Genomic DNA, 70,221 nt, shown 5'->3' with positions numbered 1-70,221 from the left:
TTTTGTGAGATTTATCTCCAAGAGCTCTCCAGTAAATAGCAGAGAAAAATCCCCTCCGGCTTCCGGCAGGAGGAGGGTAAAGGAACCATTCTAAAGGTTCTTCTTGCCCTCAGGGGAAACTGGTTAACCAGAGCCTAACTTGCTGGGGTTTAAATCAGAACCTAACTGATCTGGGGGAAGGGAAACACCCGTCTCCAGTCCACTGTAGCCGTCCTGCCCCACTTAAGAGAGGAGAAAAAGACTAAGAAACAGAGTCCAGAGGCCTAGGCTCTCTCAAAACACTGACACCTAGTCACAGGCTATAGAACACTTTCCCGTCCCCACACCTCACTGCCACATCACTAAACACCCATTTACAGCAATACTTTTTGCCCAGTACATCATGCCTGGCTAGCAAGAAAAATTATAAAACATACTAAAGGGCAAAAAAAACCCACAATCTGACGAGCCAGAGCCAGAGCGTCAGAACCAGACACAGATGGGATGTTGGAATTTTCAGAGCAGGCATTTAAAACAGCTATGATTAAGATGCTAAGGCTCTAATGGATAAAGTAGACAACATTCAAGAACAGATGGGCGATGTAAGCAGAGAAATGGAAATTCTAAGAAAGAACCAAAAGAAATATGCTAGAGATCAAAAGCACTAACAGAAATGAAGAATGCCTTTGATGGGCTTATGCAGAGACTGGACGCGGCTGAGGGAAGAATCTCCGAGCTTGAGTTTATCTCAGGAAACTTGTGGGGTTGCAGAACAGTGTCCAAAAATATAAGGCTGGACAAAACAGTTCTGGCCTCAGCCTGCTTCCAGTACAGCCGCCACACCCAGGGCAGTCAGCGCCAGGAGCAGGTTTCTGTCCCTACACCTGTCTGGCAGACTGGAGGCCTCTCCCAGCGCCCAGCCTTGGGGTCTGGGGAAGGCCTTGCTTGTGGTCGTGCCCTGAGGCTTGCTGTGCAAGTGCCGCTGTAGTGCTGTCAGCCGAGACCCCCTTCCCATATACACCTCATGGAGGAAAACCAGAAGTCCCTTCCTGCTTCTATGTGGGTGTGTTAGGGGAACCACTGACTGAAACTGCCCGCCCTGGCCAGGCATGATAGTCACCACCTGCATGAGTTATCTTACAGCAGGAGGTCCTGGTAGGAAACACAGAACTGACAAGCTACCACCAACCGGAAGAATTTGAGAAAGGTCAAAAGGAGAGAGGAGGGGCTTCCCTGGTGGTGCAGTGGTTACGAATCCGCCTGCCAATGCAGGGGGCATGAGTTCGAGCCCTGGTCCTGGAAAATCCTACATGCCGCGGAGCAACTAAGCCCGTGTGCCACAACTACTGAGCCTGCGCTCTAGAGGCCACGAGCCACAACTACTGAGCCCTTGAGCCACAACTACTGAAGCCCGCGCACCTAGAGCCCATGCTCCACAACAAGAGAGGCCACCGCAATGAGAAACCCGCGCACCGCAACGAAGAGTAGCCCCCGCTCGCCGCAACTAGAGAAAGCCTGCGTGCAGCAACAGAGACCCCACGCAGCCAAAAATAAATAAAACTATTAAAAAAAAAAAAAAAGGAGGGAGGAGATGCCAGTCCCTATGTCCTACCAACCTCCTAGAATCCTTCTTGCTAGAATCAATCTTGTCTGAGCAATGCACTTGCCTCCAGGAAGGACCCTGAGCCAGAATGATTAGCCAGAGACAACCCGGAAACTAACTGTATTACCATAAAACCCAAGACTGCGAGCCAGGTGGCAGAGCAGTTCTCCTGGGTTCCCTTACCCTGCTGCTCTCCACCCAGGTGCCCCCTCCCAATAAAGTCTCTTGCTTTGTCAGTGCGTGTGTCTCCTCAGGGCACGACCACAAGCAAGGCCTTCCCCAGACCCCAAGGCTGGGCACTGGGAGAGGCCTCCAGTCTGCCAGACAGGTGTAGGGACATTTCTCTGAGACTCTCGAGCCCCGAAGGAGTCCCCATTCCTGCAACAGGTGGACTCCAGCGGCCTGGAAGGAGGAAACCAGAACCCAGACTCCCCCCATGGCAGCCCCAGGGCAGCCACACAACAGAACAAGAGGCTTCCTAGGGGAGGTTTCAGGTTCTGCATCTGACATGATGAGGGGTAGCACAGTGGGTCCCCACCCTCCTTTCCTTCTGTTTACACCTGAGGGAGGAACAGGTGCCTCAGACTCTGCAGGAGGGAGGGGGGCTGAAAAGTCCTTTGGGTGATTGGCATAAATGACGCCCACCCATCCCTGAGGTAGAGAGAGCATGTGAGAGGAAGACATAGAGGCTTTATATGTGGAAAAGTGGGGTACACTCCCTGGCACTGACCGATGACCTTCAACAAGCCCCCCTCTGGCAATGTTCCCCTGATCTGTACTTAGAGTTGGGGTGACATGGGACCCACATGTGCAGCATGGGGAAGGGAAGGGCCCACCTAAGCAGACGTGCTGGTCAGATTGACAAGGAGCTTCCTGGGTACCCTTTTAGGCAAGTAGATTTACCCATGGGTTTTCCTTTACCCTTTCATTAATTTTGGGGAGGGGGTGGTGATGAAAAAGAAAGGAAGCTTCGGGTGCAAGAGACATTTGTCTAAAGAACGGGGGGAGCATATGTGACTGAGCAGGACCTATGGGGCCTTCTGGGGACAGACTCCTCCCCCATATCCTCTGCTGTAGCTCCTCTCTGAAGTACCCAGATAATAGTATCTCATGCATATTTCCTGAGTTTTTCAGATGCTAAAAACCACCACCAAATGGAAGAAATGAACTACCTGATGATCATGAGCGTATCCCCCAGACCTACTGGCGACTGAGGACTGATAACGTTAACCACCCTGTTACCTCACCATCAACCAATCAGAAAGAATTGTGCACGAGCTGATCACACACCATGGGACGCCCCGCTCTCACCTGGCCTTTAAAAATCCTTCGCTGAAACCCTTCGAGGAGTTCGGGGTTCTTTGAGTGTGAGCCACCCATTCTCCTCGCCTGGCCCGGCAATAAACCTTCCCCTGCTCCAAACGCTGACGTTTCAGTTTGTTTGGCTTCACTGTGTCGTGCACACAAACTTGTGTTCGAAAACGCATAGGACCATGGAGGGATGTGACCACATCTGGTCCCCTGCCCACCCCTTGGGCTAGTTTTTGAGGCTGTATGGAGAGAGGGGTTATAGACAAAAACTGAAAATAGTTTTGTTTCCTTTCATTTTCTTGAAATAAAGAGCTTTCTGAGAGCCTGGACATCAGCAGCTTACTACCTTAAGGCCCAGGTGACAAAATGTGACACAGTTTGGAAGGAGAGCAGACCTGGAGGTGTGGCCCATCCCAAGGGGGCCTGAAGGGACCGCTGCCCTGGGTTGGTGGCGCAAGCATTTGATGCTTTGGAACGAGAAGCAGCAAAAGTGGAAGGAGCTGGCGACAAAGGTTTCAGTGGGCAGGTAAATGCCCCCAGGCCTGGGGGGAGAGAAAGCTGCAGCGCCCAGCAGGTGTGGCTCGTTCTTGAACAGACCTGAGCGTAGTGGGGTGGGGTGACTCCGCACTGCCCTGCATCCCTACAGTGGAAGGGGGAGCCATGCTCACGTGGCCTCCTTTGTGCCCACAGGATGGTGGGAGCTGAGAAGTTTCATCTCACTGGGGTCTTTGACAGAAGTTTAATAGAGGGATATACAGGGAGCAAGTGAAGTTCGAGGTAGTAACACATCACATTCAGTTGGGAAGGTAACATTGAACTTGGCCTTGAAGGACCAGAAGGGCTGAGACACACAGAGATAGAGTCAGGTCATTCCAGGAGAAGGAAACACCTGATTTGGGGAAATGAAAACGCACCATTCTGAGCGTGGTCGTGGGGAAGTTCCTACAGGAAGGGTACAGCTCTCTGAAAGGAGGTTTTGTAGGGCTTCTCTGCGGTTGCTGTGGTGTCACTGTCAGGTTGTGGTGCTGGATTACTGTTGGCCTTCTTCTGAGCATAGGAAATGCACCTAAACATTTCCTGGCTGACATGGACATCCTCCAAAGTGTGACTTTATTCCTGGTGTCAGAAATGGGGAAGTTTGTCCTTGGATCCAACGTAGCCCAGAGAGGTTCAAGAGAGCAGAAAGCGAGTCAGCCTGAGCCTGGGCTGAGGGGCTATCAAAGGCCCATGGAAGAGAGGCCGGGGCTTGGGAGGGCATGCAACCCTCTGAGGGAGAGTGGGTCCATGTCAGACCAGGTATGGCCTGGGCTGACCCGGGAGCCTTGGGCACCGGTTCGAGCAGTGAGAGCTCACCTGTGCATACCTGTGCACCTGTCTTCAATGTACTGTGTCCCTGGGGTTCTCCCTTGGGGCTCGGAGAGGGCCTGGGAGCCCCAGCCTGACACTGCTACTAAGAAGAGCCCGAGGAAAACCTACCTCGACTTCCTCATGACACTAAAGAATTGGCGGAGCGCCGAGGCACTGCTGCCAGACAGTCCCACATCAGCACAACATTGCTGGAAGCACCAGAACCGTAGCTCTGCCTCCCCTCTGCTTTCCAGATCTTCTGTGAGTGCATCTATATGGGGCAACCAGTTCACCCCCAGGACCCTAGCTGCAAGGGAACGGATAAATGTAGTTTTATCTTTCTCACCTCTAGTGAGCGGGACGGCACATTAGGAAGGGAAAATGGATGCCAACAGTCCAGCAAGCTGTTGGCATATTTGACAGTTAAATTTCCATTTTACAGATGGTGACACTGGGGCTTAGAGAGGAGAAGCATTTGAATTAGTTACCCTGCTAGCAACCGGCAAAACCAGGACTTAAAGGACGTAAGCCAGTAGAGAGCTGGCAAAGTTTTGAAAACCAGTTCTCCACGTGTCACTCCAACAGGAATGCTGGTTGATATTTCTCTTTCTGGTAATGAATAAAACAGAAGTGAAACGACAAAGACATATATTGGAGCTTCACTCTTTCCTCACTGACACAAGTGCCTTCTTCGCTAAATTGGATATTTCCTTAGTTTCTTATGCTATTCACAATGCAATAACTACAGACACGACACACATTTTACCTGCATTATTAACATTTTCTCCAGGGCTTTCTTACATCTAGACAACCGACTAAACAATCAATCAAGCCATGGTTTATAGTTTTTGCCACTTTCCACGGTGTAAATATTCTCACTGGCTGATTTCAAGCTACCGAAGTGACGTTATGGGAGAAGAGTTGGTAGGAGATGTAAAGCGGGACGCTGGCTGTTATGTAGGATTTCCATCTGCAGACACAATAGTTGTAAATGACCTCAGAGTGTAGACAATAGTAAAATAATTGGGGAGTGGTGAGTTTGTTATCTTTGTTTTTCATATGATTTATTCAAGTTTAAGTTAATTATTAACAATGGCCACGTTTATTAACTGGCTTGCAAAATCTCCAAAAATTTCACAATCATTCTCGTGAAGTGTCCAGCACCGGGTACAGCACACACTGATTTAAACCCAGGACCTCTGACACAGAAGCCCACGCTCTGAATCCTACTTGACACAGCTAAACGTACCAGAGGTCCACAGGTAGTAAGTAGCGGAGTTGAGATTTGAAACCAGTCTGGCTCCAAAGGCACGTTCTTAACCACTACTACTGGGGTAATTGTCTCCAATATTTTCCTTTGGCTCTGGAAAGCCAGCCCATTAGCCACTGGTGTGCCTGATGGGGAAGAGGGAGAGAAACAAGGAAGGATGTCTAGCTGAACTGTACCTCTCTGGACCCCAGGCCACGGGAGAGCCGTGGAACTCAGGCACCATCAAGCCCTGTTCTGCCACGGTGGAGAGGCAGAGAAGCCCAGGGCACCACAAAGTCTGCAGTGAGTTGGGACCAGAACCCAGGTCTTCTCCATCATCCCCAGGCTGAGGCACGTCCACAGCCCCTGAGACCTGGGCCCAGTGGGCACTGGGCAACAGGAACCACCACTGCAGACAGGCGTGAACTGGGAAGAAGCTGCGTGAGACACACAGAGGAGAGTCAGCCTGAGGCCTGCGGTGTGCCCAGGCCTGTGCCAGGCCCTCTGTGTAGACAGCACGTGGGAGGAGAGCAGCCATGGGCTAAAGGAGGCCCTGCTCACGGTGGCACCATCCAGTTCCACTGCCACTAGCCACGTTTCACAAGTTATATTTAAATTAATTAAAATTAAGTAAAACTTAAAATTCAGTTCCTTAGGTCCAAGAGCCACATTTGGTTAGAGGTTATTGGATTGGATACTCAGATATAGGACATTTCCACTGTCACAGAAAATTCTGGGCTTCCCTGGTGGTGCAGTGGTTAAGAATCTGCCTGTCGATGCAGGGGACATGGATTCGATCCCCGGCCCAAGAAGATCCCACATGCCGCGGAGCAACTAAGCCCATGTGCCACAACTACTGAGCCTGTGCTCTAGAGCCTGCGAGCCACAACTACTGAGCCCACGTGCCACAACTACTGAAGCCCACGCACCTAGAGCCCGTGCTCCGCAACAAGAGAAGCCACTGCAATGAGAAGCCCGTGCACCACAATGAAGAGTAGCCCCTGCTCACCACAACTAGAGAAAGCCCACGCGCAGCAACGAAGACCCAACGCAGCCATAAATAAATAAATAAATAAATAAAAGAAATTTATTGAAAAAAAGAAAATTCTACTGACAGCACTGACCCTAGAAGGAAGCCAGGTGAAATGAAAAACGCTGGAATTAAGCCAGATGCGGAGGTGTGTTTCTTGGAGGGAGAAGACCTTGAAGGACCAGCTAGCTGGGGAAGGGCCCCACCCAGGGCCCAGGCCTGAGCCCCTCTCTTGGGCTGCCTAACCTGACCGGATGCCTGTCTGCTGCTGCCCACACCCACCCAGGGGCCAGGAATGCGGCTTGTGGGAACCTGCCGGCAGCTGACCAGGAGGCAGCAGTCATGGGAGCAGCTGAGCCTCCTGCGGCCCAGGGGGCTGGGACCTGCGAGGGCCGACGCCCACCTGCCTGCATCCCAGGCTCTGGCGTCCGGAAGCCCAGCACTGGGAAGACAGCTGATTCTGTGTGCCTTTTGGAAGCCACTCGCCTTGGTCCTAACGAGAGGCCCCTGGAGGGGGCGGGCACTGAGTGTTTGTTTTGCGGCATCTTTGATGCTCCTCGGAGCGTTTGATGTCGGAGGATGTCCCTAGCCAAGCCAGCCATGTGCTGTTTGCTCTGGGGTTTTCCTTTTATTCGTTTATAAACTCATCTTGATTGGTTCGGTAAAGGGCAAAAGAAGGAACCCAGCGGAAAAGGAACGCTATATAATTTATAGGGGAAGGGGAGGTGGGAGGCCATTTGCGGTGGGCCGGGTGCAGCCGAAGCAGGATGTTCAACCAGCTCACACTTCAGGGCTTCAACGCTCGACACAGCGAGATCTCGTAGAATCCTTACCGATCGCGTAGACTTCTTGTGGATGAACCTAAAACCCTTATGAGATCGTAATGGAGTCCACGTAGAAGATTCATAGAGTCCTTTTAGAAGCCACATAAAATTCACATAGAATTCACCAGACTGTTTCTAGTAGCCTAAATCCCCACTGCCCCCCACACACACACACACTCCTGTCCTCGCCAAGGGAAAGAGCAGGTCCCTACCTTGAGCTGCACTTTCTTTCCTCAGAGAGAGGCCACTTGACAGATCTATCTGTTATGTAAAGGTAGGGGCTGGAGTCCCCCAGTGTCCAGGGTAAGGGGGTAATGCGACCTTTTGTGGCCTGACCAGGGTAGGCCTCTCTTCAGGGCCTTTGACCTGCAAACCCGGTCCCTCGGGAAGAGGGGAATCATTTGCATAAGAATCCCAGGGCTTCCAAAAAAAGAAGGGACCCCAACCCCTGTATGAACACTCATCATGGTGACCTGGGTGCAAATGGCCCTGGAGTAAGAGCCCCACAATGCAGGTTTGGTTTGTATTTGCGTCAATGTGTTCAGCACCTAGTCCTGTGCCTGCCACCTGGTAGGTCCTCAGTATTTGTTTCATGAATAAATGAATGAAGCTGTGCTGGCAGGAGAGGACTCTAAGGGCCCAGAAGGGTGACCACCAGGAAGATGGGGCAAACATGAGGCCAACTCAAGGCCTGGGCCAGGCACTGGGTCCTAGAGTGGACTGGCTAGAGATCTGGACAAACGAGGCCTCCCTACTGGGCAGGCAGAGGGAGACCTGTCTAGGGTGGGGAAAGCCAAGGAGCGGGGTTCTGCAAGCACCAGGGCAAGGTCTGTCTTGATGGCATCCTGGCGGTAGGTGGCCAGGACCTGAACAGGCCAGTCTCCAGCCTGTCCTGGGCATGTGGGGTGAGACAGAGCCTTGTGGGATCTGGGACAATTTTCTGGTTATTTTAAAATTTCATCTCAGGCAGTATGGCTTGCTTTCATTCTTCAGAGTTGTGGCTCGGCGAGAAGCCCCCCAGATCAGGAGGTTTGTAGAGACGTGCAGAGATAGAAGCCCCCCCAGCAAGCCTGGCTGTGTGGAGCTGGGGTTGCCAGAGAGGAAAGAGATTCTGCCTTTTCCAGGCAGAGAGGGCAAGACTCCTTTACGGGAGCCCTGGGCTCTGAGGAGACCCTCCTGGGAAGCAGCAGTACTGACTCTGGACAAAAGGTTGAGGTCTGTGTATGTCTGTCTGTCCATCTGTGCGGGGGCGACGGCACCCCCACTGATGGCAGCTCTGGCTACACACCTCGGCCAAGCCCCAGCCCTGCACCCTTCCCCGGGCGTGGCTGAGGATGGATGAGAGCCTGCATTTGGGAGTAAGTGTTTTCAGTCCTGCAAAAGCAAAGTAGGTCCTGGATATGTGTTTGAAAAAAAAAGAAAGGAGGGAAGAAAATGAAATGTTTTAATAAATAAGATAAAATAAAAAATAAAAAAAAATGGGAATTCCCTGGCAGTCCAGTGGTTAGGACTTGGTGCTTTCAGTGCCTGGGCCCAGCTTCCATCCCTGGTTCGGGAGCTAAGATCCTGCAAGCTGAGCAGCGTGGCCAAAAAGTTAAAAAAAAAAAAAAAAGAAAAAGAAAGAAAGAAAGAAAGGAAGAAAGAAACAAGGGAGGGAGGAAAGGGACAAAAAAACCTTCAGACCAGGCTGAGGCCTCACTAGCCCAGAGCATGTCTTTTACAGCAAACACCAAACATCCTACTTCTGCCAGCAGTCAAATTCATGTGCCTGGAAGGGAGAGCTAGAGCTTAAGTGAATGAAGAAACCACGTCCAGGGCGCTCCCAGTGCCTCGCTGCACGTGCACATCCCCTGCCCCATGTGCCAGCATGGTCTTTGGGCAGCAGGAAGCAGGCGGATGGCCTCCTTGGGAGCTTTGGTCACCAGATGTAACCTCAGCAGCAGCAGGAGAGGGAACATCAGAGGATAAGGCAGAAGCAAGTGGAACCACATCGTAGGGGGCCTCGAGGGTCAGCTTGAGTTGGGATTTTGTGTTTTGGCACCGGGGAGCCTTTGGAGGTTTTTGAGTTGGGGAACAACCCTTAGGACATATGCATTAGGAGGGTTCTGTTTAGGGAAACCAAATGTTCCAGTGCGCCTGGCTCGGTCCTGGTTCTCCTGGACAGTCCTGATTTATGCCCGCCCCCCCCCACCCCGTCCACTCCCCGTGACACTCTCAGAAGTATCCTGGTTTTACTTACTGGATATTTTATGATATTAAGGAATTAGTTTTAATTTGTGTATGTGTGTGTGTGTGTGTGTGTGTGTGTGTGTTATGCGGGCCTCTCACTGTTGTGACCTCTCCCGTTGCGGAACACAGGCTCCGGACGTGCAGGCTCAGCGGCCATGGCTCATGGGCCCAGCCGCTCCGCGGCATGCAGGATCCTCCTGGACCGGGGCACGAACCCGTGTCCCCTGCATCGGCAGGCGGACTCTCAACCACTGCGCCACCAGGGAAGCCCCTAGTTTTAATTTTTAAAGATAGGATAAGAGCCTTGTGGTTATGTTTAAAAAAAGAGTTCTTGTCTTTTAGAGATATATACCTCAATATTTATAGATGAATGTTGTCTGAGATTTGCTTCCAAAAAATCTGAGGGGAGGGCTGGTGGGAGGGAATGGGTGGGAGCAGAAAGAAAACTGGCTGAGTTAATCATTGCTGGGGTTGGGTGTGGATACATGGGTGTTCGTTAGCTCGTCTCTATTTTTATATTTGTTTGAAGTTTTCTGATATAAAAAGTTTTTAAAAAGTGTCCCAGATTGAATAGAAATACGGTCACTCTAGTTCACTCATAAGAAGGAATTTTGCCCCCAGGGACAGTTGGCAGCGTCTCGTCACCTCGTGGTACAGGCCAGGGATGCTGCCAGGTGCTCAGGCAGCCCCACAGCAAAGCATTACTCGGCCCAAAGTATCAGTCACGCTGAGGCTGAGGAACCTAGGCGTGTGGAATTTACCTTAAAGCAATTTACCTTAAAGCATTGCTGTATGAACAGGAGGAATGTGTATCCATGTGTGCGTTCACAGTAATTTATGCTCTAGGGATGATTAGTTAACACTGAAAGGAATTCACACTCTAGAAGTGGCTAGCCAGGGCTTCCAATATAGTCATCTACATCTGCTCCCCAGAATTCATTAGTTAGCATAAAAGGTGTTCTAGGGAATTCCCTGGCAGTCCAGTGGTTGGGACTCTGCGCTTCCACTGCTGGGGGCCTGGTCGGGGAAATACGATACTGCAAGCCACACACAGCACGGCCAAAACAAAAACAAAAACAAAAGGTGTTCTAGATAATTTGTTATTGAAGAAATAAGTGATGTTCAAGAAACATGTCTGGGGACTTCCCTGGCGGTCCAGTGGTTAAAACTCCGTGCTTCCAAGGCAGGGGGCACGGGTTCAATCCCTGGTCGAGGAGCTAGGATCCCACATGCCACACGGCGTGGGCAGAAAGGAAAAAAAGAAAGAAAAGAAATGTGTTTGGCTGAAATGATTGTGCAGGCAACTTTGTCTTTGCTTAAAAGAGACAGAAGGATCCAGCAAACCCGTTGCCTCACGCCCGTGGACCAGTGCTCCGGGTCTATTCCCATGCGGTTCCGGGCTCTCCTCTGGGCCCAGCCATCCCCAATTCTGATAGACGTCTCTGTCTCCTGGTGCAGCTAGGAGGTAGGTTGGTCCTGATGACAGAACATAGACTTATCTGGGGGGCACTGAACTTTTCATGCAAGCGCTTGACAAAGAGAGGGGACGCCCCAAGCTTAGTGAGGGGGTCAAATGACTGTTTCGGTGCTTACTTGCTATTAAAAATATGTCACTGTGGCAGAATCTGGTCTGAAATGTGCTTTTATGTAACATTTGCTCCTTTAGGGCATCGCCTAAAGACTCAAGAGTCCCAGCGTAATCCTTGGGGACAGCAGTGTTTACTTAAGCCCCTGATCGCCTGAGATCAGCAGGATAATGGTGGTGGTGTGTGGAGGGGGTAGATTAGAGGGTAGATTAGACCTCTGTCACTTCCTTCAGGAAGTTTCTAACATCTTTCACGTACCTCCTTGGCACCAGCACCACGTATCACACCTCTTCCCACCCCGCCAGGGTCTCGCGCATGCTCCCAACACCTACATCTGTGGCTTCAGCCACGGCCAGGAAAGGTCTCTGTGCTCAAGGCCTCCGAGGCACGACAGCAAACGTGCACGAGAGCTCCGCGGCCAGAACCCGGCCTCTGGGCCCGGGATCCATCGTGGTGGCCAAGACTGGTTTTCGGCTTCCTTTCATCTGCTTCCCGCTGTAGCCCGGCAGGAACAGCCTGCCTTCCTGTCCTATGAAACCAGGGGCCTGGCTGCTCAGAGCCGCACCCCCTGGGCTCCCTGGTCACAGGTAGTAGCCACTCATTTAGAGGCAGGGCGACAGTCGTGGACGGCTGGAGGGGCTGGGAGGGGCCCCTCAGGAAGCCTTATTCTCAGCCATCAGCAGCTCAGCGTAAGTGAGTTTACCGGAGCCTATTCTGAGGGCCTGCTTGGCTGGAGAGAGGGGCAGTTGGTTGAGGGCACTGCGTGTTTGAAGGCGGTGGGGGAGGGAGGAAAGGGGTGGGCGTCCATGCCAACACATGGACGCAGGGAGGGTGGCAGAAGGATCCAGAGGGAGCTTTCTAGAGCTGCCATGCACACACACACACACACACACACACACACCACACACACACACACACACACACACACACACACACACACACACACACACACACACACACCCCTGAGGTCTCCGGGCTGCATTAGTTGCCCTCATGGCCCTTTCTTTCCCAAGGTCTCAGATCACATGTCAGACAGGGATTTTCCTAGCTGCTAATCCCACGGTGTGCTGGCTCCCATGGGGCCCCCAAATGCTCCCCCTGGCCCGGGGGCAGGCTACCCGAGTCCCAGGACTCTCCCTCAAGGTATGCCTCTGAAATAGCAGAGGAGCCCCTGCAGGGGGCAGAGTCCCTCCCTGGAGGTGTGTGCTCCTCTGCCGGGGTCATTCAGCTGGAATCTCTGGTACAATCCCGCTGCCACTGTCTTTGCCTCCTGCTGCACCGTGGGGAGGCTTGGGGTGGGCTGGAGAAGGGGTTCTAGGCCTCTCACGGCTCCCCTTCCCCAAGCCATGCCACGTCAACACAGACTGCCGAAATGCCCCAGCATGCCTCAAGGCCCTTGTCCCTCCTGCTACGACCCAAGCCCTGCCTGTCTTGGGGTCCTGGGGCCCCCAGATCCCTGCCCACAGTGGTGCTGGGGTTCTGCAGGCCTGTGCACGGCTCTTCCTGTCTCCTCGTCTGTCTGGGGTTCTCTGAGCATACGAACTGGGCTGGGCCTTTTTCATCTCTGTCTTTCTCATGGAAGAACCCAGCCGGGAACCCCTTGCCCCATTCCCACCCCCGCCCCCATGCTCCAAGGATGTCAGTGAGTGTGGGCAGAATTTCAGCGCCTGACAACTTCAGATTCACATCTTTGATCTGCAAACCTGGCAGCGCTGGGTAGCGGAGAGAACTCGGGATTCGGGCACCTGGGCTTGAATCCTGGCTTTGTCACTTACACCATGTGACCATGGGCAGTCACTTCACTCCCAGAGCTAGGTGTCCTCATCAGGGAAATGGGGACAGTTGTACCTGACTCACAATGAACCACATGAAGGGTGATTACACAGCATGCCCCAACGGCCCAGCCCAGCACCTTGGCTTCCTCTTGGGAGTTAGCAGAGCCCAGTGATGAGTTGTTTTAGGCCTGGTTCTGGGCACTGGGGTTTCTGTGTTGTTGACACAGTAAAAGCACTTTGTATATAACATTTGCGTTATATTATATTATATTTGCAAATATTTGCATATTTGTATCTCGTAATCCTCACAATGGTCCTTTGAGGAAAGTAGCAGCAGCAGAGCAACAGCTTTTTATAGCCCAGGAAACTGAAGCACAGAGAGACTATGATTCTTGGCCAACGTCACACAGCTGGTAAGTGGCAGAGCTGTGGTTTGAACCAAAGCCTCTTGGCTTTGGGGCCGTCCTCCTAGCCCTGCCACTGAACCGCTCTGAGTTCACCCTAAGAGAGGAAACCGACGAAGGGATGCTCTTTGATGGGATCGAAGATGTTTGCCGAGTTCCTACGAAAGAATTAGTAGAGGTGGTCCCAGCCCCATTGTAGGATGTGGGGTCCTGGGGAGTGGCTCGAGCTTTGCTGAGAGCTGGGGCGGTGGCGGGGGGGGGGGGTTGGCCTGCCCTTCCTCTGTAGCCCGCTCGCCTGCCAGGGTGTTTGAACAATGATTAACTGCAGCGGGCAGGCCAGTGCAGGCCAGGGCGGGCATGGCGGTTTAGCTCACCCCTTGCACAACGGCTGCCGCACCCGCCTGCCCAGCTCGGGGGTGACCGAGGGGGAAGGACCGGGCAGGCTCCCAGAAGCTGGGGAAACGGCCCTGGGAAGGACAAGGGACACCCTGGCTGGACCTGCAGACGTGATCACCACCACATTCCACCCCTCCCAAGCCCCGAGCTCGTGGAGCCTCTTCTGGGGGCTCCTGTGCACCACGGGAGCAGACTCCAGCCCCAGTGCTCATGGGGTCCGCCTTGATGAAGGTGTTCCTCAAACGATGTCACCTGAAACGGCCCTCTTGGCTCCAGCGACAGAGCAGCACAGGCCAGATTGGACCAGGGGAGGCAGGAGCTCACCCTGGGCGCTCCACCCTCCAGGCCCGGGATGGCGAGGGAGCCCCGCACACTGCTCCTCTGCACCTCCCTCCCTGCCCCTTGCTAGTCGAAGAACACAGGCGCACACGCGTCCCAGGCCTGGTGCACCCACACACGTGCCAGCCCCCGGGGCCCCTTCCCCGGGAGCACCTTGTTCCCAGAGTGCTGGTGGGAGTGCACTCACACTCAGACTGGCCAAAATCCGCCTGGAGACTCACTGCCACACCCATACACTCGCACCCCAGCCTCGCCTGAAGCTGGGCCTCCGTTTGTTTGTTGAACGAAGCACTGAAGTCCTTTGTCCTCAGTAAACTCTGTGCCCGTTTCAGGTCCAGCTCCGCCACTCCAGAGCCTGGAGGAGGTTGGGATGTGTGGGTAGGTGGGTGGGGAGTGGGCAGTGAGAGAGAATTTTCTCTGAAGGTGGGAGGGGGTGGAGGCCACCTCGGACGAGGTTGCCCCTCTCCCCAGCCCCACTTGGGTTCCTCGATATTCCGGAAAGGCCCCTCAGCAGACCATCCCCCAGGCCCAATGGGGCCCAGGAGTCTGACTGGGTTGCCCAGCCCTTCCTCACAACCCAGGGACATTGTGACCTCGAGGATTTCCAAAAACTTTGCAGCAACACAGGGTGGGCTCCTCCTGACCAACAGGTTGGGTCCTGTTTTGCCCCAGATTCACCTGCCCAGCCTCTGCGACCCCAAGTTCTGGGCTATGTACTCAGGGGTACCATACGCTGTTTATTCCCTCATAGGAGGACCCCCTCTTCAACCTGGACTGGGAAGACCTGGGTCTCACCTTCTCAGGGCCATGCGAGAACCCTGCCCTGACCCCGCCCACCTGCCTCCTTATGGGAAATCTGTGTGTTTACTGAACACCTGCTCTGGTAAAGAGAATAGAATATGCTGACTGCCCTCAGGGCACGTGAACAAATGGCAGAGAACGAATGAGAAGTTCCGTGACGGAGGCCAGTCCGGCTGCTGTGACGATTGACGAGCTGCGATTCCTAAGCAGTACCTTCTGTATACCAGGCCCTGTTCTAAGCAGGTCACAGGTATTTACCTGTTTTCATCACATGAGCTTCACGGCAAGATATGAAGGAGATAAATTCATGACCCTCACTGCAGGATAAGGGAAAAACCAAGGTACGGAGAAGTCGAGTAACTTGCCCAAGGACATAAGTAGCAGGACCAGGATTCAAACCCGGGTGCCTGTGCTCTTAGCCACCATGCTACGCTGCCTACAAAGCAAGGTAGAGAAGAAAGGGAGGGCCGGGGAAGCTTCCCAGACGGGATGGCGGCAGAGCTAGGCCTGGATTACAGGGGCAACATAAACACACACGCAAACACAATGAAGACAGTAGCACATCAAAAAGCGACACTCTGAAGTAGGAGTTGGCCAACTTTTCCCGTAAAGGGCCGGATGGTAAATAGTTGAGGCTTTGCAGGTCATGCCTTTCCTGTCACAACTACTCAGCTCAGCCCGTGGAGCCCCAGAGCAGTCCCAGGTAGTATATGAACAAATGGGCCTGGCCATGTGCCAATAATACCTTATTAACAGACGTTGGATGTCACGTGATCCTCACATGCCACAAAATATTTTTCTTGTACATTTCTCCATCGTTTAAAGCGTAGAAAGTGTTTTTAGGTCTCAGACGGCACAGAAGCAGGCCCGGAGGAGTGATAGGGCCACGGGCCACAGTTTGCTGACTCCCGTCCTACAGGCTTGGAGAAGTGAGAGTGTATGGAGGCTTCAGAGAACTAGTTACGCAGATTGACCAGAGCCCAGGAGCCCCAGGAGTGAGGAGCGGGGCTGGCCAAGATGGGAGGGGGCCTTGAGGACCCAGAGAGGAGGTGTTATCACAGCAGGGTCAGCCCAGCCTCAGGCTCCAGTGTCACCAGGCCCTGGCTGTGAGACTCAGGCGTCTGTTTCTCTGAGCTTCCGCTATAAAATGGGAACCTGGCATTGACCTTGAAAGTCCTGTGAAAGGGACCACTTAGGGTGAGAGGCTGTCTGTTATTCATTCATGTGCTTCATAGGCAGGAACCTGCTCAGGTATGTGTTTCGGCAGCACTGCCCTGGTGGCTGCATGGAGGACGGTTGGGCATCTGTGTGAACACCTGCGTGCCCTCCAGATCCCTCCTCCACCATCCTCCCCGCTGCCCTGTGCTGAGAAGACCAACCTGTGTGGACAGAGTCATGGGCTCCTCCGCTCTCCTACTGCTTGATGGGCTCAGGCAACGGGGAGCCCAGCAGGAAATGGGAGAGAGAGGGGAGCGAGGCGAACTCCCCAACCCCTCCCTGCGGGCTGTCTGCAAGCTGGCTGCCTCCCTCAGGGAGAAAGCCACAGCCTGAGGCCTGACTTACATCACCAGTGCTAGGGCTCTCACGACCCTTGCCCACAGCTTTGCCAACTCTTCTCAATTTATCCTGAGTGCAACTTCGCTGATTGATTCAAAGAGAGTGAGACTGGAGAGAGACACCAGTTAGGAGACCATTGCTGCGATTTTGATAAAGGAAGATGCAGCAGCAAAATGGGACAGTGGTGGTGAGGGAAGGAGACACATTTAGAAGCTAAGCAGGCCGAAGGAGGAACATGAGAGAACGGGAGGAAGCTCCAGGATGAGTGGCATTGCTGGCAGGGGTAGCTGGAGGACAGAGGTGCTGAGAGAGGATCCCCAGGGAGAGAGTCAGGGATTTGGAATGGAAACGATGAGTTTGTGGTGGTGCCTGAAGGATATCCAGGTGGCTAAATGCACCGGTGTACCCCACCTTCCTGCAGCCCTGATTCTCTTCCCGACCTTTAGCCATGACCCATTCAGTTCTCCCAGATGAGCCACCACACTGGGAATGACCTGGGAGCCTTGGAGAACAGTCCGTGAATAAATATTTGCTGGACTTTTCCTTCTCTTTCTGATGCAGGGAAAAGGCTCTCAGATGTGTGAACTTAGCTGGGAGGAGTGATGGGAAGATGCTGGGGTGTCCGGGAGAGGTCTAAGGGGACTCCATCCCCAGAGGGGCTGAGGGCTAAATAAAGCCGGAGCAGCCAGCTGACAGGATGCTCTTGCCCACCAGCCAGGGATGCGGAACGCCATGAGGCACCTCCACTGGGGGGATATTTGGTTGAAATCTTCCCTTTAACCACTCATCTTTTGTGGCTTGCGGGAGGCAGGAGGTCAGGTCCAGGCTTTCCTCCAGGGTGGGTCCTTGTGTTAGGACAACACTACATGGGGTGAAGGGGGCGTGGGGATAACTCTATTAGGCCTCTCCAGGGCTTCATCCCCTTCATAGCTGGACTGCCTTCTGATTACATCGTCCTTCCAAAAACAAACACTTGATTGAATATTTCTCAACTGAGTCACTGTTCAGTTTGCCTTCTCCCAGGAAGTCAAACACACTCTGGTTCTGCCTCTCCATCGTGCTGACCACACTCACGCTTTTCCCTCTCCTGGGGCCGCTTCCAGGCTTCTCTGCTGGCTCTCACCCCCCGAACACCAGGCGCTTAGAGTCTTTATCTCACACTCAATGCCTCTGAGGGGGCGGTAGTTTGCACAACGTTTCTCTCCCTTTGCCCACGGTGAATTACCACATTGCCTCCTCCTGAGAGGCGCCCTCAAGCCCCCGCCACCACGGCTTCGAGCCCCAGTCCTTTAATGTCTACTCAAGGCCTGATTCAGCCACACCGCTTCACAGGCAGCCTAGCGAACAGACAGCTGATGCTGTGGGCAACCCAGGTCTGACTGACTGCTGGTCTACGCAGCTCACAGGAACAGCTGGGTGTACTTCAGCCTTGGGAGGCCAAGACAGGGCCCACGGAACAGCCCCTTGCCCTGGCTCACCAGGTGATGCCTTGAAACCTTGAAAAACTCAGGAAGGGCTTTTCCCAGAGAGCCTTCCCGGCTCTGCCATCAGGCCAGGGACCTCTCCTTAGTGTAGCCCAGCAATTGCTCCCGGTCAGTGCGTGGTGTAGGGTGTGTCAGTCGGCTAAGCACACTGCTCTCTGGATCTTTCTTCTCTGACATCCCAGAGCCTGCTGAGGACTCAGTCTTTTCCAAAAGACCCATTAGGTGATCAGCTAGTGAACCTACACCTTATTGGGCATGAAGGAATTAAACTGTAACTCTAGGGTTCCAGTTGTGAGGGTGGAGGATGGAATGTGACGACGTCCTCTTCCTCCTGGGATTCCCCTGGTGACTTTCTGAGCCTCAAGGCCTCTGTGGCAGCAGCTCAGATGAGCCTGTGGGGATAGAGGAGCCTGTAAGCATCTCTGCTTAGAGAAGCATGACTCCCGGGGCTCGTTCTAACTGTGCACGGGACACTTTCTGAGGTCAGGAGCCCCAGGGGTCATTTGAACAGGAAGTTCTCAGGTCACATCAGATGTTCCATGTCACAAACCCCCTCCGTTTAACCCCTTTTCAGGAAGTCATCTGTCTCCCTGGCAGGGTGGAGGAGGGGCATGGTATTGTAACTGTCACGAGTCCAGCGTCCAGCCGCCGTCGGGGCACCTGGCTGAAGCACGGGCTCTCTGCGCTGGGCACCCACGCTGGATTCCACAGCAATTTGCACAACAGCACAGCACAGGGAGAAGGGCCTCTCTGGGGACGGGCACCATGGAACCAACCTAAAATCACCAGGGGCTCCAGGGGAAAGCAGAGGAGGCACTGCCTGGCAACAGAGACGCCAGGGCACTGATGTGAGAGTCAGGAACGCTCCTGTGTTCAGGATGTAGGGGCACTGAGGAGAGACAGCCTCACCCGCTTCCCTCTCTCTCTGGGTTCTAAATCCTGCTGTGTCCACAGGCAGCCCCGGACCTGGAGACCCCACCAGACAGACAAAATTCTTTGTCCCGTACCCTGAGAACTCCTCAGTCTAGTCCTACCATCTTCCCATTGCTCAACGCCCTGCTCCCACTTGTGCCGGAAGAGGATCTGTCGGTCAGAGTGAGGGTGGGGAATGAGGGGCCCAGCTGCTTCCCTTCACAGTCTCGGCCCTCCCCTGGAAGCTCCTAGAAACTCCCAGAAGTTTCTAAAGTCACAGACAGATTGTCCTTGGGCTCAAGGACCCAGCTGAGTGAACATTCCCTGGAAGTCCTCCCTGTGAGTGCGGATGGCCTTAGAATCAGAGAAGCTGCTGAGAAAGTAATAAGGAGAAGAAGAGGCCAGGGGAGTACACTGGGTGGGAGAGGGGGGGAGGAGGGAGGAGGGGGAGGGGGAAGAAGGAGGAAGGAGAGGGAGAAGATGCCGCCCAGCATCCTGGGTTCTTGCTCCCCGGGAGGCTGGCTCCGTGGGTTTGGGGACCCAGCTACCGAAGACCCCTCCTCCAGGTGGCCGCCCATGGCACAAGGGGAGCTATGCGGAGAGGCAGCAGTGACAGGGAAGCTCTTTGGACAGGACAAAGGGAGTGTCCAGGAGGCCCAAGAGAAGCCCCTGCCCCCCACACAAAGGAGGCGCTGGGCGGATGGGGGACACACTTATTAACTGCGCTGTCTGAGCTCCCTGCCTGGGGGCACCCACAGAGCTGACTAACCGGCACAGGAAGCGGTCCTCAAGCAGCGAGGGAGTGCTGGGAATCAGGGGTCAGGGGGTGGCCCCTGACTCACTGGAGCCCATGTCATCACAGTTCCACGGGACATCGTGCCCCTTGGGGGTGGCCTGCTCTGACCACTGCCATGGCTGCTGCAGGGAGCTGCTCCCAGAGAGCCAGTGCCCCCACCAGCACCACCCAGGGAGGCTGGGGTCCAGGCCAACTTACTTCCCCAGCCTGGACTTTAGTTTCCGGTTTTTTCATATCTCTAGACTTTTCCCATGGGGAATTCCTACCCATCCTTGCAGGCCAGGCCGAGGACCCCTCCTTGACAACCCCCCTCCCCCCTCTCCCACCCTCAGCAGGCTTCTCCCTCCTTCCGGCACTTCTGCAGGACTTAGGGTCCAGCTCACAGTTTGCCAAGTCCCCTGGTGTGTGTTTTCCCAGCAGGATCATGGGGTCCCTAAGGGCAGGGTACGTATCCCCGAGGGGAGCCCGGGCTGGGCCTGATGGACCGATTCCCCAGGTCCAGCCCCTTCTGGTCTACACTCTCTCGCCACTCTCCGAGGCCAGCGCCGGCCCGCCTGTAAGAGCCACCGGAATTCCTGCCTGCAGGCTCAGCCCTGCTCCAGGAATGCGGACAGCAGCCCAGCTTCTTGCAGCCTGCACAGACCCGGGGCCTGGTCTCAGCAACTGACCGCCCAGGGAGCTCTCAACAACTTCGTTCCGCCGGTCACTGGCCTCTGCTCCTCGCCCTTGGAGGCACTAAGTGCTGTCTGTGAGTCAGTAACTGGAAGCAGAGGCGGAGGGTGGTCTCATGTGACAGCTACAGTCACAGAGGGAGGCGCGTCGCTTCTGCTTCTCCCGGGGGCGGCTCCTCCCGTTGGAAGGAGGCCCCCAGGCACAACATGGGCTCGATGTACCTGCAGCCTAACCAGCATGGGTTTCTAGAGCCCACCCGGAGCAGCGCAAAGAGAACTGGGCTGGGAGCAAGGAGACCTTGGTTCCCCCTCTGCCTGGCAAATCACTTCCCTTCTCTGAACCTCAATTACAAGGGTGTGGCTGCAAGAGCCCTAAGAATCTTTGCAACTCTGTGACTTCCAGAAGTCCACATCTGAGAAGAAGCGCTGAGGAGCGGGCCGTGCCCTAAAGGAGCCCGTGAGGGGCATGTCCCAGCTGGTACCGTCAGCCCCGCTGGCAGAGCGGCCCTGTGGTGACGCAAGGAAGCTCTGAAGCCAGCAGCTGTGGGTTCTGATCCCAGCTCTGTCTCTCACTTGCACATTATGTAACTTTCTGACCTTGTTTTACAGATGGGAGACCGGAGGGTCCCCCAACACACACACGGAGGGAAGAAGGTGCCCACGATCTAGGGCCGGTCCCTGGGCCTGCCAGCTTGCAGCTCTGTGTCCTTCCCCTCTTTTCCCAGAGGATTTGCCCTAAAGGGTGGACGGTCGGAAGAGGGCCCGCGTGTTGGGAAGGGTGTTCAACTTGTAAGGGCTGAGATGAAGGAGCCAACTCTCAGAGCCCAGCCGGCAAGACCAGCTCCTCTGCCCAGGAGGGTCTGTGCCTCCGCCCCCGACGCCGCCTGTCTGGACGGGGGGTGGGGGCCAGATGGGACCACAGGGCACCGGAGGGAAGCCCTGGAGGGGTGGCGGGGCTGCAGCTGGTCCTGTGCCTTTCATCTCCAGACGCCTGGGCCTCCCTCCCCACCTGGTGCCCAGAAGGAGTGCGGGCCTGCCTCTCCTGGAAGCGGCCGCAGCAGGCCTGTCAGCAGGGGGTGGGTGGTCCGAGTGGGGTGCAAAGAGGGTGACGCTTTCTGCATTCAGGGCACCCCTCCCCACCCTCCAGGTCCCTCCGATCCTTTGCAGGGCTGTTTATGACATGGGCTGGGATGGCCCGTGGTTGGGGGCAGGGCAGGGCGGGCATGGCAGCCCTAGGTGTGTGTGTGCACACGGATCCTCTCCTCCAGCCGCTGGAGGGTGTGCTTGGGGCCACCGTGTGCCCGCTGGTCACCTCGGAAGGGCTGCGTCTGCTTGAAGAAAGTATCCTCCTTCCTAGTTGCGATCAAGGCCATGTCTCCTCACCGAGCCATGTGCCCAGAAGGCTGGGTCTCCCCGGAGGGGACGCTGTTTCTAATGTACACAGAGGTGATCTGTGTGCCCCTGAGGCCCTGGGACGGTGCCTGGGAGTCACTCATCCCTGGGCAGAATATGGGTGGGGAGGAGGGCTCTGAAGGTGCATAACTGGTGGGAACTCAGTTCCCAAGGTGGCATCCCCCAGTGCCAGCACAGCCTTTTTCCAATTCCTGACCCACCCGGTTGACCACTGCCACTTCCAACGGGGAGCCTCAGCTCTGCCAGTGGGCACGGGGACTGGGAGCCCCACGGATGCTTCTGCGCCAGCCCTGGACGGTCTTGAGAAGCCAAGAGAAATGCTGCCCAGTCGGAAGTGCCCTCCCACCCAAGGCAAGTCTTGCCCTGTCAGCACCTCCTTCAAGGGAAGGGTGGGTGGAGGACTGGGGCCCGGGCTCCCCAGTGGCCGCCTTGGTTCTCCAGGCACCAAAGTCCATGGGGCAGTTCAGATATGAAGGCCAGGCTAGGCCAGGCCGAGCCCCAGTGGGCTTGGGGATCAGCCCAGTCTCCCCTTTGGGGTCTCAGACACTCACTGCCCCGTGCATCCCGGGCAGTGGGGGACAGGGTGGTGGGGGAACGGGGGAGTGACGCTCAGCCTGCATCCTTCCTGCATTCTCACCGATCAACCCCTTAGCCCCACACAGGACTCTCTGGGGAAGTCGTGGGAGACCCGGGACCCTGCCTGTTGCGGCTCTGACACGCTGTGACCTTGACCAGAAGCTTCCATAGAATCAGCACCCACACAATCAGCACCTCATCTCAGATGATCCCCGGGGGCCCGTGTGCAGGGATCCCATCACTGACTTCTTTTGCTCCTCTTCCCCCAGCACCCCATCCTCCTCCCCCAGGCCCAGGCCCTGGGAGCTGATGAACCAGCAAGTGAATGCATGGAGTACAAGGTCCTTCTCCACCTCACTCCCAATCCCCTAATCCCCTCCGGTCCCAGCTCACAGCCTGGGCTGGGGCAGAGCCCAGGTGTTTCTCGTTAAGCATTTTATTGCAGATTCTCAGGCACCGGCTGAGGAAGGCTGAGGGGTTACCCAAGCCTCCTCCCCCACCCCCAGGCTGCACCGACACAGCGGAGTCAGGTGACCCATGGGCCAGTCCTCTCCACTCCCTCCCTACCCCTTACCCTTGCCGGGAGGTCACCCAAGGCCAAGCTCCAGTCTCCAAGTACGTTGCTTTCCACCCATCCTTCACACCAGACAGAGCATCCTTCTGAGGAACGAAGTTAGTCATCCTGTGCCCTGACTTTTAAATCCGCCAAAGTCTGCCCTTTTTTATTTTTTAAACGACTGGCTCTGATTTGTAGCACTTGCCAATGCCCACCATCGCCAATTTCAAACCACCAGCGTGAGGTCACTGAACTCGAGCTCCCGCAAGCCAGGAGGAGCCGGCTCCGCACACCTCTTCCCTTTACCCCGGCCTAGGGTGCAAGCCCTCCTTTACCGGCCCCTGTTGTCCCTCCTGCCTCATCTCCCACTGCTTTCCCGCCTGCCCCCCTACAGATACCGCCCACTGGATAGGACCTGCGGGTCCCTGAGTGCACCTAGCATGTGCCCCAAACACCCCTCTCCTGCTTGGCCTGGCCAGCTCCTTTAATAATACCCCATTCAGATGTTTCTCCCTCCAGGCTGTTTCTCAGACTCCCCAGGCTGGACTAGGTGCCCTTCATCTGTGTCCCTAGGATACTGCCTTGGACATCTATATTGTTCAATAATGCGGGTCTGTCCGTACCACGAAACTGTGGGCTCTCCAGGAAAAGCCTCAGTGATTGTGTTGAGGGCATGAGATGCATGAAGTTTCATGTTCAGGGCTCCAGGGGGAGAGCCGCCCCAGGGGCCCAAGTTGAGATCTTGGATGTTTCCCGGCAGATCCCAGAGACACCTTCTTGGCTAACTTCCTAGGAGAGCTACAGGGCAGGGATTGGGGGAAGGGGGCCATCCCTCAGCTCCTGGATCTGAGATATGCCAGGTGTCACCCCCAGCCCACCCCCAGGGGCACAGAGCTGGCAGGGGCTGGGCAGAAGGGAGCTGTTGTTTGTATCCTTGTGACCGTGGTGTCCTGCAGGGCAGGTTATCATTGTTGACTTTGGCACCAGCACCCAGGCATTTCGGGGGTGGAGGAGCATCTTATCCTGTGCCTGGGAATAGCCTCAGGGCTTGCTGGGGCAGCCCCAGCCTAGAAGAGCCTCCTGCAGTCCCGCCCAGGTGGTCCTGTGTGACCAAAATGGATGAAACAGGAAGCAGCAGTGTTCAAGGGAGTGCCATGTGCTTCCGAGTGAAAAAGACCTGGGTTTACATGTCAGCTTGGCCACTCAGCAGCTGTATGAAGTCATGGCTTGGGACCTCAGTTTCCTCATCTGTAAAATGGGGTAGTCATGCCTGTCTCTCAGGGTTCTCGTCAACATAAGAGTAATGGCCACTATTTATGGAGTGCTTACAAAGTGCCACAGCAAAATTCAGTTTTTGTGATGCGGTTTACCTCACATTATCTTATTTAATCCCCGCACTGCCCTATGAGATAAGAGCTGTTAGTCCCATTTCACGGACGAGAAAACCGAGGTTCTAAGGGAGTCACGCAGCAAGTAAAGTGGGGTCAAGCTGCAGAGCCCCTGAATTTAGAGGGTAGGTGTGTGTCAGGCTGTTATTAGTAATTATCGCAAATCTTGCTGGCTGGCATGTGTCAGGACATGGAATTTTAAAAAAATCTCTTCCAGGGAACTCCCTGGTGGTCCAGTGGTTAAGACTCCACGCTTGCACTGCAGGGGGCCCGGGTTCGATCCCTGGCCAGGGAACTAAGATCCCGCGAGCCTCGCGGTGTGGCCAAAAAAAAAAAACTCTCTTCCAAAGTCTCTGAACCTGAACCTAAAGGTAGGCAGCAGCTTTCCTAGCTTTCAAACGAGGAAAATGAGGCCTAAGGAGGTTCAGGCTTTGGTCCCACATATAGTCCTGGCAGACCCTGGCTGAGCACCGGGTCCAGGCTCCCAGGCTGCCCTCTGTGGGGTGAGCAGCTGCTCCTGGCTCATCGGAGAAACCTGCTCTGTCTGTGGGTGCAGTGAGGACGGGGGCTGGAAAGACGGAGAAGGGCTGACCGTTGGGTCTGGACCGGGCGTGTCTGGGCAGAGAGACCCTCCGCTCCCCACTAGGTCCCTCCTCTGCCCCCCACCGTGGGCCACAGAACTGAGTTGGGGGAGGGGTGACCTTCAACAAATCTTTCTCCTCTGCAGACCTCTGTTTCCTCATCTGTAGAATGGGAACAATACCAATACCTGCACCACTGTGAGGCCCCAGGAGTTTGTGAGAACGAGAGGAGCTGATGATTGAATACACCCCGTAAACCTTGTAGCGAGGGAAGGAGCCCTGTCTGGGGAAGGGTGTCCTATGAGCCTTGGGTAGCCAACCTCGCACTGAGCTGTAGCTGAAAAGCACATCTCAGGGACAGCTAAGCTCACCGTGGGAACAGTGATTTCGTGGGCACTTAGGTGCACAGAGCATAACGAGGTCCCTGTGATGGAAGGAAGGAGGCTTTGCTTCCTGTCTGCATTCTCAGGCCTGAAAGCCGCTTGTCTGTCACACCAGGAAAGACTTTTCATAGTTTCGAGTGGTAGCACATCTGATATGGCAAAACGTCTTAAGAAGAGAAAACAGATACATATTTTATGTGGCCTTGAGAACCTGGTGGTATAGAGAAAAGTGGTTGGTGAAATTCTTCCTCCTTCTGTGGACTATGGCTAGGCAGCCCTCAGCTGGAACTTGGACGAGTCCACGCAGGTTCTGTCGTGGCTCAGAGCCGCCAGGCTGGACCCGTCGGGGAGGCTCAGGCCGCTTCTGCACTGGGGACGCCTGGAGCCCTGTGTGGACCCTCAGGCTGCAGGAACGCCCCCCAGAAGGCTGGGTGCTGGGATGGCAGCACTGAAGCCCCTGGACCTGGTCCTCACGGGGTCTGGTCAACCTGCTCTGGCAGAATCCTGAAAGGTGGGAGCGGTCATCTCACCTACAGGCACATCCCACCAGGGAACAGGGCTGAGGGAGAGAACCCTAGCAAGAGAATGTCCACCTGGGGCTCCTGACATCTTGTCAGCAGGTGCTGCTGTCACTGGTTTAACCCCAAAGTCTTCCATTTGCTGAGAGGAAGCAATGATCAAATGCTGTCTGTATGATACCCAGGAGTCCTCAGGACACCCCGTGAGGGCGGTCATGTGATTGGCAGAGGGAGCAACCAGGATTTGAGCACAGGCCACTTGCTCTGGGCTTTTTCTTAACCACTGTGCTAACCTGCCTTCCCCACGAGCTCTGAAGAGGTGACCACACCTCCTGCTCTCGCACACCACCTTCACTTTGGGGGCTAACGTGGGGGCCAAGAGCCCCCGTCGGGGGAAGCCCTTAGATCTGGGGCTGCTGGAACAGGTGTGCCAAGGGGAGGCCAATGTGGGTCCTGACAGGTTAGGCTCCTGACAGGTCAAGATGCTCCCCTGGCAAGGTCTCTGGGATCCCGACTGCCCACTGAGACCCTGAGGCAACGTGGGGAACACCACACAGGCCAGCTCTGAGGCTCACACAGGGTCTCATGCTTGCTTGCCTCCTGGGTCTGCAGTCTCAGCACTTTGCAGCCTTTGAGGGTGGGAGGTCCCAATCTGGGCTGCCTGTGAGCTTTGTCTGGGTCAAGGAGCAAGTTGGGGCTGAAATCCTGTTGTCCTGCTGTGAGGCTCACCGGCCTAGAGGGAACGGTGCCTTTCTCTTAACGGATAAAGGCACCGTCCGCCAAATGAGCTGGGCCCCAAATGGGGAACATTTTCCGATTCACCAGACATGCTGTGCAGGCTGGGGGTGGGCCTGCCCCTAAGGAGGTAGGGCAGTCGGTCCCACAGACCTGGAGCAGGTGTCCCGTCCTCTGGCCCTGGTCCCCCTCTTCACAAGGGGCCTGTTAACCTCTGCAGGGTCTTGAAATTAACTTCTCACCCTCAGGCAATACTAAATCAGGATTTGTACTTGGACAAAGGAAGTGTTCTGACTTATGAATCTAGAAATAAGGAAATCCCTATAGTTGAAGAGCAGTTGGGTTTTTCTAGTTTGGGGTGATTACAAACAAAGTCGCCATATTGGTGCCATGGAACACTGTTCAGCGACACAAAGGAGCAGATCCTGATGCAAGAGCTCGGATGAAGCTCACTCAAATGGAGTCTAAGTGAAAAAAGCCAGACTCAGAAGGCTCCGTGCTATACGATTCCATTTATAGGACATCTGGAAAAGGCAGTACTACCGGGACAGAAACAGATCCATGGTTGCCGGGTCTGGGGAGTGGCGTGGGAGGTTCGACTACAAAGGGATGGGAGGGAGTTTTAGGGGAGCTGACACTGTTGTATATCATAATTGTGGTGAGTTACACAACTGTATGTGTTTGTAGAAGAACTGCACAACAGTAAGAATGAATTACTGATTGTAAATCAACTATACTTCAATTTAAAAAAACAAAAAATACTGGATTTTGATTTTTTTTTTTTTAGGAAGACGTTTGGGGTAGGAGTTTATCAATTAATTTATTTCTTTTTGCTGTGTTGGGTCTTCGTTTCTGTGTGAGGGCTTTCTCCAGTTGTGTCAAGCGGGGGCCACTCTTCATCGCGGTGCGCGGGTCCCCTCACTGTCGTGGCCTCTCTTGTTGCGGAGCACAGGCTCCGGACGCGCAGGCTCAGCAGTTGTGGCTCACGGGCTCAGTTGCTCCGCGGCATGTGGGATCCTCCCAGACCAGGGCTCGAACCTGTGTCCCCTGCATTGGCAGGCAGATTCTCAACCACTGCGCCACCAGGGAAGCCCTGGATTTTGATTTTTTTAATTAAAAAAAGCATGAATTACTGTACATAAAACAGAACTTAATTTTTTAAAAACAGAAAAGAACTACATTTCCTTTTCAGTCCCTTTCCCATTCATTTTGACCTTAACCTAAATTTGAATATTAGCGAATTTCACTTAGTGGATGTTTCTGAAGCGCCTCCTGCGTGCCAAGCCCTCTGCTCTGCACGGAGGTGGGAGTGGGACTCCCGCCCCTCCTCAGCTGTGTCGTCAGCCTGCACCTCCCCCTGCACCTCCCAACACACGGGCTCAGGCCCAGGGCACCCTCATTTCCCTTTTGGGGGACTCTGGATCACTTCTGCCTAATGTGGGTCAATCGATATCTATGTGCTGAAACGCTGGAATTTCTGAGACATTTCCATGGTTTATGGGACCACAATATTTGAAGTGGGAACCTGGGAACCGTCCTCGACACCTCCGTCCTCCCTGTCACCTCACCCCTCTGGTGCCCACACAGTCGGGGAAGATGAGGAGGGGGTGGCATAAACTACCAGGCAGGAGCTCTGGCCCAACTGTGTCTGATCAATACGAATCCAGTGTTACTACATTTGGGGAGGGCAGCTGGCAATGTTTTTTTTTCACTAACCCACGAGTGCCTGGACTATTGTGCAAAAAATCAATCCCCTGGCGAGTCCTGTTGGTGCTGCTTCCTGAATGTTTTCACAGCTCCCGTCCCCAAGGCCCCGCTTGCTCCAGAGCCCCCGTCCCCAAGGCCCCGCTTGCTCCAGAGCCCCCGTCCCCAAGGCCCCGCTTGCTCCAGGCCAGGCACTTCTCACAGGGACCCCTGCACAGGCCTCCCAGCAGACCAGTCCCCCATTCCCCTCACGTCGCAGCCAGAGGGATATTTTCAAGACCAAAACTTGACAGGCTGGTCTCGCTCAAAATCATTAGCGCACAAGAAACCCATGCCAATCGATGAGGAAGAGACAAGGGGCCCGTTAGAAAAATGGGCCAAATAATATGAAGAAGCAGTTCGCCTATGGAAAAAAAATGCAAATGGCAAAAACATATGAAGAGATTCCTAACTTCATTTATAGTTAAATAAATGAAAATCAAAACCACCATGGGATACCACCTCCATCCCCCATCCCGGAGGAGAAAAGAAAAAGGAAACATTTGATGATATGTGTGGTGACGTGGGAGGGGGTGGTCTCAGGGCCTCTCCCACACAGGCTGGGTGTAGTGACAGGTGTGGCAAACTGGTGGAACTTTTGGAGGATGATCATAAAGAACGGCCCCTTCCATCCAGAACCCACTGCAAGAGAAGTGCCCGTGGTATATCCTCCCAGCAGTTGCCTGTGTCTGGACCACGTGATACTCTGACGGCTGTCAGGGCAGGTTTCCTCCAGCAAGGTTTATAACAGCAAACACCTGGAAGTAAGATGCCTACCCAGCGGGAAGAGTCGGTACTGTTCATCTGCTGCATCTGTACAACCAAATGCTCTGCAGATGTTAAGAACAATGGGGTAGAGACTTCCCTGGCAGTCCAGGGGTTAGGACTCCACACTCCCAATGCAGGGAGCATGGGTTCGATCCCTGGTCGGGGAACTAAGATCCCACAGGCCGAGCCATGAGGCTCAGCGCCCTCCCTCCCCCCCAAAAAAGAGAACAACGGGGTAGGACCGAATGCATGTGCTGAAATGAAACCAGGTCAGAAAAGGGAGCTGCAGTCTCGGCATATAGCACCATCCCTTTGGTGTACCTCTGCGAAAGTGCAGACTTATCCTAACAAGTATATATGCATGGAAAAAATGTCTGGAAGCACACACCAAAAATCTGTTAAGTGAAATTGCCTTTGGAGAGAGAGACAGGTGGGGAGAAGGAGGCTTTAACTTTTCATGGTGTACTTTTCTGTTCTGCTTGGATTTCGAATCGTGTGCACAGAGTATTTTAATGTTTAAAATGTCATCAGGAAAGATCTGGGGCGGTGGGGGATTTGAGGCCAATTTCGGTTTCTTCTTTATACTTTGCTGTATCAAAAAGAATCGAAATCAATGTGTTTAAATGTTGCAAAACAAACAAAAACTTTCACTGCCCTGGGATAAAGTCCACGTTCCTGAACTCACGCTGGGAGGTCCCACGGCGCCAGGGGCAGCTTCCGCCTTCGGTCTCCTGACGCCTGGGTCTCAGCCACGGCCGACCCTGCCCCCGTCCACACCCCAAAGCCCCTTGCTCTCTCTCGCCTCTGGGCCTCTGACCGTGCTGCCCCGTCTGATCGCCCCTAATCTCTGCCTCCTCACCCCTCAGCCTGACGCCAGGTGCCCGCCCATCCTCCCCCGACTGCCAGCCTTGCCTGCCTACCCTGGCCCCAACTCCATCACTCCACAGCTGCCCCTAGGCTGTCACGGCCTCCCCACTGGCCAGCCTGCCTCACTAGCTCGCAAGAGCCTGGAGGTAAGGGCAGGGCCTGGTTCACCGACAGCGTCCAGGGCCCTGCACTGTGCCAGGCACATAGTAGGTTTGGTAACCGTCTGCTGACTAGGCTGACAGATGACTGCCGGAACGGAATGAGGAATGCAGGAGTAGCTGGCACCCCAGGCCCGTCTGTGGAGTGGGATTCCTGGGCCTGGCCCCGGGACGGCGGGCCTGAGAGCCTGCGAGGCAACCGGGAGGGGCAGACAAAGCAACCGCAGCAGCGCAGCCCGCTCGACTCCAAGGTGGCTTTTATTTCCTCCTCTACGGGTGCCAAGTCCCTGAACAAATATTTTCCTGGAGTGGAGGAGCGGCTGAGCTCCCAGCCTTAAGTGCTGGAAACACCGCTGGGTCGGGCAGGTTCCAGGAACCCGAGGAAGAGCGGGGTCTGGCTGCAGCCGGGGGAGGAGGGGGTCATCAGGGCTGCCCTCGGCGGTGCCCACCCTCCCGGCAGGGAAGCAGCCTCCACCCAGCAGCAGCCCTGCAAGGCTTTTGCCCTGGCCTCTGCGCCCGTAAATTCGAATCCTCTGGGATCCGGAAGAAAACGTGGGTCAGGCGGGCCTCCCTCATTTTTGCTGAAAAAGCTACAGTGGGTTTAAAGGAACTAATTAGAATCTCAGAAGCCCTTTTATAAGCTGTTTTTCCCGTCCTTTTAACTTCCTTATTGCAGAATAAAACAGAGTACACGCATCTTAAGTGTATAGATTGATGATTTATTTACAGATACATACACCCTTGTAATCACCACCTACAAGAAGCCAGGGAAACTTTCAGAGAAGGGTCCTTCGTGCCCCCGCCTTGTCAATACCACACCCCCAGCAGAAGTACCACAGGCTTCTATCACCAATTAGTTTTGCCTGTTCCTGAACTTTATATAAATGGAATCACGCAGTCTGGGCTCTTTCGTGTCTGGCTTCTCGTGCTTAATATATAGCCTGTGATGTCATCTATGCTGGACGCGTAGCAGTTGTTGGTCCTTTTTCATCACTGAGTAGTACTCCATTATAGGGCCGTAGCACGATTTATTTATCTGTTCTCCTGTTGGTGGACACTTGGGTTGTTTCCACGTCTGGGCTGTGATGCGTGAGGCTGCTGTGGACCTTTTCACACACACCTTTCCGCAGACACGTGCTCTCCTTCTGCCTGGAGCATAGCATAGGCATAGGTTTGGCTTTAGTTTCCCAAGTGCTCGTACAATTGGCCCATTTTCCAGCAGCACAACAGCTTCCCGGTGGTTCCACATGCCCTTCAACAATCGTCCAATTTTAACGTCAGCCTTTCTGGGGGCGGGTGGTAGTGTCTTGCACCGTTAATAAGCTTCTAACAACCACCTGACTTGCAGAACAGGACAGCAGCACCAGGCGTCCACAAGGAACCCCGAAGGCAGAGGCTCCCATATCTGCAGCGAGCTCCCCCACGCCATGCCTCATGCTTGGCTCATAATAAAGCGTCTACCCTCAAGCAGCACCCGAGGTAACAGGAAGCCAGTGTGGAAACGGACACCTGCGGTGATGGGGCAAGAGGTGCCGAGAGCAGTGACCCAGAAGTTATGCGGGCACAGAGGATGCAGCGCCTCTCCCTGGAGGAGCTTTGAGCTGAGCCTTGAAGTCGAGCAGGCACTGGGGTAGCACAGCCGAGGGCCTGATTTGGGGGCACCCTCACACTCTCACATCTGCACACCATGAGTGGGTGCAAAGCTTGTGTGGGTGCAAAGGATCGGTACCGGGGGTGAGGGGGTGCAGCTGTTAGGGAGGGGGGAGGAAGGCTGAAAGCGAGGCGACGGCTGTGCCTGCGGCCCAGCAGGGCTGGCAGGATCCCAAGCCCCTCTAGGCTCCCTGGGCTGGGCCTCCCCAGCCCCTGTAGCTCCAGGAACCAGAAGCCCCCCTCCTCCCAAGGTCAACTCAGCCTGACTTTCTCTTCTGCCAGGCTCCAGGGACAGGGGGTGGGTGGGGTTGATGGGGAGAGGGGTGGGAGCGTGGCCGCGGGGCACCCCTCCATGCAGGAGTTCCCTGCACCTGTTCAAAACTGCCTTCTCTCCCAGATGCTGTTTTGAGGTCTGCCTACCAGCAGTGTCTAACCTAGGAGGGGTGAGACCAGCCTCCTCGAGGCCCAGCTCTGGGACTACTGTCCCTTCTGCCCCTGTTAGACACCACCCTTGACTGCCAGCTCCGAGGACAACCTCATCACAGGTGCCTTTTCCCTCGGGCTCCGTGTGAAAGTGGAAGAGCAAGGTGACGCCCGGCGAGGTGGAGACATGCCTCGCAGGTCCTGCCAGTTCTACTTCTTAACAAGCTCTCCAGTCCAGCCCCTCCTCCCCAGCCCTCCCCACCTCAGCCCTCCTCTGTTCCCGGGCTTCCGTCCCCACCCAACCCCCATCCCTCCGCAATTCCTAATCTTTCCTGCATCCGCTTTGAGACTCTCCTGCGGCCCTCGGAGAGGTAACTGCCACCTTCTCACCACATTCCAGCCCCCTCTCTTCTCATACCTGCTTTCAATCCACATCCAGCAGGAAGCCTCTCGTGTCCTTATTTTTGCTGAAGCTGTGCCTTCTGCCTGGAATGCCTTCTCCCCATTGTCCGAGAGGCTGATTTCAATCTGTCCTTCAAGACTCAGATCAAGTGCCACCTCTGGGAACCGAGGTGCCCTGACTCCCCCTCCGGCCCGCACCGAGCTCTACCACTGAAACCACTCTCTCGGCGTCCATCTCCCCCTGGACCCCAGCCTCCCTGAGAGCAGGGCTGCGCACCTTTGTTCTATAAGTGAAAACACAGTGCTTGCTCTCCAGAGCAAAACCCAAAAGGCAAGCAAGGCAGAAAACGCCGTTTCAAGCAGAAACTGGCTGCAAATAAGAAGGCAACACAATCAGTCTAAGAGAAGATGGCTCATTCGTTTAGAAAATAACTGGAGGGCTTCCCTGGTGGCGCAGTGGTTGAGAGTCTGCCTGCCGATGCAGGGGACACGGGTTCGTGCCCCAGTCTGGGAAGATCCCACATGCCGCGGAGCGGCTGGGTCCACGAGCCATGGCCGCTGAGCCTGCGTGTCCGGAGCCTGTGCTCCGCAACAGGAGAGGCCACAGCAGTGAGGGCCCGCGTACCGCAAAAAGAAAAATGTAAAAAAAAAAAGAACTTGAAAGAACTCAGTGGAAATGCAGCAGGCCTCCCATCCCCATACAATGTACAAACTGGCATACGCGGACTTGGATACACACACAGGCCACATGGGCGTGATCTAAAGGTGAGGGGAAAATGAAATAGTGCTCAATTGCTCCGTTCTCAGGCATGGGCGGGGGGGGCGGGGGCGGGAGGGCAGAATCTTGGGAAAGCAGAAAAGAGAGAAGGAGAAGGGGGTCAAGGTCGTGGGAAGTAAGGCAGCAAGCTGACATCTGAGGATAGATGGGCAGAGAGAAATTGCTTGAGGCCAGGACGCTAGAGGAACCCTTCACATTTTCATTTCTTCACTGTTCGTCTCAAACACTCAGGAAAGCCTGTTTTACAGCACCACCCTGTGCTGGCGGTGCCCTGGGATGGGGGTGATGGGGGCAAGCACAGAGCAGTAGGAGTACCAGCAGAGTGAGAGGAGAGTGGTAGGCGGGGCGCGGTTTAGCCCATTTGAATATGAGGAAAGCAAGTGGCCCAGGAGGCTGGGGTCTTGGGACTGTGCAGGTCCCACATTGCGGGAACGGCCTCCCCAGTCCTACTGTCACCCAGGGCCACCACTGTGGGCTCCACTGCTCACTGGCATGCAAGCATGGGCAGGGTACTTACCCTTCATACTGCAAGTTTTGCCTGCAAAGCGAGGATAAGTCACACAAGTGTGTCTCCAACGCGGCTGAAGTTTTTCGTAGTGAATGAAATCACCCAGGTGCTGTCTAGCAGCGTCCAGCCCACAGTGAAAGTATTAATATTCAGGCGGCCATTTCTGCAACTGTGCCCTCACCGTCCGGTCCAGGGGCAGGCAGGAAATAGACACAGTGTTTGTTGAATGAATGATCTGAGGACTTCATCTCTGCCTCTGAACCCTTCAAGCACAACGTGTCGGGGAGAACAGAACTCACTCTGCAAAGCCGCCCTGAACCCGCAGTGCCCAACCCACCAGCAGGTGCAGGGCCCTGGGAGCAACAGTCCCTCCCGCTCTGTGTTCCCAGGACACACTCGGGCTCTGGTGTTAGGGGCTGGCCTGCACCCAGGGCCAGAGAGCAGGTCTGGTGCCAAGGGTCCCAGGTGGGGAGACCTGCCGTGGAGGGGCACCCGAGGGGCTGGGAGGGGGGTCAGCAGCCTGGACGAGACTTAAGGGGAGGGTGGCTAGATGCCCTTAGAAAACTAGGGCTCCTGCAGTGCACTGTGTTTTCTCAACCCCCCAAATTTTCATTACAGTTTTCTCCTAACGTGCAGACTTTTTTAGACCTTTAGCACTGAGACCATTTGCTCGTGAGCTTCCAGGAGTTGTATGACAATGAGCAAACAGAATAGGTAGCAAACTTTGAGTCAGCAGGGAGCCTTGTGTCCTTGGGGAAGGGAATGATCTAGAAGGAGAGGCTGGGCAGGACAGAGTAAGGCAGAAAGTAAGACCTAGGAGGAGGTGAGACGAAGGTCTGACACAGGGCTTGGGGGAGGGGGGCAGAGGTGGACACGGATTCCCTTACAGCAAACGGGACTGGCCCCCATCCTGCCACAGCACAGAGCCAGGCTCCCCACAAGAAGGTGACAGGCAAGGACATCACCAGGCCAAGAGGAGATTCAACCACCACCACAGCCCGAATGACAAGTACCGTTTATTAGCTACATGAATGGGCCCAGCCATGGGTTGAGCGCCGTCCCACGGACTGGCAGAGATGAGCACAGTCACAGCCCCTTCTCCACCCGGGAGTCGTGTCCAGTCATACACTCCGGCAGAAAGTCTCTGTATGGAATACAGGGCACAAGTTCCCTTCCCTTCGTTGGGCAGGGCGTCTCTCCGAATCACAGATGGTCCCCTCTCGGAGCGGCCAACAGAGCAGCTGGAACGTTGTCAAATTAAATAAGCAACCACAGGAGTTCCCAGGAGCCCGGGCTGGGGGTCTCTGGTCCCAGCAAAGGTGTCTGAGAGGCAGGCCTTGGCTCCAGGCCTCCATGGGGCACATGGCCTCGGATCAAACTGGACTGGGGCCGACACAGCTTCATCACCATTTAGGAGACTGTCCTTTGAACTTGGCAACATGGAAATCTACATCAGGCCTTGTATATAACCTTGAATGAACCTACCGATCTCCAGAATAATTTCAGCAAAGACAAAAAACAAAAAAACAAACAAACCAGAAGGACTCTGGCCCCAGAATCCCTCCCCACGGGAAAGATGAAGGGCACAGAGCTTTTAGCCAAGTTTCCCAATATCATTGGCGTTTAGCGAAAAGGCTGGTCACGGCCACAAGACCAGCACAGAAAGAAGCAAAGGCAGTAGAGTTCACGTGACTACTTTATATTAAAGTTTATTACATTTGGAAAATCTACTGTACAGGGAAAAACCCATTGGATTAAGCAGAGTTTTGCCAAAAGCAAAAGACTATCAACTCTTTGGAACATTCCTGATTCCAGCCCAGAGTCGGGCCACAGGAGCCAATCAAAGCGAACCTGGTCCTTCGTGGGGCAGCTCAGTGGCAGGTAGGGCCAAGACCCCTCTCGTCACCTTCCAGGAGAAAGTGTCCCCCAGAGATGGCATCAAAGGAAGGGCTTGGTCCACTCTCCTCGATCCCCAAGGCTGAGGCTCCAGGATTCAAATCTCACACAGGCTCCCCAGCATCGCAGCCGCTTGGGCCCTGGCCCTGGCCCCGAGTTCATGGACACAGGCACGACTGCTCAAAGAGGTGACCACCCGCGGCAGCCAGGATGGGACAGCCCACCAACAGGGCCGCCCAACAGACATTCCATACCCTGTTGCACACGTGAGGGACAAACTCAACAGACAACACACGAACTAAGCCTACATGTTGGCTTCTGGATTTGGTTCTCCTAGTCCCAAAAAAAAAAAAAAAAAAAAAAAAAAGTCTTCTTAACTCTGATGCTGTCTCCTGACCATAGATTAGGGAAGCAGGATGGGGGATAACCAAATCAACTTACTTAACTTACCTCCGAAGTAACAAAGTCTACTGGGCTATAAACAAAGAAACTAGAGGAAACATGTGCAAAAACAAATTGACACCTAAATTAGACCTCTCCACAAAACAAAGTGAATTCTGACAGAGCCCTGACCTCCTGTCCCCACCACTCAGCGGGACACACCCCCAGCCAGGCCCGCTGGTCTCTACCAGTAAGTGCTACAGACGTGTCAGCCCTCAGCCACAGCATCTTCCAGCCATCCGGGTCCCGAGCAGCGGGGTCCCCTTCTCTCCAGAGTTAGGCCTGGGGATGGGCTGCTCCGGTTTGGAGAAACTGGGTCAGCGTGGTGGGCTGCCAGGTGCCGGCTGTGATGGAAAGGTCGGTCATATGCAAGAAAGCCCTTGTGCCCAAGTCTCCAGGCAGAAGTCAGAGAAGCGGGGATGAGCCCTCTCCCCGGCACGCCCAGGACTCCGCGGGGAGGGGGCCGCCGGTGGGGCTGGGTGCGCCAGGAAGGTGGCGCGGTGGAGGAGGGCAGGGTCTGCAGTTCTTCACAGAAAAGGCAAGTGGGGGCCTAGCGAGTGGCAGGGGGAGGGGAGAGGCACCCTCCCCATCAGGCGTAGAACTCCTCCTGTTTGCTGGGCTTCTGGTAGGCCCCGCCATTGGCTTGCTTCGGCTCCTCCAAGGAGTAGCTACCCTCGTCCTTCTTCTTCATCCGGTACAGCATGAAACCCACCAGGCACACAGCAAAGATGAGTCCCACGAGGCCTCCGGCAATGACCCCTGGGGCGGGTGGGGAGGACAGAGGCCAGTTGAGCTCGGCTGCTCCTTGGGCGGAGTGGCGGCCCCGCCAGAGCTAAAGACAGCCCCCCGCCCCCCATCCTACCCACCAGAGAGAAAACTCACCTCCCAGCACTTCCTTCCTGTCCAGGAAGCCCTGCGAGGCCCCCGTGGCCCCGGGATCCCCTGGGGGCACATTCCGCTGGCCAGGTTCCACAGTGGCCCCGGCTGAGTTCTCTGCCGACACGTCAAAGGTGAAGTCCTAGGGGAGGGCAGGTATGGGATCAGGTTTGGGCGACCACAACGAAGGCTGCGTCCAGGTCCGCTCCCAGCTTCCCTGGTCACCTCTGCCATCAGCTCAGACACACCCCGACCCAGGCCCCTCTCGCCACATCACACTGGACCCTGCTGGACTGTGGCAAAGGTATCCCATCAAGTGATATAAAGCCCACGTTTTTATGTGAAAATAAACAGGCTCATTTTAGTGCAAAGTGTAACATTACCACGATGCTATAAGACAGAAAATAAGACCTGGTGGAACTTCCACACTCGCCGCAGAGGCGTGCGTTTTAGGAAGCCCTCTCTTCGGGGATCCTGAACGGCTCTCTTGCACTGGTCTCGTACTTAGTCTGTCCCGCCCTGGGCTCAGCCCTGGGGGTGGGAGAGGATGGGACCTCGGGACACTGCCTTCACTGAGGTGATTACGATGTGCTCACAGGGTGTAGGGGGTTGGGTGTGCCGCGTGTCCAGGCCAGTGCCCCCCACCCAGTGCACTGTGCCCCACCAGGCACTAAGGGCCACCCTACCCACTGGCCACCCGGTGTCCCTGGAAATGCAGAGGATGACAGCGGGCCGACACCCACCTGCTCGCCAGAGCCCTCTCCTTCTGGGAGCTGGGTGGGGGCTTCACCCTCAGCAGCCTTCTCGGTGGTAGCAGAAGCTCCATCCTCCACGCTGGGAGCCTGAGGCTCGAGCTGACTGTGACCTGTGGGAGCTGAGGTCTCGTGGTGGTCAGGCTGCACGTCCCTGTGGGGATGGGAGGTGGCAGCAGGCCCCTGGGCCGTGGTAGCTCTGGCTGTTGATGCCCGGTGGGTGGTCGGGTGCAGCGTGGTCCCACTGGGTGGGTGGGTGGCCTCCTTCTCTTGGGCAGTGAGGCCAGGTTCCAGCTCTCCTAGGAGCACCAGCCCGCCCCCCTCAGGCTGCTCTCCAGTCGGCAGGATGGAGGTGGAGGTGACCGTGGTATCCGGGCGGCTGGGCTCTGGAGCCGTGGGCGTGGCCGTCAGGAGCCCCTTGTCCTTCCAGGTGGAGGGGGTCTGCTGTGACACGGTGATATCTGGCAGAGCGCCTGCAGGGCCAGAAGCACAGCGTGTGGGGTGAGGGAGGCCCCTGAATATCAAGGCCAGCCAAGCTCAGGCCATGAGGAAGGCCTGGCCGAGGACCCGAGGCTTTGACTTCCAGGCCAGCACAGCAAACCCTTCCTCTCGTGAGAAGCTGTGTTTCCTGGGGCAGAGCTAGCTAAGGCGAAACTCAACTTTGGAAAATGAACCAGCAAAGCTGCCCTTTTCTGCTGCACGTGCCTGGGGACAGCCCGGTCTCTGGAGCCATCTGGGAAGGGATCTTTCCTGCGACCGCTGAAGCCCGCTCCCTGGGGGATGGGGGCATCCTTAGGGGCTGAACGCCATATCCCCATACACACACCTCTCTGGCCCCCTCCCTGATCCACCTGCCCTCTCCCCAGCCTCCCAAGTACAGAGGCCTGTGTCTCACGTCCTAGCTCCCGGGCCCCTGCCTAGGCCACTTTCCCCAGGGATGACTGTAGCCCTCTTCTGAGGTCTAGTTCAAGAGCACCTCCTCAGAGAGCCTCCCTGACCACCTCTAGGCTCAAGGATTTCATTCCCCCAGGGAAAGGGGAAATAGGGAAGATAAAGGCACATTTATACCCCACTAGGCTCTGTGCAGCCTAATACCTCCCAATAGCCTTATGAAGTCAAGAGGTTATTCCCATTGTACAGATGAGGAAATAGAGGCTTGGAGAAGTCAAATCACCTTCCAAAGATTCCCCAGTGAGTTAAAAAGGAGAACACGAGCCCAAGTCTGTCTGCAGCAGGCAGCCCCCAGGACCTCGTGGAATCCACACCCTTCCCACCTCAACCCACACATGTTTTCTCCTTGCAGCACGGTCCCCATTCTCTTCCCTAGCATCACCCTTCTGGCCCAGCTAGGGGGGCTGTCTGACCGCCACCCCCAGCCCACTCACCTGCGCCCGAGCCAGAGAAGCTGTCGGAGTCATCTCCAGAGCCATCCTGATCCTCGGGGGGCACGTTTACAGCCACAGTTTGCTGGAAAATGAACAGAAAAGGATATGAGTGGAGGTTTGGCTTGGGCCCTGCTACTGTGGGGTCCCCATCCTAGGTAGCTGGGTAAATCAGGCACCCCCCTGCTCCCCAAACACACACACCACTCCACACAGCACAGGAAGGAAGCCCTCATGTGTGGCTCTGGAACCCTCGGTTCCCTGCCAACACACACACCCCCTAGAAGCTCAGTCTGCTCGGGGCGCCCCAGACCTCTCAGAGGAGCAGACAGACAACACCATTGGCAGGAACAGAGACTGTGGCCCCCCTGGGACCAAAGCCCACCCTACACTGAGAATCAGGTCCCGGAGGCCACTGACCAGGGAGCTTCAGGGTCCAAGAGTGGGGCTTTCAAGGGCCCCCCGGAACAACATCACGACCACGTGGCTCCAGGGAGGCCGCCTCCAGGCATGCTGAGCGCCAGGGTGCGGACACCCAGGGCCCCATGGCAGGGAGGGGCAGGGATGAGCCCAGGGTGAGTTGTCTGTGCTGAGGCAGGCCTGGCCACAGTGCTCCTTCCCACACTCAGCCTGTTTTCTCATCCACTGGAAAAACTGGGTCCAGACCCACTTGGGGAAGGAAGGACAGGACATCCATCAGCCTGGGGATAGATGAGGCTGATCCAGAAGGGACCCTGCACTAAGGAGGCAAAGGGTCTGTGAGCCTGGGATGGGCCCTGTGTGCGAAGAGCTGCCCCAGGAATGCTGCCTGCCTGGCCGAGCCTAAGAGGCTGCAGGTGCCGGACTGCAAACACATACCCAGGCCCTGAAGCAGGGGCTGTGCCAGCAGGGCCAGGGGGTGGGACCAGGCGGAGGCAGGACACACCACACACAGCCGAGCTGGCCTGCGCGGGGAACCACCCCCCACCCCTAACACTGGCTCCAGGACAGCAGATGGGGAAGGGAGGACCCAGCAGCCAGGTGGCAGGAAGAGTAGCCGTAAGTATCCTGCTCAGCAACAAGACTTTGACCCAAATGACCCTGTGCTGCAGTCCCAGCGTCAAGGGCCAGAACAAAGAACGAATGAAAAAGCAGGACAGCATAGTTCAGAGCACATGGGCTCTGCAAGCCCCCCTGACCTCTGCCACTTACTAGCTGAATGGCCCTGAGGACATCATTAAACCTCCTACGACCTCAGTCTTCCCATCTGTAAAATGGGGACGGCAGTAATATCTACATCCCAGGACTGTTGCAGAAGTTTAAAGAGGTTATGCATGAAAAGAACCTAATAGAGCCTGGTTCGCAGTAAGGGACCCACCACCAGTGGTGGCTGCTCTAAGCTGGGGAAGTAAGAGCCACTCAGCCTGAGGAAGAGGATTCTGGGGCCTGTCTAGGAGGAGGGGGCGTGGAGGTTGGTAGGGTTTCAGGAGAAGAGGGGGCAGAAGGGAGCCAGTTTACGGGCAGCTCTGTGCAGGCTTGTCAGAGGGCAGGCCCTGCCCAAGGCTGGGCTCCAGGGAATGGGCCTCCTCAGCCCAAGAGGCCTCGCCAGGTCCTGGCCACGGGCCATGGGGCCTCCCTCTTGAGCGCAGCAGGGCAGGGAGGGACAGGCAAGACCTTTGGCCTCCTGAGGCAGAGCTGGATCAGGTGGGGGCTCCCTCCAAGGGCCCAGGTCAGAGGGAAGCTTCAGAAACGTGTAGAAACCGTGAGGCTAGAAATACCACTGAGCTTCCTTTGAAAGCACAAAACCCACACTACACCTCCTCCCCTCTCCACCGGCCCCCCGCCCCCCGAGAGAAAAGTTTTGGCCGCAGCAGGGCCTGTATGAGCTGCCACGGCCCGTCTACAATGCACAGTCATAGTCCCTGGCCTCCACCTGCGCCTCAGGCCACGTCCTGTCTGTACTGTCCCCAGGTGGCCCTTCAAACACCTGTCCTGCCTCCACGGAGCTTCGGTGGAAGCTGACCCTCGCCTCCCCAAAGCTTACCCCCTCCAGTAACAAAGAACACTGTCCCCCAGGCAGGCGCAGAGTGGGTACCCACACCCTAACATACCCCTGCCCCAGGCCCACAGCAGATGCTCCCAACAGGGCAGCTTGAGGGGGACAAGCATTCAGGGGACACGCCCCACCCACACTCATCAAGACCCCCCTTCACTTCGCCCAACACCCTCGCAGCTCTGGAGGAGACCCTAGGCGGCAGTGCTCCAATTCCCAGCCTTGGAAAGAAAGCTGGACCTGGAGCAGGGGGCCAGGCCCTGTTTCACAGACGGGGGCACTGAGTTCTGCAGAGAACACAGTGCACCAGGACCCCGTCCACCTCGGAGGCATCGCCCAAGATGCAGGCAAAACCAGGGAGGCCCAGCCTCTCACCTACACAGAGAGGCCCCAACAGGTTAGCAGTTTCCCAAGAGAAGGGCTTTTCTCAGGACTAGGTAAGACTTTGAATCTGCCCAGTCCCTGAAAACAATTTGTTCCCTCATCTTATCGCAATCTTGTTTATACAACAAGCTCTTAAGCAAACACTTTCTCCCCTGAAACCAGCTCCCAGGCCTCAGGGCAGCCTCTCCCCTTTGGGGCTGGGTCTCCACCAAGGGGATAGGCTGTAGTGATCTCCCAGACCTCCAGCTTGAACCTCCAGTGACAGCCTCAGCCCTCCAGGGAGGAAGTTAGCAGAAACTGCTGAGGTTGAACTTGGCTCACCAGGTGCCAGCTGACTCTGGAGTTTGGGGTGAGACTTCCGGTTTCACCAGCAGGCCTGCTGTGCTAAGAGCCTGTGGTCAGCTGCCTCCTAGGCCCCATACGGGGCTCTCCTCGGCACAGCCTCTGACACTGTTCTGAGACCACACTGGCCACAACTCAGGGATGCCAGGGGTGGGTTGGCCCAGTTTGGAACCCACTTCAAACAGCCTGGGAAGACAAAGGCGAGCCAGCTGTACCTGTAATGGGGCCCTTTAACCTCTGTAAGGCCCAGGAAAATCAGTTTTTTGTACAACAAATCAAAAGCCGCATGAGGGGGTCTAGATGTTCACACCTTTGGTCTGCCCAGGGCAAAGGCCAGGTTGGTCCTTCCCACACACAGCGCAGATCCTGGAAGCCCAGGCCTGAAAGGCCAAAGCCAAACTGTCCCACATTGTTTTCAGGGACTGGGCAGATTCAAAGTCTTACCTAGTCCTGAGAGAAGCCCTTCTCCTGGGAAACTGCTAACCTCTTGGGGCCTCTCTGTGTAGGTGAGAGCCGGGGCCTCCCCGGCTTTGCCGGCATCTTTCGCTCAGGTCGGGGGGCAGACACGTGGAGGCTGGGGGACAAGGAACACGAGAGGAACGGCCAGCCCATCTCATCTCAGCCACACTGGTCTCCAGGCCACACCTGGGGCGGTGTGAGGAGGACACCCCGAGAGAGGACCTGGGCTCAGGGGTCTGGCGGAGCAGGAAAGGGAGTGTGAGAGGAGGGAGGCCTGCTCTGACACTGGAAGCATTTTCCATCCCTTTCCTACCATTATCCTTTGATTTGAGGCAGGCAGGGCTGAGATCAGCATCTCCCAGAGATAAGGGTGAGGGCCTTGCCAGTGGTCACCGGGCAGTGAAGTATCTGCAGACGTGCAGGCAGTGTTTGCTCCCTTCACCTGCCATTTCTCTCCCTCCCCTGCCCCGAAGGACCACCTTCCCTGATGGTCCAGCTGTTTTACGGGAAACTTGCCTAAATCTCCTCAATGCACCACAGGCCCCAGGAGCCATGGGATGAGCATGTCATCCTCACCAAGTAAGAGTTCCTGGGCTTCCCTGGTGGTTAAGAATACGCCTGCCAATGCAGGGGACATGGGTTCGAGCCCCGGACTGGGAAGATCCCATATGCCGTGGAGCAACTAAGCCCGTGCACCACAACTACTGAGTCTGTGCTCTAGAGCCCGCAAGCCACAACTACTGAAGCCTGTGCGCCTAGAGCCCGTGCTCTACAACGAGAAGCCACCCACGCACCACAACGAAGGGTGGCCCCCACTCAGCACAACTCGAGAAAGGCCCACGCACAGCAACGAAGACCCAATGAAGCCCTAAATAAATAAATAAAATAAATTTTTAAAAAGGCAAACCATTAAAAAAAAAAAAGAGTTCCTGACCCCTGCCAGCAGGGGAGACCAAGATGCCAGCCCAGCTTCAGAGGTGGAGACAGGATGGCATGGACAAGCAGGGTCAGGGCTACCAGGGGCTAAGGGTCTCCATCATCAGGTTGTCAGCCATCCCCAAGAGCATGTCGGTAGTCTGTGGGCAGAGGGCTGGCAGAGAAAGCTTCAAGAAGGCAGCCTCAAGCCCACTCCTGCCATCTCTCATCCCACACTGGCCATAGGAGGGCCACCTCCATCTGAGCAGACCTCTGCCCAGGCTGGCCCAGAGGGCCTGGGGCTGTGTTGCAGCATCCCTCCAAGACACCTTGGGCATGAGCATGAAACTTCCTTGGGAGGGTCACAAGTCAGGATACCAAGTGGGCATTTCAGAGATGTTCAGGTGAAGGGCTTCTAACTCCAGGCTGACTGAAGAGGTTGCCTGTCTGACCCCTGACCCCAGCACCCCATCAACCCGCAGCCATCAGATCCAAAGACCTCTCGTTTCCAACCCAGAGGTTGGAATCACTGGTGTGTTACCCGCTGCTTGATCTAAGTGATGGATAAACACAAATCCTTTAAAAAGCATTACTGAAGGGACTTCCCTGGTGGCGAAGTGGTTAACAGTCCGCGCTTCCAATGCAGGGGGCCCGGGATCGATCTCTGGTCAGGGAACTAGATCCCACATGCATGTCGCAACTAACAGTTCACATGCCACAACTAAGGAGACCACCTGATATGACTAAGACCTGGCACGACCAAATAAATAAATTAAAAAAAAAAAAAGCATTACTGAGGTCACATGCCTAAGTACAATATCACGCAAGGTCCTTCGACAGTAAAGAGGGTAAGAAACGGTCTTCAAAGCTCAGGGGCCGTCATCCAAGGGTTTCAGGGAGAAGAGAGGGTAAGAAACGGTCTCGTCTTGGCCTTGGTGAGCTCCCAGGTATATAGCTCCCACTCCAGGACGCTTCTGGAAGGGGGAGCTGCACAGGATGGGGTACAGAGGGTCACCCCACTGGGGACGCTAGGGCCGGCAGATGAAGCCTCCAGCCAGACCCCGGAGAGGTTAGGACAACGCTCGGCCCTGAGTCACAACTTCGGCGACGCTGGGGCCTCACTGGTGTGGCAGCCTCCGCAGCCAAGTGGGAAAGGGAGGTTTAGGTATCTGTTGGTTGTAAGGCTTGGGTGTAGCGATAGAAGCCCTGGCTGCCGTGGTGGGAGCTCAGTCACTGAATCCACAAGGATAAAGAGCTGCCCCTTGTCACAATGCCCAGGTCACAGCCTTTCCCTGTGAAAGGAGCCAGCCTTGGCGCCCGTGCTGGGGCTGAAGGCAGCGGGTGGAGGGTAGGGGCCCAATTTGTTCCATGAGCCCAGGCTGAGGAGTATAAAGGCAGGCGGGCCACACAATCACACCAGGATAAACACCCCTCGTTCCCATCCCACCAAAATCCCACCCAACAGCAGGCATCCTCGGGAGGCTTAAATGAGATTCATGGTTTTTAAAAATCTTTTTTACCCCCCTCAGTTTCCTGGTCAGATCTACGGATCTAAGGGAAAAGAGCTGATTCCCCCAACCCCACACAACTCTTGGGGGCTGAGGTGTCTGGGCTACAGAACCTCAGCCTTTGCCCCGACGTGTGTATCAAGATGCCAAACTGGCCAAGGTGACATTCACACCATCACCTGCCTCCAGGCCAGGGGCTCTCTTCTTTGGGGTCCCTAAGCGTCACCAGGAGACTGTTGGAGATGAAGTCTTCCAAGCTCCATCCCTGAGGCTGATTCAGGGGGTTTGGGGCAAAGGCCTTGGACTCTGCATGTTGCAAACTCCATATCCTGTAGATGGTCTGCAGACTGCACGTGGGGAACGACAGTCTGGACAGGAGAAGGCCTCACCCAGAGTGGCCTGGGGGCTGGGGGAGGCAAGACTCCCCCCGCCAGCCCCACTCAGGTCCAGTGCCCAAAGAAGAGGTACCAGGTAGCCCTGAAAACAAGTCCTAGGGCCAAAGTGATCCGAGAAAGTTCTAGAACATTCTCTCTACATTTCTGATACATCCATTCTCTATAGTCAGTACACTGTGGTGCCTGCCCGGTCTGAGGAAGAGGCCTGGCCGCAGAGCTGGGAGAACCCCTCAATTCCCAGTAGTGCTAGAAACAGGAAACAAAGAAAAGCAACACTCGACTGTCCTGAAGCTGAGCTGAGCCTCCATCCTGCCTGCCCGGGGCCGAGCAGGACCTCCTCGATTCTCCGGGCAACTCTCACCCCCTCAGCTGGCCTGATGCAGTGACCAGGCTGAAACCAACGGGAGCCGCGCAGAGCCACTGATGCCCTCTCTGGGGTGGGGGTGGGGGTGGGGGGCACCACCAACGAGGCCAAGGAGCTGAGAGGGGATGGGGAGCTGCAGAGCCTCGGGGCCATCGGCCCGGGGTACCTGCCCGCCTAGGGGTGGCTGGGGAAGAGAATGTTACAAATACCCAGCCCCCTCCCGCGGCCCACCAAACGCCCTGGTGCCCGGCAGCACCTGGTGCACCTGGTGCTTTCCCTCCTCAGGGGGATCACTTGCACTCCCTCCCTCAGCCCTTGCTAACACGGCCTAAGCACGGACCTGAGGGGCCAAGCGGGCCAAAGCATCTTGGATCAAGGGTCTCCGGGAAGGGACCAGAGCTAAGGATGCCGGGGGAAGACAGCCCTGACCGGGGGGCCACCCCAGGCGGAGGTCCTGCTCTACTGTTCCCTTGCTGGGGGACCTGGGCAGCTCTCTGCCTCTCACTGGACCTGGTTCCCGCCTGGACAACACAAGGGGCTGGCTGAAGAGCCCTAAACCCTCTCAGGGTTCTGACAGGCTAGGCTGGGCCCTGCGGCCCCAATTCCTTACCAGTGAGGCCAGGGTGGCGTGGGGGTGATAAACTGGCCACAGACGGCCATGGCGGGGTGGGTGGGAGGGCAGGACCGCAGCCCAGGGCCCAGGAAGACGCTGGGCTCCCCCTAGCCCAGGAGATCACGGTGGTGGCAGAGAAATCACTTCCTCTCTGAACGCCGCTTTCCTCACTTGGGAGCTGCCAGGGAGGCTACTGCGGAGGCCCGGATCTCCCGGCTTTGGCCTCAAGACCCTGAAATCTTCCCCCCACCCCCTCTACTTCCAGGAGGGAGGGGCCCCACCGGTGCCTCGGGGCAGCATCAGCATTTCCTGGCCTGACAGGCATGATGATTTATCAGCTCACCAAGAACTAAGTCAGGCTGGGACCTGCAGAGGGGTGATGGGTACAGCTCAAGGCGGGAGGGGCCCGGGAACAGACAGGCAGGGAAGAGGGGGCTTCTTCTGCCCTCACCTTGAGAACGTGCTTCGGTGAGGGCACCCGCAGGGCCCCCTGAGGAGGAAGGCCTTTCAGGGGACCTCCTGGGCATGCACCCTTCCCCCCCGTACACACACACAACCCCACCTCAGCTGTTCCCACCCTGCCCCTAGGAGACAGACTTCACTGCTCTGGGGGATTCCAGGACAGGGCCAGGGTGCAGGGCGCCATCCACACTTGGCTTAAAGACCCTTTGCAGTAGCATTTCCCAGGGCACTGCACGTCAGGGCTTTCACAAGGGAAACCCGAGGTCAAGGTCATGGAGCCCTTCTCCCTTGGAGCACCCCAGGGGTCAGGCTTGTATTGAAGGAGGGGGGATCCTGGAAGCCAGCTCCAGCCCCGATGCCCAAGCCAGGCCAGAGCTGCCACCAGCACCCCCGTACCCACCCCTCCGGAGAGGTGGCGCCTGCCTCACTGCCCGCGTGCCGAGGCTCGTCTTAGAACAGGCCCAGCTGAGGGCTGGGTGTGAGGCCAGGAGCTGGAAGACCAGTTCCTCTGCTTTTCCCCACCTGCCAGAACCTGGGCCGGGCAGGGTAGGATTCCACTTGGGCGTTGAGCAAGGCCGCCTGGCCCGGCCCAGCCAGCCTCTGTGCCCAGCACTGTCCTGGGAGCCAGACAAGCGCTGGCCAGGGTAGAGTGACCAGACCTGGTACTGGAAAACCTGGGCTCTATTTCCAACTTACTGGGTGACCTTGAAGAGACCTTGCCTCAGGCTGCCCTTCTGCACGACAGGGGCTTGGCCAAGAGGTCGCAAGGGGGGTCCGAGTCCCGAGTCTGTGGATGGCGACTCAAGGCCCACCCTGGAGGGGCAGCCAACCACCAACATGGCACTCAGCAGGGGGAGGACCCTCAATGGCAAGTGGGGGGAGGGGTACTTGATCACAGTGACTCAGGGTCACCGCTCTCCGCTTCCCAAGGCCATGATGGCCTAGGCAGGATGCTGGAGATGTCCCACATCAAAGTGCCTCTGGAGATGGCAACTGTCAACCCACGGGGACAGAACGAGCAGCCAAAGCCCCCAGAGCCTCGCCCCCACCCCAGCCCTGGCTGTCCCAACGAGACAGCTAAGGCCAGAAGCTCAGGCAGGATCCCCGAGTCGGACCCCACGAGGGCCCCCGGAGCTGCTCTCTAGCTGATTAATCCCCAAACTCCGCCTGGCTTGGGGGCCTGACACGTCTGGCATATGGGCTTCTAGAGACATCCTCCCCCTGATCTGGCTAAATAAAGCGTCTTCAAGTTTCAAGGAGGCAGAAACTTGCAGCTTTTGACACACCTGCAGCTGCTGGTCAGGGCGCCAGCTGTGTGTATGTGGAGGGAGGGGGAGAACTTTATCCTCCAAATCTCCCCAGCAGTGTCCGTGCAGTTAGAATATCCCTTTTAAGATGAAAATGCCGCTGGGAGGGCTAAGGGGTGCTAGTCACTCACACTAGAGCAGAAACTAGCTCTATGGGGGATGGGTGGTTTTGGAACTGGGGCACTGGGGATGGGTAGGGGCTTTGGAAGATGGGAAAGGATTGCTAAAAGGAGGCTGAAAGATGCCAAGAGCAAATTTTTTAACCTGTGTCACAATGTGGCTGCCAGCCAACCCCATACCCAAGAAAGAACGACGAAATTCCCTTTGCTCCTGCTTAAGCCACAGGTGTACATGGCTTCTCCTCCCACGTCCAGAAGAATAATGGGCTAGTCTGGGAACCTGCCTCTGGGATAAAGTACGATTCAGACCAAGTAGGCACTGAGGCTGCTGGAGCCCAGGCAAAGACAAAGAAAGGTCAGAGTGTCCTTGAAGGGGTCCAGTGGCAGAGCAGAGCTGGTACTTTCCGGCCTGAGTGATGGAAGGCAGAATTTCCTGTGAAGGCCAGATCTGAATAGGCTGGATTCCCAGATTACTGGTGGGACCCCCGCCAATAAGAAGCAAAGCAGCCTGGGCCCCTTCACTGTCAGGCTGCCCTCCTCCAGTGGCTTCCTGACGGCTAGAAGGTTCGCACAGCTTCAAAGGCCCGGCACTGAGTTCCCAGGCCCTGGCAGCCCCTGCACACAGTAGGTGCTAAGGCAGTTAAAAGGAGGACCGTGGATGCAGCCCCAGTCTTATGAACTCAGAGAAACCCCAGAAAGGGGAAGAAGCCCTAACACCTGCCCAGGACTCAGGACAGTCATGGGGCGGAAGGAAAAACCCAAGGACCTGACCTGGGCTTGGGGGGGGCGGGGGTCACTTGAACAACAGAAATCTCGGAATTAGGTCTTGGGGGGAAAATAGTAATCACGGCTAATACGTCTTGAGTACTGCGTGCCCGGTACTAGTCTAGGCACTTTACCTGAATGAATTCATTTACACCTCATGATAACCTTAGATTCTAGTGCAAACCCATCTTACAGATGAGAAAATTGAGGCAAAGGGGACGAGTCATCTGTCCCAGGGCACATAGCCACTGAAGTGCTTAGAGAGGGGGTCTGGGGCCAGGCAGTCTTGCTCCAGCAGGTATGCAGTTAGCCACCCCATCACAGGGAGGACTGCGGGCTCTCTGACCCTCAGGGAGAAAACAGCCATCATTTCCACTGGAGGCGGCACAAGAGAAAGTGCAGAACGAAGGAGGACCCAGGGGTGGGGCCCTCCCCCTCCCCTCCCCCACCCCCTCCACCCTGCAGCCTAGCCCCGCTCCCACTCCAGGGCACCCCTCAGTCTGCAGTTCTGGGCACAGACCATGGGTCCCCCACAGCCAGGGGGCCCTGCTCAGCTGGCCTGAGACCACCCCCCCAAGGTACCCCGGCATCTAGCTTCACCGGGCCTCTTGCCACTGCTTACCAGCCTAGCCCACACCTCCTCGGGGCAGGAGCCGGCCCCTGGCAAAGGCTCAGGCAGAGGCGAGCAAAGCCCGGCCTGACAGGGAAGGCTCATATTTCTGAGAAGGGGCCAAAGCCGTGTTTGTAGGTCCTGCTACATCAGCACCCTGGGGTAAGATCAGCTGGCCATTCACACTGAGTGAAGACTACACAGGTCAGGTCAGACTGTGCCCCTCCCCCCAGCCACAGCCACAGGGGGCTCTCCCCAGGGGACTCCCTAAGCAGCGTCAGCCCCAAAGCTCTCCCAGACTTGCTCCTCTGAGCCCAGACAAGGAAGAGGCTCCCAATCACACCATACAGGTTATTTCACAGGATCTTTTCAAAAGCCCTCCAAAGCAGGACTTAAAAAATCCCATTATACGTGTAAAGAAACTGAAGCTTCGAGGCAGGTGCCGAAACCTGCCCAGGATGCTCCGGGGAGGAAGCGGTGGAGCCTGGTAATGATGTGGGCCGGCCAGACTCCACGCCCTGTGCTCTCCCGGCCTCTGCACAGCACCCCTCTCTGCGCCAGCCCCAGGTAGGACTAACCAAGGCAGACCGACCTGCCAGTTCTGGGTCCCACCTCACCTGCCCAGGCCCAAGGTTTCAGGACCCCAGACGGGGCCCCAAATCCACTCCACAGGCAGGCAGACTCAGACATCCAGGCTCGGGCTGCCGCCACTGCCCTGGGAGGAGAGCTGGACCAGGGCATCCACGGGACGCCCAGCCCCTAGATGAGGCTCTGGAAGGACGATCTTGTCCCACAGAGGGGTGGAAGGGAGAGGGGGTTAGGCTGGGGGCCTTCTGCTCTTCACACAGCTCACAGAACCCAGGTGGCCTCAGCCACTCCTTCAGAGTCACCATGGAGACCTCAGGGCCGACGTCCTGGCCTGAGCCCTTCCAGGACTTTACAACAAGCAGGCCTGCCCCAGGGACACTCTGCACCTATGCTCACCCTCCGACCCCTGTCCCCTGCTCCCCAGAGCCTGTGGGGGGCAGGGAGGAGAGGCAGGGGCAGCACCCGAGGATCTCAGCTCAGCCCCAGCGGGCCCATTCTCCCAGCCCGGCAGGCCCTGGCCAGCCTGGAGTTCATGCTGCCAAGGCCCTCCCCCAACGGCATCCTGGAGGAGTGTGGGCACCAGGGACAGCAGTATGGCCCCCAGCGGTTTTCTCCGGGAGAAGCTGGAGTACCTCAGCCTCTACTATAGTCTCAGAGGTTCCTGAAACACCCTGCAAGCCCAAACCTGACCACATGTCCATCCGGGACACTCCCCAAGGATGGGACTCCAAGGCCCCGGACAGTGTTGTGGGCAGCAGGGGTGTTGAGGAGCTCCTGGAAAGAAGAGCCCCTGCCATGGGACTGACACAGTCAAGTCCCCAAACAGGTCAGACGCGGCCAGGGCATGAGCCGTGACATGGGAACAGCAGTGCAAGTCCTCAGGTCCTCCTGAGGCCTCCCGGGGCCCAGCACGTGCTAGGAGCTGGGGTGGACAAGCCACCTCGGCCCTCCAGAAGCTCCCCCCCACCTCCCCACGCCCCACCCACCCTGGGCCAGGCCCCAGAACCCCGTCACCTAAGCCTGCTGGGGGCAGAAGGCACCCAACGAGGGCCAGCATGGCCACAGGAAGCGTCAGGCAGCCCAAACAGGAAAGGTTGGGAATTCAACGTCCCATGGTGGGACAAGTCCCTGCACTGCTCCGGAGACGAAGGGAGCCCAAGAGGGGTCCCAGAGCGGGACTGGTAGTCTCCGCCACTCCCGCTGCCTCCATCGGGGGGCCCCCTGCCCTAACACAGAAAATGCCCTGCCTTACGGCCTGAGTTCCTGATGGGAGGGGCTCTGGGATGAACCCTTTCTCAGGCTGGATGACCTTTGGTTGTCACTGCCCCCCTGGCCTGTCTGCGCAGACCGACCCTGCTGTCTGGTCCCAGTAATGGCCACCCTCTCTTACACGCGGCCCCGGACCAGGCGTGGACCCTTCCCCACCTGCTCAGGGCTGTGCGCACGGCAGGCAGCCAGGCTCTGGGCTTTAGATCTGGTCAAGCCAGGTAGGCTTCCCAACCCCCATGCTCCCGGCAGAACTCTCCTGAGGCAGCAGGAGCAGAGGCAGGCCCCACCCAGACGCCACCAGCCCTGTGACACAGCCACGAGACGTCACCAACATCCAAAGGCGTGACCTCGCCTCTGCCTCTCAGCCGCACTCCCATTTCACACGTGGACTCACTGAGCCCAAGAGAGGCCCGTGCCCAGTCACTCAGCGGTAAAAAGGGTCGGGCTGGCAGCCAGGCCCCCGAGCCCTAGTCTTGCCTCACACACAGTGGGCTCAGGGACAAGCTGGTTGGATGAGTCTCAGGGGAGGATCTGTGGCCTTGGCACCATGATTCAGCCGATGAGTGGAGCGATAAGCGCGCCTGCCTGCCCCACTGCCACAACCTGCCCACCGCGGCTTCCGGCTTCCGTTCCTGCGGATGAGCTGACCTGGGGCAGGTGGCCAGGAGGCCTGGGCGTGTGCAGAGAACATCACCCGGCCCTCACCCTCAGCCTGACCTTGCCCAGGGGCCTCCATACACCTCTGGTTCCCATACTGACCCTAAGTCCACCTCTTCCAAGAGCAGCCTGCCGTGACTCCCATCCCACAGACGAGCCCTCAGGCAGGCAGTGCCCCCTCGAGTCCCCAGAGGAATAATGTTGGAGGGTTCTGAGCCCTCACTAGGTCCCCCCAGTGTCACCTTCACCCTCCCCAGGACAAGGTCTCTTTGCAACCACATGGCTGTTGGAGCTGAAGCAGGTAAGGGGGGCCCCTTGAGTGCACAGGGGAACTGAGACGCAGAGGGGCGTGGACCTGCCCAAGTCACACCATGGAGGATTAAACTGAGACTAGGTGGGACACGGGTCCTGGCCACCCTCGTCTGTAGGAATAACTTCCGCAGACTCTTCTAAAGCCCGGGATAGAGGAAGAGCTGCAGTTAAAAGGGGAGGGAGGGAGGAAGACAGCTTCCTGGTTTCTGAGGAGGAAGTGGCAGACAGGTGGTGACCAGGTTTCCCAAAATCTCAGACTGCAGCCTAACCTGCGGGGAAGCCCAGTGGGGAAATCGACGGGCCAAGCAAAGCCCAGTCACAGCTGCAACCCCTGCAGCGTGCGCACGCACACACGGCCTCTCGTGGGGTTGCAACCCTCACGTGAGTCACTGGGCAGAGGAGTTTCTTCCCAGGGCTGAAGGCCAGAGGAAGAGCAGCCTCTCCGTATAATTAGGCAGCACCACAGAGCCATAAACGCAGGAGAGAGACCCTCAAACCTTCCCCCTCCTGATCCGACGGCCCCAAGCCCCACGACCGCCCAGCGCCTCCACAGCCTTGAGGCCCTGCCAGAACCGCTGGCTCCCCAAACCCACAACGGCATGACAGGCAGCAGGACCCTTTCCAGAAAAAGCTTGGACCACTCTGGCCCGTGCCACCCCTCCTCTGCACCGCTCCCCCGCAGGGTACCAAGCCCCAGGGAGCTGACCAGGTGCCCCTGCCTTGGACCTGGAAATGCAGGGGACTTTCTAGTGCTGACTCCCCACCCAATGTCAGCATCCCAAGGACAGGCAGAGGTGGTAACACCACACAGATAAAGCTAGCCCTTCTGGGGGGCAGTGGAGGGGGCTCCCCACATCCACCTGGAGCTGGAAGTTGCGTAGTTGCTGAAGTAACCCCGAGCGCAGGGTCGTGCCTCCGTGGGTGAGGGGATGCCCACACGCCTGCCCTCTCTCCGCACCGCCAGGGCACGCATGGCCGTTCAGAGGGAGGTTCCAGGATACACACCCAACCTCTGCCGGAACAGCTGAGAGGGAAATGACACCGCACTGAATCTGTTCCAGGGTGCAGGATCCTGGCGCCAAAAGCCCTCTTTCCACAGACTCCGTTAATCCCCTTCCCTCTCTCTAGACACACTTACGCAGGCCCTCAACGGGCGGCTTTCAACCCAAGACTCCAAAATTCGTTGTTGAAAAGAAGGAGGAAATCAGGAAATTGTTTGTTCTGTAGAAATCCCAGGGTTCCAGCACTTAATGACAATTCCTCATGGGGCTGCTCTTGAAGCGGCGGCGGAACCTGGCATTGAAGGGGCCGGGAGGTGAGCCCAGCACAGGGGCCACGAGTCCTGGGTTCTGGTCGCCCCACTGGGGCCACGGTGCCCGGCTTCGAGGCTTAAAAAAAGATCTACTAATTCCACAAATGTCTCCCCAGTGTCCATGATGAAAGTCAGTGCAGGCTGGTTGTTGCCCTGGGGACAAGCACAAGGGCAAACCTTGCTGGTTTCAGTCAGTCTCCTATGCTGGGTTTGTGGAGGAGACTTGCCAGTCCTTCAATTTCTTCACGCCACACACATATGCACACACGTACGTACAAATCCTGGTTCTCCCACGTCGGCCCCTTGTAGGGGCTCACCTCTGCAGGCCTCATCCACAAAATGGGTACAATGACATACATGGTAAAGGTTTGGGGTAAATATGAAATAGGGATGCAGGAAAAGCATTGAGCACCCAACAGCAGGCACTCAGTGAAAGGTGATCCTAATTCTATTAACAGCTAACTTTCCTCTGGCGTTTTCATTACCGAACACTTTCACACCTTCATTATGAAATGAATACGCAAATGAAAGAATCAGGACGAGGAGAACAGGTATGATGTTCTCTTTACACAGGACATCAAGACTTGGCTGTGAAGTGACTCGCCTGAGACTACGTGGTACATTAGTGGCGGAGCAGAGACCCAATACCGGGGGCTCTACCTCACCCAAAGCTGTTTCTGGCCAGCCAAACAGTATGGGTGCACTGCCACCCGAATAAAACACAGTGTGAAAAATAGAGACAGGGCCCAAGCTAAGAAAGAGGGCCCTTCGCAGCGGTTGAGAATCCGCCTGCCAATGCAGGGGACACAGGTTCGAGCCCGGGTCCGGGAAGATCCCACATGCCGTGGAGCAACTAAGCCCGTGTGCCACAACTACTGAGCCTGCTCTCTAAAGCCCACAAGCCACAACTACTGAGCCCACATGCCACAACTACTGAAGCCTGCGTGCCTAGAGCCCGTGTTCCGCAACAAGAGAAGCCACTGCAATGAGAAGCCCGCGCACCGCAATGAAGAGTAGCTACCGCTCGCCACAACTAGAGAAAGCCCACGCGCAGCAACAAAGACCCAACGCAGCCAAAAATAACGAAATTAAATTAAAAAAAAAAAAAAGGAATGAGGGCGCTTGCCAACCAGGATTTAGATGGAGTTAGCCTTTCTGGGTCCAGGCTACCCATGACTGACAAGTCATTTACAACTTCAGCCAGGGGGAAGAACTTGGAACACGGGGTCATCGTCAGGTGCTTACTCCAAAGGTCACTGACATCTGTTCCCCTAGGGAGCCCATAAGCACCTCCCTTGACAGCCTCTGTTATTCTAGGTACTATCAGGACACCACAGAGGTCATTGCTCACAGGTGAGACCCTTACTCAATGCTGAAAACTCTTGTCTTAGAAATAATTCTAACAAATCTGACTAGCTTCTTAGTACTGCTGGAGAAAAGTGCCAGTTAGAACTGAACTGAAAAGCCGCTTGCTATACTCAGGCCCACAAATGTCACTTTTGGCTGCTATCAGACAGGGATGGAAGAGGAAAAAACGCAAAGCAGAATCCCAAGTGCACCAACAGAAGGGCACCAGGCCAGGGGCAAAGTGCTCTTCAGAGCTCAATAAACCCGGGAGACAAACGCCATAACCTAACATGGTGACAGCTATGAGGACCCTGGCATCCAGAGATTTAACTATGCTTAGTAGTCTTTCATTAATAAAGGAAGGGAAATAAATATTTCAGAGTCCCGCCCAAAGTAAGAATATTTTTGAGGGTAATAAGGATTCTTAGCTTTCTGAAAAAACCTGGATACCAAGGATATCTCATTCTCAAGAAACTTCAGAATCCAAAATTCTGCGGCAATAAAAAAGATTCCTCTATAAACTACTCCAAAATTCAAGCTTTTCATTAATTCTTTCCAGGCTCCTCTCCCTCCCTTTCTTATTTCTCTCCCCACGAATCTGGGTTAATGAGGTTTTATTGGAACCCACTATGAGCCACAGGTAGAGACTTAAACCAGCCCCACCCTCCCTGTGGAGCTCAAGCCAGGAGTGACATCACCTCCAGAAGGCTCCGAGCCCAGGCAGAGGAAGTTAATGCCTCCTCCAGCCCCACCCACTCCGCCAGGCCGTCGGGAAATGTCTCTACTAGCCCCCATAATTAAGGCAAAAAGGGATTTTCTGCCTTTCAAGAAAGAGAAGAGAGAAAGAGAGGAAACAGCAAATAACTTTCCAGAACAAGCAATTTTTCTTGCATGGCAGAAACAAAAGACCATGGGAATCTCACACACACACAACCACGCGGAAACCTTTTTAGACAAACCTGTTCTCGTCTCTTGGGAGTGGTTTTGAGCAACCTCCTGCCCTAGCAGCCTTTCCTTGTCCAAAGTCAGGCGCCCAGGATCATACCCTACCTCACTGATCCCCAGGGGATTCTGACCTGCTTCCCACTGGGGCCAAAGTGAACCCTGGGAGAAGCCAGATTTCTGCAACCAGTGGACACCTCCTATTTCAGCAAATCCCACTGCCTTATTTCTTTTAGTAAGAGAGTAGAAGAGGGCTCTGGGAAGGTACTTTGTGCCCCCACTTTGAACCAAATATGGACAGCCACTATAAAAGGGAGAGGACAGGGCTGGGAAAGAGAAAACAAACTAAACTTAATAAACAAACAAACAAAAACCTAAGTTCTGAGCCAGTGTCTGACCCCAAAGCTTAGTGCTTTCAGGCTTAGCTCAAACACCCCCTCCAGGAAGCCCTCCTACCACCACAGCTCTAATGAGCCTCCCTCCCTTCCTCGTTTCCCCCTTGAAACTCAACTGCCCTGCCTTTCCATAATGTATCACATTTTCTAGGGTAGAAAAAAAAATGCAGCATCTGCTTCTTCCCAGCACACAGAAAAAGTCTGGGAAACGTGGCCCACAGAGAATTTCTAATCCCATCTGCCTCCCCGTGTTAAAAGGTGCTCTGGGATCCCCGCTCAGGAATGCCAGCCTCACCTAAGGCAAGCAAAGGAACCACCACCAGCACTCCTGATTCTGGCTGGAAATAGGCGGAGTGCTGCTAAGGCCCCATCTTGTGCCTGGAGAGAGTGGGGCAGCCAGGAAAGGCCAGGTGGGCCAGGGAGGTAAGCCAAACACCTTCACCCTCTTCTCCAGAGTATTAACTATTGGTTCAAGGTGCAGTCTGAATGCCACAGAAGCCATACTCTTCAAGAGTGAAGGGGAAGCCAGCTGCCAACTTCTTGGACCTAAAAGCCAGGCGTGCTGTGGAGACCCAGCTCAGAAATCCTGTCCTTCCCCATGGCTCCCCCAGATAGGGCACCCCACATGAACACTCCAACTCATCAGCAATTCAAGTGGCATTAGGGACCCCTTCCTGGATTCCAAAATGTTTCCAAGCATTAACAGTCACCTGGGAAGCAAGGAGGGCACTTCACAGATCAGCCTGAAAAGCACCTCACCTGAGCCAGACCCTGCAAAACACCGCAAGGCTCTCAACGATTGGGAGCTACTATCATTATGGAGGGACCCGCTTTCAGAGGGTTGGCGTTGCTGAGAGACTTGTCCAGATAATACATTATAAGTGGAGGACCGGAGTACCCACGCCCGGCAGCCGCTCCTTCCCCTCCCACGTGCCTCCTTTTGCCAGAGCTAGGGAAGTCGAGCCGTCCAGATGTGCTGGCCAGAGACTGCCACTTCCGGCACGGGAAGAGCCCCTCGGTCCGCACCTCCCTTCTTCATCCCGGGGGATGGCAGACCCGGCCCGCGGGGAGGACCCCGGGACTCCAGCAATGGGTGTGGGGACTGGGGGGGATGGACATGACCACCCGGCGGCCAGGGCTGACACCTGGCGGCAGCCCAGGTCCCAGCCCATATTAGGGACGGCGCTGCGGGGCGGTTCCCAGGAAAGGGTTACAGGGGCCGAGAACAAAGCGCCCCCTTTGGGGAAGGCGGGCCAGCGGACTGCGGCTGAGGCGGGAGATCACTTTCTGGGGACCCTCGGGATGCTCTTTGTCGGCCAGGTCCCTCTTCAGAGGGGACTCACCCCTCGCCAAAGGTGGATGCTGGAGTCCTACCCAAAGGCCTCCCCCCCAGCCTCGGGCTCCACATTTGTCCCCCTTTTCCTCCAGCTCCACTGGGCGGGCCAAGGGACCCGCCTTCCCTCGGCGCGGCTCCAGCACAAAGCCAGGCCGGGGGAGGGGAAGAGCCATTCGCGGGTCCACTCTTGGGGAAGCTGCCCGCGCGCCGCGGCGGTGCCCAGCGCCGGCTCGCGTCCCTCCCCGGGCAGCACAACTTCAGCAGCCCAGAAGTTGGGTTCTTGCGGGTCTCTAGCATTCTGGGGCCAACTTCCCGGAACCTCCTTCTACCAGCTCGGCCCGGCTCGTCTCGGGCAGCCAACGGACAGCCGAGGACCCCGCCTCCGCCCGCCCGCCCGCCCCAGTCCCCCTCGCAGCCCTGGCTGGGGCTCCTTAGCGAACACGCCCGCCTGCTCCAGCGCCGACACCGCTGCGCCCAAACTTGCCTCCGCCCGAGGGGCCAGAAGCCGAGGCTCGGCGAGTCTGGTTTGAATTAGGGTCCGCGGACGGGGCGTAGTTGCCGCGATCACCGCATCCTCCCGGGTCACAGGCGGGGGAGCCGGCGCCGCGGCGCCCGGGGTGACCGGGTGGGAGCCGGCGACCCCAGGCGCCGCCGCAGGCTGGCGGGCTTCTTCGCCTGTGGAACCGTTTTACCTAATTGAGCGCGGAGCCCCGGCGCAGGTTCCGCTCCGCTGGGCGCCGCGGGCCCCGGGTCTCCGCCCCGAGCGGCGGAACCCGTGCGGCGCCCCCCGACGGCGGAGGTAATTGAGGCGGGAGCCTTGATTTCGGGTCTCCGGGTACCGGGGCCCGCCGGGCTAGCGCGGGAAGAAGGGAAGTCCCCGCTTCCCCTCCCCCTCCACGTGCAGCCGCCGACATCGGCGGCTCTGCCAACCCCGGCTTCCCGCCGCCTCCCAGCCCGGCCCCGGGCCACACTCACCGGGAGGGCCGGCTGCAGGCGCAGCGCCAGCGCGCAGAGCCAGAGCCAGAGCGCCGGGCGCCTCATGCTGCCCGGACCGGCGGCTGGAGCGCGGCGAGCTGCGCAGGTCAGGGCTGCGCTGCGCTGCCCAGACTGCACGGGGCTCCGCGTCGGCTCCGCGGGTTGCGCTGCGCGCAGCTCCCTCGAGCGATGTCCAGCGCGCGGCTGGCTGTCCGAGGCGAGGGCTGCGGGGTCCGCCGGCTGCAGTCCGCTTTCTACGGCTGGATTCCTCCCCACTCAGCTCGGCTCCCGCCTGCACCTCTCCCGCCGAGCTCCGCCTTATAATAAAGCCGCAGGCCCTTAGCCGTTGCAAAAACTAGCCCCCCACCCCCAGCTCTCCAGGTCCTGGGGCCAGCCCCAGTCCCCACCCCCTAAGACCACGCCCCCTTAGTGGCCCGGCCCCTCAGGATTGCCCCGCCCCCGGCCTGCGGTGCGTGGGCAGAGCCTCGCCTATCTCCGGAGCCACCTTCCCAGCTGGCTGTGGTTCCGGCGTTGCAGCTCAGCTGCTCCTAGGTTCCCGGGTGGTGGGGGCCGAGCGCACTCCTTTGCGCCCCGGCCCAGGGTATTGAGGCTCTGCCTGGGAGAGTGGCGGGAGGGACGGCAGTTGGTTGTCGACTGTGGGCGACGGTCTGCAGCGCCCTCTGGGAGTGGACACCGAGCGCCCTCCAGGTGCGTGGGACTCCCAGATCCGGGCAGGAACACTTCGAGGCTGTGCGGGGCCCCGAGGTGATGGGGCCTTAAACGGATGGACGCTTCCCTGGCTGCGGATGGGGCTGTCAGCTCCCCCCCTCCCTCCCCCCAGCACAGGTTCCCACATGCGCTCGCCTTCTGCCAGTATTGGGAACGCGGGGCCTTACTTTAAACAGCTGGACACGCTCAGGAGGGGCTGTTAAAAAATTAAAAAATTTAAGAATCTCCAGTCACCTCCGCCTGCCGAGGCGAGGTGGGGAATTAAGAAAGGACTTTTCGGTGTCTCTGTAGAAAACAGTGCCCTCTCTCTTCATCCTCCGAGCTAAAAGGAAAAATAAACGGCTTTGTGTCCAGGTGATCTCCGGCCTGCAGGTCTGAGAAGCACCACTGAGGTTTCTGCTCCTTCATGATTCCCGCAGAGGCCCCAGACCTCAGTCTTTCCATCACCAATCTGGAACCTCGGTGCAAAAAGACTATGGAAGACCTGCGGGTGTACTGCAAAAGGTCCCGAAAGAAAAGGGGGGGGAGACTTCCCTGGCGGTCCAGTGGTTAAGACTCCATGCTTCCATTGCAGGGAAAGAAAAGGGGAAGAATCGGCGGAGCCCTGCCGGCAATCTGGTAGGCGGAAGAGATGGTGCCAAACGACCTTGGACCTGGAGACCAAAGATGGCGTCTTCCCCACCCGCCCTCCCTAGGCAGAGGACAAGGCCCGCCCGGTTGGCCGGAACTAGAAACCAAAAAGCCTCCTGAGGCGTCTTGGCCTCTTGGGCAGTCTCCCGTGTTTCTCTTTAAACGGATTAAACATTCCCGGGTCCTGGGTTTTGCAAGTAGGGACAGTTAGCTGTGGGCCCCTGGATTCTTCTCCACCCACCCTGCAGGTTTGCGGTGAGCTAAGCAACCTCCTGCGCCCCATCTTAGCCGCTCCTCCCATCAGGCCACTAAAAAGTGATGCCCCACCCCCACGCCCACACAGCACTCAGCCCTGGTTTTGCCTCTGCTCCTGTATACTTGTTTGACCTCAGGAAGCTCTCCCTTCCGGGGTCTCAGTGTCCCCGGATCTGTCTATGAGGGACGACAGATCCTCATCCGGGTTCTTGAGGCCTGATGCAGGGTCTCTTAGTGCCTCTGTTTCAAGGATCGTCCAACAGCATGGTACCAGGCAGGGCTCCTCCAAGGAGCTCAGGGGGTCTGGGGTAAAATGCCCTTTTGGTAGAAGACCATGAAAAAAAAAAAAAGAAGACCATGTGTGTGTCCGCCAGGGGGTGGCTCATGGTCTGAAGTCAGCTCTCTAGCCCTTTCAACCCAATATGGAGGAAAAGTAGGTACGTTTGAAATCTTGCCTCTCTCTAATGCACAAAATAAAGAAGATTGAGGTCAGGGAGCATGTGATGGAGTCTTTTTATATTATAAAAATGACCAGTTCACTGTTTCTTTCAAACTGAGTAAATTTGCCCCAGATCAATGTATATTTCTCTGGGCAGATTAGGAAGAGGAGGGGACTCAAGGAGGACACTTAAACAGAAAAAGGAAGTAGAGGGTCAGGGCTTGCCTTGACCCAGCTGATTCCTGGCCTGCTTGCTCCTCCTCCCAACCCAAATTCTGCAAGAAAATCTTCCTCCCAGAAGCTCTCTCAGAGTCCCATAGTAGCCAGGACATGTGCCTCCTCAGATCCCCTACGACCCCTTGGAATGCCACAGGGACGTAAGCCCATATGCACTGCTGTGGCCACCCTGTCCGCACTCTCATCAGCCCCTTCCTTGGGATTCCCCCAGACCTTCATAGATCTGACACCTAAAGGGTTAATGTCTGGCTGAGCAGAGGGCCTGCAGCCTCCCATCTGGAGGCACTAAGTCTAGGCCTCCTCCTGATTCGTGTTCCTAATGGGGGTATTAAATATTTTTAATATCATCCCTGTTGAGTCACTAACTGCCTTCAGTGTTGCTTCCTTCTCCCATGAGAGAAAAGAAGTTCCTGGAAGGCAGGGCCAGTGTCCCCGCCCCTCATTTCTGTCACTTTTCCCACGTACACACAGGACTTCCTTCTGGGAGAAAGGCTTGCTGTTGCCACTGGGGTGGCAGCTGGAGGAGAGAGGGTAGGAAGAGGCTGGCAGCTGTGTGTGTGGGCGGGGGGAGGGTGAAACTTGGGCACGGGGGCTGCCCCTTTGTTGCATTAGGCACCTACATTGGCACAAGCATTCTCTGGGCAAGATGACATCTATCAAAACTTAAAATGCACTTATCCATTAACTCAGGAATTCTGCTTCAGTGAATTCACTCTTCATAAGTATTTTCACCAGTGCCCAAAGAGGCATGTCTAAATGTTCACTGATAAAGGAATAGTGAAATAAATGTGGGTATTCCCACACCATGGAATACTATACAACACTTTTTTAAATTAAGAAAATGGTATGGAACATTTTTCAAAACCTATTTTTAGGTTAAAAAAGCGATGTAAAGAATGATCTATATGTAGTATAGCCAACATTTTCTTAAAACAAAAACGTGTGTAAACATAGACTGCATATGTATATAGTAAAAAAGGTCTAGGGAAGGAAAATGGGATGGGGAAAGTGAAGGAGAACTTTAAAATTTTCTCAGTATTATTAAGTGTTTATAATTAGAATATATATATATTACTTATCTAATTTTTTAAATTAGAAGTTATTTACTCAATCAGTGAAGATGCTTTCAACCTCAACTAATAGCTTCCACTCAAGTCGCTTGAATAATAGGACATTTATTGCATGTACCTATACCTGTATTACCCACTCAACAGCCAAAAACTCCACAACACTGGAACTTAAGCCCCTCCTACCCTTCGGCTCTGCCTTCTCCTCTGTGGCTCCACCTTCAAGATGGTGACAGAATGGCAGCGTTACAGCCACGCCTAGGACCAAGGCCACCTTCTCCTAGTGTCTTTCTTAGGAGTAAGGAAATAGTTCCTGAAGTTCACTCCCCACCACACACACACTTCTCTTCCCATCTCACTGACCTGAAGTGTGTCCTGTGCCTTCATGAAGGCAGCACTAGCAAGGGGAGCTTGAATACCAGTGTGGGTGTAGCTTAACCTTCTAGGGGCTTTGATTTGGGGGAGCCAATGCCACATCCACTAAATATTTCGAGTTCTTAAAGAGTATTAGACGCATGTAAGGGCATGCTTCCAGACGATGCGTTTTCAGAGTAACTTCTTGCCATTGTGAAGCATTTTAAAATACCGTTAATCGTTTTACTGTGAACCATTTCAAACATATAATAAAAAATAAGGTTCCCTTATATGTGGAATCTAAAAAAATGGTACAAATGAACTTATTTACAAAACAGAAATAGAGTCACAGATGCAGAAAACAAACTTATGGTTACCAAAGGGGGAGAGGGGTGAGGAGGGATAAACTGGGAGATTGCGATTGACATATACACACTACTATATATGGAATGGATAACTAATAAGGACCTACTGTATAACATAGGGAACTCTACTCAATACTCTGTAATGACCTATATGGGAAAGAATCTAAAAAAGAGTGGATACGTGTATATGTACAACTGATTCACTTTGCTGTACAGCAGAAACTAACACAACATTGTGAATCAACTATACTGCAATAAAAAATTTAAAAAAAGAAAAATAATAATGTTCCTCAGAAAATTAAAAATAGAATTACCATATGATCTAGAAATTCCACTTCCGGATATATACCCAAAAGAATTAAAAGCAGGGACTAGAACAGATATTTGTACACCCACGTTCATGGCAGCATTATTCCCAATAGCCAAAAGGTGGAAGCAACCCAAGTGCCCACTGACAGATGTATGGATAAATAAAAGGTGGTATATAAGTACAAAGGAGTATTATTCAGCCCTAAAAGGGAAGGAAAATCTGGTACATGCCATAACACTGATGAACCTGGAAGATTTCCTGCTCAGTTAAATAAACCAGTCACAAAAGGACAAATACTGTATGATGCCACTTACGTGAGGTTCCTAGGGTAGCCAGACTCATAGAGACAGAGGAGAGAGTAGTGGTTGCCAGGGGTTGGAGAGAGGGGAGAATGAGGCATTATTGTTGTTGTATTTTGTTTTTTTTTCTTGGCCGTACCGTGCGGCATGTAGGATGTTAGTTCCCTGAACAGGGATCAAACCCATGCCCCCTGCGGTGGAAGCACGGAGTCTTAACCACTGGACCGCCAGGGAAGTTCCCATTTTAACCATTTTAAGTGTACAGTTCAGTGGCATTAAGCACATTCACACTGTTGTGCAACCATCACCATCTATCTACAGTATAGATCTTCTTTCATCTTCCCAAAATGAAACTCCATATCTATTAAACAATAATGCCTTGGACTTCCCTGGCGGTCCAGTGGTTAAGACTCTGAGCTTCCCTGGGACGAAGTTAGAGAGTGGCATGGACATATATACACTACCAAATGTAAAATAGCTAGCTAGTGGGAAGCAGCCGCATAGCACAGGGAGATCACCTCGGTGCTTTGTGAACACCTAGAGGGGTGGGATAGGGAGGGTGGGAGGGAGATGCAAGAGGGAGGGGGTATGGGGATATATGTATATGTATAACTGATTCACTTTGTTATAAAGTGAATATAGTTTCTATAGTTTCTAACACACCATTGTAAAGCAATTATACTAACACACCATTGTAAAGCAATTATACTCCATGGACATGCAGGCAGACACACTTATTCAGGACCTCTGCCCAATAGGAGCCAGGCAGTGAGGCCAGGCGAGTTCAGAGGAGGCCCGTGAGATGGTGGGAGCTTCTAATGACAAGTAGGCCTTGTCTCTGCAGAGCAGAAAGGGAAGGGCCCTCCAGGCAGAGGACACAGAGTGAGCAAAGTGAGAGGGGCTGGAAAGTGCCTTGTTTTACTGGAAACCAGATCACTGCGCTTATGCTGGGAAGGTGCAGTGGGCTGGGGTCGTGGAGGGCTGTGAACGCCAACGCTGGGTGGTGGTCCTGCACTCGCAGACGGTGGAGAGCCCTCTGATGAGAAGGCAATTTTCCCACATTTCTCCTGGCCTGAGGGGGAGGGTCTGGGCCACCCTCCAGTCCTCTAGACGAGCCCTCTTTGGGGAGGAGACAGGCTAGGAGTGAGAGCTTCAACTTCCTGCCAAAGGGTCTCTTAATTTACCCATCTTGATCCATTCAATCGTTCAGTTATTCATTCATCAAACCCTTCCTTAGAAAATGGGCTTTATTGTTATTTTAAAGTTTGCTGGTCGTAATAAATTCAAACAGTGTCAAAGCAAACAACAAAACTTGAAAAGTTCCTTTAGCCCACTCCTCAAGGTAACCACTGTTAAAAGTTTGTTATGAATCCTTCCAGTTTTTTTCCTATGTATACACAGTTGCATGTGTGTGTTAATATTTAGGTTAACTATATATATTGGGCCTATTTCCAAGTCAACATATATAGATCCATCCCATTTTTTAAAAATACAAGTAACCCAAGTATATATTCAGGCTATCAAAAATTCAAACAAATTCAAACGCTACGAGAAGGGCGGGGTTTATTCAGACCTTTTCCTCTGCATTTACACACATAAATGGTACTTATACAGACATCTGCAACTCGCCTTTTTGACTTAACATGTCTTAGACATGTCGGTATCTATAACCAGACTCAGTCTTGCGGCGATTCCCTGGTTTGGCTCTGTGTTGGTCTTTCACCATCTCCCTTCTGATGGGTGATGTTGTTAAGACTTTGCTATCAAAAAATGCTGCCGAATATCCTCACATGGGCTTCTTCATGCAGGGAGTCAACCTTCCTAGGATGGCAGTGGATGGGCTGCATGGAAGGAGATTCTGAGAACTCTGCTGAATTGGTCCCCCTGCAGGCTGGGCTTCCGCATCCCTTCCCAGGGCTGTTAAAATGGCATCGAACACCTGTCCTGACCCAGGTCCTGGCACAGCTCTTGGCAGGGATACAGTCTTAGGGTCCTATGATGTGGTGATTCAGGGGCCATGGGGGCCCAGAACTGAACAGGGAAGGCTTCCCAAGAGTAGAGTTTTGCCGGGTAGAGCAGCAAGTGGGAAGATCTGTTCCAGGTGGACAAGGGCTTGCCTGCCAGGCCTGGAAGGGCCAGGGCCATCCGTGCCCTGGTGAGTATCGCTGTCCCCTTAGTGTTCAGGACCACGGAGGAGGGGAGGGGCAGAGGTGGAGCCAAGCTAAGGAGTGTGAAGGTCACTGAGGAAGGTCACAGAGGGGCAGAGACGCTTCATCCCCCTTTCTCCCCCACCCACGCCTTTCACGCCCAAGCACATGGTCAAGCCCGACCCAGGAGAGTGGGAAGGGAAAGAGGCAGGAAACTCCCATCTGCTAAGAGCCCACAGTGAAGTAGGCCCTGTGTGAAGAGGGGTTTTCTTTTGTCCCCCCTCCCTCCTTCCTTCTTTCCTGCCCTCCTTCTTTTCTTTTGTCTAATTAATAGACTTTTTAAGAGCAGTTTTAGGTTTACAGAAAAATTGAGGAGAGAGTACAGAGAGTTCCCATATACAAGCCCCCCATAGTTTCCCCATTACTAACACCCTGCATTACTGGGCGGGGGGGGGGGTTACATCTGTTACAATTGATGAACCAATATTGATACATTATTATTAACTAAAGTTCACAGTTTACATTAGGATTCATTCTTGGTGGTGTACATTCTATGAGTTCTGATAAATATATACGGTCATGGACCCACCATTATCATATCACACAGGGTAGTTTCACTGCCCTAAAAATCCCCTCTGCCCCACCTATTCATCCCTCCCCACCACACAACCCTAGTAAACCCTGAGCTTCTTACTGTCTCCATAGATTGAGCTTTTCTAGAATGTCATATTGTTGGAATCACACAGCACGTAGCCTTTTTTTTTCCATAGCAGCATTATTTACAATAGCCAAGACATGGAAGCAACCTAAATGTCCATCGACAGATGAATGGACAAAGAAGATGTGGTACATCTATACAATGGAATATTACTCAAGCCACTGAAAAGCATGAAATAATGCCATTTGCAGCAACATGGATGGACCTAGAGATTATCATACTAAGTGAAGTCATGATAACACTCCTACGTGGAATCTTAAAAAATGATACAAATGAACTTATTTACAAAACAGAAACAGACTCACAGACATAGAAAACAGACTTATGGTTACCAAAGGGGAACAGGGGATAGAGGGATAAATTAGGAATTTGGGATTAACAGACATACATTACTGTATATAAAATGGATAAACAACAAAGGTCTAACGTATAGCACAGGGAACTATATTTAATATCTTGTAATAATCTATAATGGAAAAGAATATGAAAAAGAATAACTGAGTCAGTCTTTGCTGTACACCTGAGACGTTGTAAATCAACTGTACTTCAATTTTTAAAAAATTAAAAATAAAATAAAATAAAATTTTAAAAATTTGTGGTAGAACCACAAGGGATTTCTTTGTGAAATAAGGTGATCAGACACTTTATCTGATCTTCCCACTTATTCTATAATAAATGTCATAAATGAACAAAGGGATGGATGAATGAATGGTGTCCATCGTGATGGATTTGGCCAATGCTTAGAGAAATGTGCACATCGAGATTGTTCTTTGGTGGGTAACTCCAGGCCTAGCCCCTTTAGCCACTCACCCACACCCAGATGAAGGTAAATATTCTCTTCCTTGTTGGAAAAGACCAGAACCCACCCCCAAGCCCACCCTAGGACAACTTGTGCACTTACCAGCATCAAATATTCTCATCCTGGCTCCACACATGACCCTGGGTTTCCACATTTTCTACCAAAGGTAGGATTCTCCCCGCACCACCCTGCCCTGCTGCTCTGGCTTGAGAATCTTTGCAGAAGAGAACCAGAATTGCCCACAAACGGCTTTGTCTTTTCTTCCCAAATCCCAGAATTGTTAGAGATTTGCCCTGGGCTACACTTGTTCGTGAAAGATTAACAAATAAGAGAAATCTCCAAAATTAACACCAAGTCACCCCATTCCGCTTTTCTCATTAGACAGCACACTTTTTTTTAGAAAATAAAGTGAATATAAAGATGAGGGTGGAAAAATTCCTCCTCTGTTTTCTGTCCCAACCCAACTGGGTCTCATCTGAAAACTCACGCGTCTCCTGGAGATACCCTTGGCCTCCTTTGTAAGTGCATTGATGCTCATACACCTGCAGAGACCTGTGTCTTTGCATTTGCTAAGGGTCTCCTATAGGCCTGGCTCTGTTCTTGCAGTTTTACTGCCTTAATTTGTTTAACCCACAATCATCTTGCAAAAAAGGGACAGTTACCGTCTGTGTTTTACCAATGAGGGCACTGAGCTCACAGCACTTTGGGACTAACTTGCGCACAGTGCTGGGAGGGGCGAGGCCAGGGCTCATGACAGGTAACCGGGCCGAATGTCGCAAACAAGGGAATGCACGAGTGCACGCGTGAAGGCCTGGATGCATACACGGCAGCCGCCGGCCGAGTGCCCGCGCACACCAGGTGCTGAGAATCCACGAAAGGCGCCAGGGGCCTTGCATCCCACCTCAAGTCCTGGATGTCACAGCTGCTGCTTCTCCTGGAGCTGCTGGGATGTTGTGAGGTCTGCTGAACTCTGCCTCCACAAAAACCCAACGCTCACAGGGACATCCTGATGCCATCCAGGCGTCTGAACGCCCTGATCCCCTGGAGCAGCCAGTGCCCGTCGAGCGCATCCACTCTCCAACGTTCCGGAAAGGGAAGCCAAGTTCGGTTGTGAATGATGTGGGCTTTGTCGTGTGGACCTTCGTGGTTTTCTAGCTTACTTTCCACTCAATGAAGGAGCCGGGGCACCGGTGCGTTGCCCCTTGCTCACGGCCGTCTCCGCAGAACCATGGTAGATGTTTAGTGCAAAGCTTTTTTCCCCCTTTCTGCTTCGTCCGGTGTCACTGGCTCACACAGTGCCGCACGCAGCCTTTTCATATTGGCTTCTTTCACCAAGTAACATGCATTTCAGGTTCCTCCCTGTCTTTTCATAACTTGATGGCTCATTTCTCTTTATCTCAATAATATTCCATTGTCTGGATGCATTCATTTGTGTATCCATTCACCTACTGAAGGATATCTTTGTTGCTTCCAAGTTTTGGCAATTATGAGGTCAAGCTGCTATCAACATCTGTGTGCAGTTTTTTGCATGGACATAAATTTTCAGCTCATTTGGGTAAATACTTAGGAGCACCATTGCTGGGTCATGTGGTAAGACTTTATTTTCATAATAACAAATACAGTCACATAATAAAAAAATCATAAAAAAATCGAACAATACTATATATAACATGAAGGTTGCACCTTGGCCCCAGCCCTAATCCTGTGCTTACCTTATTTTACAAATGAGGAAAGCGTGTCCCTGGGATGTAAGTGACTTGTTCTGGAGTCCACACCAGTAAGCTGTGGAACAAACATTGCCCTGCAGACCGTTGGAAGAGAGTCAAGGGTGCTGGCCTGACTGCAGGTGTGAGGGTGATGGAGGTGGGGGGCTTTGCTTACCCCCTTCCCCTCCCCTTCAGAACCCAGTCATCACAAAGTGAGAAAACCAGGCTATGGGAAGAGGCCTCCGTGTGTGGCTGACAGCTGGCAGCTGGCGTCAACTGCCAGACATGTGAGAGAATTCACTGTCTTATGATTCTAGCCCCCAGCCTTCAGCCTGCCCCCAGCTGACCAAATGCAGCAGACGTGCTGCGCTGCTGATTCTGGTCCACACGGCTAATCTATGAGTGTTTGTTTGTTTGTTTTTTTTTGGCTGCACCAATCAGCTTGTGGGAACTTAGTTCCCTGACCACGGATTGAACTGGGCCTTGGCTGTGAAAGCGTGGAGTCCTAACCACTGGACCACCAGGGAATTCCCCAACTAATCTATGAATTAAAAAAAAGAAGAAGAAGAAGAAGGAGGATTGCTGTCGTTTTAAGCTGCTGGATTTGGGGGTGGTTTATTTCATAGCAAAAATAGAGCAAAATGTATTAGAATATGACAGAATATTGCAGGCTCATCTTGGACACTTCCTACCCTAGACCTGTAATTAGCCAATGAGAAATGGCACTTGAAGAACATAGTCTGAACTCTTTGGATGAATTGAATTTATAGATTAATTTGAGGGAAAGTAACAATTTGCAACATCAAATCTTCTTATCCAGGAATATGCTGTCGCTATTTTCATCCATTCTTCTTTACCATCTTTCAATGAAAATTATTTTCTTCACATTGAAAATTTCTTATTTGCTTTTTTCATGGTTACTTCAGAGCTTTAGGTACTATCATGAATTTTTTAAAAATTTAGCTCTTTTTGGTGGATAGAAAAGCTATAGCTATTACTAGTTGTTGTATATTAATCTTGTATCTGGCCAACTGCTTGAACTCTTAATAGTTCTAAAACTTTTTCAGTTGATTCTCTTGGATTTTTTAGGTAAACCATTCTATCATTTTTTTCCTTTCTAAAACTTATACCTCTTACGCTTTTCTTTCTTTCTTTCTTTCTTTTTTATTTTAAATATTTATTTATTTGGCTGTGCCGGGTCTTAGTTGCGGCATGTGGAGTCTAGTTCCCTGACCAGGGATCAAACCCAGGCCCCCTGCATTGGGAGCACAGAGTCTTAACCACTGGACGACCAGGGAAGTCCCTCTAATGCTTTTCTTAAAGCATTGTCTAGGGCCCCCTGCTTTATGTTGAATAACGGTGGAGATTGTGGACATCCTTATTCGCTTCTGTCTTTAATGGGATTACTTCTAATGTTTCAACATTAAGCTTGCTGTTTGCTTTATTTATTTATAATACAAACACCAAGCCATTTTATTTTATTTTTTAAATTAATTAATTAATTAATTAATTTTTGGCTGCATTGGGTCTTCACTGCTGCATGTGGGCTTTCTCTAGTTGCAGCGAGCAGGGGCTACTCTTCATTGCAGTGCACAGGCTTCTCATTGCGGTGGCGTCTCTTGTTGTGGAGCACGGGCGCTAGGCACATGGGCTTCAGTAGTTGTGGCACAC

General features: G+C 54.7%; 1 protein-coding gene and 1 non-coding gene across 2 annotated transcripts; one reads left to right on the top strand and one right to left on the bottom strand.

Moving 5' to 3' along the window:
* The first annotated feature begins 24,448 nt into the window (after positions 1-24,448).
* On the top strand, positions 24,449-24,521 carry TRNAC-GCA (transfer RNA cysteine (anticodon GCA)). The gene has a single exon. It is a non-coding gene; the product is annotated as a tRNA-Cys (tRNA).
* An 11,813-nt stretch (positions 24,522-36,334) lies between these two features.
* Positions 36,335-58,865, bottom strand: SDC1 (syndecan 1). The gene is made up of 5 exons (XM_067703628.1): positions 58,496-58,865; positions 39,091-39,172; positions 37,697-38,178; positions 36,960-37,095; positions 36,335-36,836 (listed from the first exon to the last, which is right to left on the bottom strand). The coding sequence occupies exons 1-5, from the start codon at positions 58,559-58,561 to the stop codon at positions 36,667-36,669; spliced, it is 936 nt and encodes a 311-aa protein (XP_067559729.1). The 5' UTR covers positions 58,562-58,865; the 3' UTR covers positions 36,335-36,666.
* Between the last annotated feature and the right edge of the window lie 11,356 nt (positions 58,866-70,221).

The sequence above is a fragment of the Pseudorca crassidens genome, chromosome 14 (assembly GCF_039906515.1).
Source record: "Pseudorca crassidens isolate mPseCra1 chromosome 14, mPseCra1.hap1, whole genome shotgun sequence".
NCBI classification, from domain to species: Eukaryota; Metazoa; Chordata; class Mammalia; order Artiodactyla; family Delphinidae; genus Pseudorca; species Pseudorca crassidens.
The sequence above is the reverse complement of the archived record's forward strand: the minus strand, read 5'-3'. Positions and strand labels throughout refer to the sequence as shown.

Coding starts and splice junctions, on each gene's coding strand:
- SDC1 (XM_067703628.1), bottom strand. CDS start 58,561: ATGAGGCGCCCGGCGCTCTGGCTCTGGCTCTGCGCGCTGGCGCTGCGC. Junction 39,173..58,495: donor GCCTGCAGCCGGCCCTCCCG/GTGAGTGTGGCC, acceptor TTCATTTTCCAG/CAAACTGTGGCTGTAAACGT. Junction 38,179..39,090: donor CTTCTCTGGCTCGGGCGCAG/GTGAGTGGGCTG, acceptor CTGGCCCTGCAG/GCGCTCTGCCAGATATCACC.